At 36.3% G+C, this 72,089-nt stretch overlaps 1 non-coding gene across 1 annotated transcript; it reads right to left on the bottom strand.

Moving 5' to 3' along the window:
- Positions 1 to 40,904: 40,904 nt before the first annotated feature.
- On the bottom strand, positions 40,905 to 41,011 carry LOC118147523 (U6 spliceosomal RNA). The gene has a single exon (XR_004733977.1). It is a non-coding gene; the product is annotated as a U6 spliceosomal RNA (small nuclear RNA).
- Positions 41,012 to 72,089: the final 31,078 nt, after the last annotated feature.

Raw genomic sequence — 72,089 nt, 5'->3', positions numbered from 1 at the left:
AGTATCTGACCAAAGAGTCACCCAGTATTGTGCTTGAAACCCAGGGCCCAGGTGGTGTAGGCACCTGAGGGAAACTCCTTGTTTATGGGTTGCAAAGACATGGGAAAAGTGTAGTATCAGGCCAGAATGCACTGCTCCTCATGGTGCAGTCCCTCATGGCTTCCCTTGGCTAGAGGAGGGAGTTTCCTGACCCTTTGTACTTCCTCGATGAGGTAATGCCCACCCTCGCTTCAGCTCACCCACTGTAGGCTGCACCCACTGTCTGACCAGTCCCAATGAGATGAGGTAATTTCCAACTACCTCACTTGGAAATGCAGAAATCACTGACCATCTATGTTGATCTCTCTGGGAGCTGCAGAACAGAGCTATTCCTATTCAGCCATCTTTCTAGCCAACTCCTAGCTCCCTGGGACCACAGAGCACCTGGGGGAAGGAGCGGCTGTGGGTGCAGTTTCAGCATACTTAAATGTTCCTGCCTGCTGGCACTGAAGAGAGCAGCAGATCTCCCAGCACAATGCTTGAGCTCTGCTTAGGAACAGATTGCCTGCTCAGGTGGGTCCTTGACCCTGTGCCTCCTGACTGGAAGACACATCCCAGCAGCAGACTACAGACACATCATACAGGAGAGCTCCAGCTGGCATCTGGCAGGTGCCCTTCTGGAACAAATCTTCCAGAAGAAGGAACAGGCAGCAATATTTGCTGTTCTGCAGCCTCTGCTGGTGATAGCCAGGCAAATAGGGTCTGGAGTGGTCCACCCACAAATTCCAGCAGACCTGCAACAGAGAGGCCTGCTAGAAGGAAAACAAACAAACGGAAAGGAATAGCATCAACATCAACAAAAAGGAAGTCCTCACAGAAACCGTGTCCAAAGTTCACCAACATCAAAGACCAAGGATATCTAAAGCCACAAAGATGAGTAAAAACCAGCACAAAAAAAGCTGAAAATTAAAAAACAAAACAAAACAAACAAACAAACAAACAAACAAAATGCCTCTTCTCCAAAAGATCACAACTCCTCACCAGCAAAGGAACAAAACTGGACAGAGAATGAGTTTGATGACTTGACAGAAGTAGGCTTCAGAAGGTGGGTAATAACAAACTCCTCTGAACTAAAGGATCATGTTCTAACCCAATGCAAGGAAGCTAAGAACATTGAAAACAGTTATAGGAATTGCTAGCAAGAATAACCACTTTAGAGAAGAGCATAAATGACCTGAAGGAGCGTAAAAACACAGCACAAGAACTTCGTGAAGCATGCAGAAGTATCAGTAGCCAAATAGATAGAGTGGAAGAAAGGATATCAGAGATTGAAGGTCAATCTAATGAAATAAAGCATGAGGACATGATTAGAGAAAAAAATAATTATAATAAGGAGCAAACAAAGCCTCCGAGAAAAATGGGACTATGTGAAAACAAGAATCCTACCGTTGATTGCTGTACCTGAAAGTGAAGGGGAAATTAGAACCAAGTTGGAAAACACTCTTCAGGATATTATCCAGGAGAACTTCCCTAACCTAGCAAGAGAGGCCAACATTCAAATTCAGGAAATACAGAGAATGCCATAAAGATACTCTTCAATAAGAGCAATCCCAAGACATATAGTCATCAGATTTGGTAAGATTGAAATGTAGGAAAAAAAGTTAAAGGCAGCCAGAGAGAAAGGTTGGGTTACTCACAAAGGGAAGCCCATCAGACTAATAGTAGATCTCTTGGCAAAATCACTAAAAGCTGGAAGAGAGTGGGGACCAATATTCAACATTATTAAAGAAAAGAATTTAAAACCCAGAATATCATATCCAGCCAAACTGAGTTTCATACGCAAAGAAGAAATAAAATCCTTTACAGAAAAGCAAAGGCTGAGAGATTTTGTCACCACCAGGCCTGCCTTAACAAGACCACCTGAAAGAAGCACTAAATATGGAAAGGAAAAACCAGTACCAGCCACTGCAAAAACATACCAAATTGTAAAGACCATCAATACCATGTAGGAACTGCATGAACTAACATGCAAAATTACAAGCTAGCATCATAATGTCAGGATCAAATTCACACATAACAATATTAACCTTAAATGTAAATGAGCTAAATGTTCCAATTAAAAGACACAGACTGACAAATGGATAACGAGTCAAAACCCTTTCGTGTGCTGTATTCAGGAGACCCATCTCACTTGCAAAGACACACATAGGCTCAAAATAAAGGGATGGAGGAATATTTACCAAGCAAATGAAAAGAAAAAATAAATGCTGGGGTTGCAATCTTAGTCTCTGATAAACAGAGTTTAAACCAACAAAGATCAAAAAAGACAAAGAATGGCATTACATGATGGTAAAGAGATCAATTCAAGAAGAAAACCTAACTATCTTAAATATATATGTACCCAATACAGTAGCACCCAGATTCATAAAGCATATATATTTATATATCTATGTGTATATACAGGCATGTATGTTTCTCATACAGTTGCCTGCAGAGTATTGGTCTGCTTTAACTTTTAAATTAAAATTGAGTATTTTCTAGTAGAAGTTAATTGAATATTATTAAATATAAAGTCATAATATTTTATATATTGATATTATTTCAACATGTAATAAAATTGTAATTATTACATGTATGTTAACAAGTATTTTAATATATTTTATAGATAATCACCTGTATTTTTCCTGTCCATATGTCTATTTAATTATTTGGATTGCTAAAAGTATACTTCATGTACAGAATGGAAATAGCATATTTAATTTCATTAAGACCTATTAATAGATATAAAGGGCTTTAATAAAAAATTTACAAAAAATTTTTTTGATGGATATTCTTTATAGCCCTCCTACACAGTTGCAAGTTACTCTGCATGATGGAGTAGAAATAATGAGTTGCAGGATATATATTTTTTAGGTTTATAGGGCTGCCAAATGAACCTTTGATATAGCTTTGCTCTTTAATGTTTCCACCAGCATTGTTTCTGAATGCCTATATTTTCACATCCTGGGTGATTAAAAAACATTATTTATTTATTTATATTATACTTTAAGTTCTGGAGTACACGTGCAGATCACTCAGGTTTGTTACATAGGTATACACACACTATGGTGGTTTGCTGCATCCATCCCCCATCAATCTACATCAGGTATTTCTCCTAATCTTATCCCTCCCCAGTCCCTCCACCCCTGCTGTCCCTCCCCTAGTCTCCCACCCCCAACAGGCCCCAGTGTGTGATGTTCCCCTTCCTGTGTCCATGTCTTCTCATTGTTCAACACTCACTTATGAGTGAGAACATGCAGTGTTTGGTTTTCTGTTCTTGTGTCCGTTTTCTGAGAATGATGGTTTCCAGCTTCATCCATGTCCCTGCAAAGGAAAGGAATTCACAACTAAAACACCAAAAGCAATAGCAACGAAAGCCAAAATAGACTAATGGGATGTAATCTTAAACTTAAGAGCTTCTGCACAGGAAAAGAAATTATCATTAGTGTGAACCGGCGACCAACAGAATGGGAAAAAAGTTTTTGCGGTCTATCTATCTGACAAAGGGCTAATAACCAGAACATTATTCTTTTTAAAAATGTGTATAATGAAATGTAAATTTTTAAAAGGGAATGATTATCACCCAGTTAGCAACTTGGAAGAACTCTTTAAAAAACTATTGTTTGTTTTAAATTCTCTCCAGTGAAATGTTCTATAATTTTTCCTTTTTTTTTTTTTTAATTTTTTATTGGATTATAGGTTTTGGGGTACATGAGCAGAGCATGCAAGACAGTTGCGTAGGTACACACATGGCAGTGTGCTTTGCTTTTCTTCTCCCCTTCACCCACATTTGGCATTTCTCCCCAGGCTATCCCTCCCCACCTCCCCCTCCCACTGGCCCTCCCCATTTCCCCCCAATAGACCCCAGTGTTTAGTACTCCCCTTTCTGTGTCCATGTGTTCTCATTTTTCATCACCCACCTATGAGTGAGAATATGCGGTGTTTCATTTTCTGTTCTTGTGTCAGTTTGCTGAGGATGATGTTCTCCAGATTCATCCATGTCCCTACAAACGACACGAACTCATCATTTCTGATTGCTGCATAATATTCCATGGTGTATATGTGCCACATTTTTCCAATCCAGTCTATTATCAATGGGCATTTGGGTTGATTCCAGGTCTTTGCTATTGTAAACAGTGCTGCAATGAACATTCGTGTACATGTGTCCTTATAGTAGAACGATTTATAGTCTTTTGGATATATACCCAGTAATGGGATTGCTGGGTCAAATGGAATTTCTATTTCTAAGGCCTTGAGGAATCGCCACACTGTCTTCCACAATGGTTGAACTAATTTACACTCCCACCAACAGTGTAAAAGTGTTCCTTTTTCTCAAACAGAACATGTCTGTATATCCAGTATCCAGATCAAGAAAGAGAATGTGACCAGCACCCCAGAAAACCCTTCCATGCTCCCAGTACATTAACCATTCCCAATAGGGGTCACTAACTACTATCCAAATTCCTAAAAGTGTAAGTTTTAGTATAGTCTATTTTTGTAATTTATGCAAACAGTATTATGGAATATTAACTACTGCATTTTGCTTCTTTGGTTTAACATTATGTGTTTGAAATAATCTACACTGTTTGGTGAAGTAGTTTATTCATTTTCATTGCTATATATTATTCTGTTGTGTGACTATCTCACAATATCTTTACCTATTTTATGTTCATTGGTGTTTAATCATTTTCATATTATGTGACTATAACACAATATGTTTACCTGTTCTGTGTTGATTAGTGTTTGAATAGTTTCCAGTTCGAGGCTGTTAGGAGTAGTTATGCAAGAATTATTATTATTTTTTTAATTTTTGGAGGATGTATGTATGCATTTCTGTAGAAAGTATACCTATGAGTAGAGTTACTGTTTCATTAGATATATTTAGTTGAGTAAATATTATAAACACTTTTCCAAAGTGGTTTTGCAAATTTGACATCCAACCAATTTCTTTACAAGGTTGCCAGTAATTGGTATTTTTTCTCTCTTTTTGTTTGAGGCATTATTCTGGATGTATAATGATATCTAATCATTTTAATTTGTTTTTTCCTGATCAGTGATAAACTTTCACATGTTAATTAACCATTTGGATAATTTTGGCTCATTTTTTCTATTCTGTTGTCTTTTTAAAAAAAAAAGTCAATTTATAGTTTTTATTAAGGTCTTTTATATGGAAATTATCTTCTCATACTCCCATGATTTTACTATATTTTACGTGACCTCTTTCTGTCTCAATAGCTGGAAATGATTCTCATTTTAATTTTTTTAAGTTACTCCTTAGGATAAGCATTTCTATGTTTATTGGCTATTTTATTTTCTCTCCAGTGAAATGTCTTGTAATAATTTGCATAATGTTCTTAGGTCATTTCTCTTTTTCTTATTTATTTTCAGTACTTTAAAAATTTGGCCTGGATATTAAGTTTAATTTTTTCAGCTTCAAACATTTCCCAGTCCATGCTTATCATTTAACTTATTTAAATTTCTTCATAGCAAAAGTATAAATTCCTAACTTTATGGTGTTTGCAGTTTCCATATTGGTTAACATGACCTTAAATATTTTTCTCAATAACATAAACATTTTCTTATATTGTTTTTACAAATAAATATTAGTTATTCTTATTTACTTTTTGATTTCTAGGATTGTCTTGAATTTGCTGTTATGGAGGTAGTATATGAATAATTTTCTGTAACTATTATTATTTTTCCTTTTAAACTACCTGTAGTGATTTACATGGGATTCATACAGATAGTACAGAAAGAGATTCATTATAAGGGATTATCTCACACAGTTGAGAAGCCAGAGAAGCCCCATGATCTGCTCTCTATAAGCAGTAGGGCCAGAAAAGCTGGTGGTGTAGTTCCAACCTCCAAGTCTGGAGGCCTGAGAACAGGGATAGCGTGTGGAAGTACCCTTGGAAAAAGTGAGGCCAATTGATAACTCTTTGATTCCCCATCCAGTCCAAAGGCCTGAGAATTAGGAACACAAATGTCTGACAGTAGAAGGTGGAGGTCCTATTCAAAAGTGGATCTATTCTAGAAACACCCTCATAGACACAGCTATGTAAGGATATGTTAGCCTATTCCAGTTGACACGTGACATTACAATAATTCCCCCTTGATTGCAGTTTTGCTTTCCAAGGTTTCAGTTACTCATCATGGTCAAGCAAAATCTGAAAATATCAAATAGAGAATTCCAGATATCAGCAAGCTATAAGTTTTAAATTGTGTGCTGTTCTGAGTAGCATGATGAAATCTTGTGCCATCTCACTCTGTCCTGCCTGGGATGTAAATCACCCCTTTGTCCAGCATATTTATGAGGTGTTATGCTACCCAAAGATCAACAATCACAGAATCTCAGTGCTGTGTTCAAGTAATCCCTATTTTACTTAATAATGGTCCCAAAATCCAAGACTGGTGATGCTGGCAATTCAGATATGCCAAAGAGAAGCTGTAAAGTGCTTTCTTCAGGGAAGAGGTAAAAGTTTTTCACTTAAAACGAAAAACAAATCTTATGCAGAGGGTACTAAGATCTATAGAATCTTCCTATCTATAAAATTGTGATTAAGGAAAAAGAAATTTGTGTTAATTCTGCTGTTGAATCTCAAAGTGCAAAAGTTATAGCGACAGTGCATGGTAAGTTCTTAGTTAAGATGGGAAGGACACTAAATTTCCAGATGAAAGATATAAACAGAATGTGTTCCAATTGAAGCCAATCAGATTCAGTATTATCTGTGTTTTCAGGCATCCAGTGAGGGTCTTGAAACATATACTCAATGCATAATGGGGAACTACTGTAAGCATCACAAAAATAATAAATTTTTTTAAATAGGCAAAAGACTTAAATGTCTCTCCAAAGATATATGGATGACAATTATGCACATGAAAAGATAGTGAACATTAGTAATTATGCAAATTGTTGCAAATTGCAGTTTGACACCACAATGAGATACTACTACATACCTGTCAGAATGCTTAAAATTAAAAAGCCTTGATAATAACAAGTGTTGAGAACATGGAGTGACTCTTGAAAATTGCTGGTGGGAAAATGAAACAGTACATTTTCTGGGGAAAATGGTTTGGGAGCTTTGCAAAAAATTAAATATATGCTTACTATGTGACACAACTGTTCTTCTTCTAGATGCTTTACTCAAGGAAAATGACTGCATCTAACCACTCAAAATTTTTAAAATATATATTTAGAGTAACTTTATACTACTAGCCAAAAATTATAAATGAAGAACATGTTCAAAATGGATTAATAGACAAAGCAACCGTGGTATAAATGGAGGATAACTCAGTAATACAAAATAATAAACTGTTGATGTATGCAATAACCTGAAAGAATATCAGAATTATCATGCTGTTTGAAAGAAGAATTTTGATAGTATCAAAATCATAGTACATGATTTCATGTATGTAAAATTTTAGAAATTATAAACTGATCTGTCTTGATAATAAAAAGATATTTTGTTACCTGAAGATGGCAGGTAGAAGCAAGCAGGAGAGGGTAAATAGAATCAGACAGAAAGTTTGGGAATTGATATATTATCTCGAGAAGAGTGATGATTTCATGGTACATACAGTTTGTCAAAACTTATCAAATGATGCACTTTAAATATGTGAAGTTTACTTCTTGTCACTTACATCTAAATAATGACATTTACAAAAAGAATGAAGAGTTTACATTCTTGGAAGAGATGCTCCCAAGAAAGAGAGGGAGCATCAGACACTGTATTCCACCATCCCATGCCTTGATTTAACCTGAGCTAAACTGAGCTTCTGGAGCTAGTCACCTATTTTATTTGCAGGAAATACAGAAGGCAAAGGATCATGTTGAACTATACCATGAGCATATATCAGTGAAATTTAAAATGTTTTCAAATCTATGGGATTAAATGTATGGTTATGATGCGATTTGGTTCAGGGACACTATTAACTTTTAATCTTAACCTGGATCATGGTTATAGGACCTATTGCCTTTGCAATTAATTAAGGTAAATATTTATTTTCTATGGGTTGTGGTTTTCTTTTTTAACCATAGAAATGTTTTAAAAATATAATTTACCATAGGAATGAATTTCTAAAGGATCTATTAAAATGGCCTTCACCTCTATTATGATTTCCATCCCAGTAATCCATTATCTACAGATGATGGTACTCCAGAGATTAATTTTAAGACTCTTTTCTCTCATACCAAGTTAGAACTGCAACTCCCAGACAAAAAATAACCATTTTGTTTGTTTTTATATAGTGCTTTCCACTTACAACTTTAAACTTTCAGTTACTGTAGTCACTAAAATCTCTTTAACTGCTAAATCCAATGAGTGCTAATAAGTTTCATCCTACCAAAGTTACATGGGATGTGGTAGGCTAAAAAACAGCCTGAAAAGATATGCACGATTAAGTCCCCAGAATCTGTACATATCACCTTATTGAGTAAAAGGATCTTTTCAGATGTGATAAAGTTAAGGTGAGATGAGATTATTTTTGATTATCTGAGTGGGTCCTAAATGCAATTGCAATTATCTTTATAAGAAAGAGACAGAGAGAAATCAAATACACACAGAGGAGGAACTGATAAAAAGACAGAGCAGAGAGAGAGTTGAAGATGCTGACCATCATTATTGGAGTCACGTGGGCATAAGCCAAGGAATGCCAGCAGCCACCAGGTGCAGTAACAAGCAGGAGATGGATTGTCACTAGAGCCTTTATGAGAAGTGAAATCCTGTCTGATTTCAGCCCAAGTTACTCATTTTGAACTTCTGCCTTTTAGAATTCTGAGAAAATACATTTGTTTTGTTTTAAGCTATCAATCATAGTAATTTGTTCGGCATTCAAAATAAACACACACGTGGCATGCAGACTTACTCACTTTACTCACCGCTCCACTATTGGATTGTTCTCTGTATTTCATTTCCAGACATTCTTTCATGTTTTCCTCCTGCTTTTCTGAGCATTCAACAGCTCTGTTTATTTATTTATTTGTTTTTATTATACTTTAAGTTCTGGGGTACATGTGCAGAACGTGTAGGTTTGTTACATAGGAATACACATGCCATGGTGGTTTGCTGCATCCATTACCCTGTCATCTACATTAGATATTTCTCCTAATGTTATTCCCCCCAGCCTCCCACCCCCACAGGCCCTGGTGTGTGATGTTTTCCCCCCTGTATCCATGTGCTTTCATTGTTCAACACCCACTTATGAGTGACAACATGTGGTGTTTGGTTTTCTGTTCTTGCGTCAGTTTGCTGAGAATGAAGCTTTTCAGTTTTATCAATGTTGCTGCAAAGTACATGAACATACCCTTTTTTATGGCTTCATAGTATTCCATGGTGTATATGTGCCACATTTTCTTTATCTAGTCTATCATTGATGGGCATTTGGGTTGGTTACAGGTCTTTGCTGTTGTGAACAGTGCCACAATGAACGTACATATGCATGTGTCTTTATAATAGAATGATTTATAATCCTCTATAATAGAATGATTTATAATCCCAGTAATGGGATTTCTGGGTTAAATGGTATTTCTAGTTCTAGGTGCTTGTGGGAAATTGCCTCACTGCCTTCCACAATGTTTGAACTAATTTACACTCCCACCAACAGTGTAAAAGCATTCTTATTTCTCCATATCCTCTCCAGCATCTGTTGTTTCCTGATTTTTTAATGATCACCATTCTAACTGGCGTGAGATGGTATCTCAATATGGTTTTGATTTGCATTTCTCTAATGACCAGTGATGAGGCAACTCTGTTGTTTTTTTTTTAAGTTTAATGCTCAAATTTACATTTTTTCCTCAGTTTTCTCTGAGATTTTTTTTTTTTTGGTGCTCTTCTCAATTCACTTAAGGATTCTTATTTACTAGGTTTCTCTTCTACTTATGGCAAGATGATTTTCAAATTCCTAACCCAAGTCTAGCCATTTCTGAGTCAAAATTTATAAACCTAACTTTCTTTGGACATCTTCACTTAGATATATAACTGCCAACTCATACTCAATGTATAGGGTCTCCAATCATAATTTTTCTCACAAAAGTTTCTACTGCTTTACCTTCTATAAAAAAGTCAGTCATCTCAGGGAAGACACTACATAGCCATACATTTTTCATTTCCCTCGTCTCATGTAAACAATCACTTCCAAATGACTGTTTCAAGTTAATATTAATAAGAAAACAAATGTGGCAGGGAACATTATTTTTTCTATTTTAAATCAACACAACTAAATTAATATTTTAAATTTATATATATATATATATATATATATATATATATATATATATATATATATAATTGCACTTTAGATTCTGGGGTATGTATGCAGAACATGCAGGATTGTTGCATAGGTACATACATTACTAGGTATATATCCAAAAGATTATAAATTGTTTTATTATAAAGACACATGCACACGTATATTCATTGAGGCACTGTTTACAATAGCAAAGACCTGGAACCAACCTAAATGTCCATCAATAATAGATTGGAGAAGGAACATGTGGGACATATACACCGTGAAATACTATGCAGCCATAAAAAATGATGAGTTCTTGTCCTTTGTAGGAACATGGATGAATCTGGAAACCATCATTCTCGGTAATCTGACCCAAAAACAGAAAATCAAACACCACATGTTCTCACTCACAGGCAGGTGTTGAACAATGAGAACACATAGACATAGGGAAGGGATCATCACATACTGGGGTCTCTTGGTGGGGAATAGGGGAGGGACAGCAGTGGGTAGGGAAGTTGGAGAGGGATAAAATGTGGTTTGCTGCCTCCATCCTCCCGTCACTTATATCTGGCATTTCTTCTCATTTTATCTGGATATTAGCCCTTTGTCAGATGGGTAGATTGCAACAAATTTTTCCCATTCTTTAGGTTGCTGGTTCACTCTCATGATTGTTTCTTTTCCTGTGCAGAAGCTCTGGAGTTAATTAGATCCCATTTGTCTATTTTGGCTTTTGTTGCCAATGCTTTTGGTGTTTTAGTCATGAAGTTCTTCCCTATGCCTATGTCCTGAATGGCTTTGCCTAGAATATTTGTAAAAATTATTGCTAAATTACTGCAAAATAAAACTTTGATTTCATAACAATTGGCATGGATATATACTGGCAGGAAGTCTTCATGAGTCTCCAATCTAGAACTCTTTGTAGTTTTGCTTTTGAAACTTATAGGCAGTTCTGAGAATAGAACATTGATGGATAGAAAAAATAAAAAATATTCCAGAATATTCTGGAATAATAGCAAGGCAGAAAGAATTCCTGAATCCGTATATCCACCTATACAACAATTGCACTGGCAGAATTAGTCTGATATAAGCATTTGGGAGTTCTGGAGTCAATTCCAAGGATCATAACTTCCAGGGGAAGATTTGCAAGGTAAATTTCAGTTGCTGTAAGCCAATTTCAGCTGCCAGCAGTGTAGCAGCTATCCATCCCCTAGATTTCATAGCAGGTAACTGTGTATATGTTCCTGGAAAGCCTGAACATAGGTTGTGAGAGCCAGAGTAGACAAAAAAAATCCTGTCCACCATAATTTGGGTATTTGTTATCTAATTGTTGATTGCTTATTTTGGTCTTGGAGGCACAGATAAGTAAGTGAGAGTAATTGTTGCACCTCTTGCTCTGCAAGCCCCTGGAACTTTAATGAAGCAATTTCCAGGAAATTTAAAGGGCCAGAGCCCTTTTTTCCTCCCCATCCTCATTTTTCATTTTTTATCCATTTAGGAATCAGTCAGTAAAAACCTAAGATATGAGAAAGAAAACCAAATATATGGGGGAATTATAAAGTTATTATGTACAACAGTGAAAGTCACAGACTTAAAAAGTCCCTCAGAAGATCTAAAGTTTATTTCTCTGACTGATTTCTTGCTCAGAGGCAGCCTACAGCAAAAAGAAAAAAAAAAAAAACTCACAAAAATCAGCAAATCTCTGGGTAGGGGCAGAATCTGATGGTTATAGTTATTAGTTTCAAAAGTCCTGCTTTTATCAATAAAAAAATCACAAATGTACCAAGAAACAAGAAGGTATGATTTATTCAAAGATTAAAAAATAATAATCCAAGAGAAACCATCTTGAGAAGGACCAGTTGGCAAACTTGCTAGTCAAAGACATTAAAACAATTGCTTTAAATATATTCAAACAACTAAAGAAAGATGTGAAGAAAGTCAAGAAAACAATGTATGAACAAAATTGAAATGTTAACAAAGAGATTTAAGACATAAAAGTAATTCTGAAACTCAAAAGTACAATTACTGTAATTAAAATTTTGCTGGAGGGATTCAAAGTTAGATTTTAGCAGTCAGAAAAAGAATGAGTGAACTCAAAGATAGGAAAATTGAAATTATTGATTTTAAGGAACAGGAAGTAAAAGTGTTGAAGAAACATGAAAAGAGCCCAAGGACTTGTAGGTTGCCAGCAAGACTAAGACACATATTGAAGTTCCAGAAGGAGAAGAGAGAAACAAAGGGGTAAAGAATTTTTCAAAGAAAGAATGATAAGAATTTGCCAAATTTGATGAAAGACACGAATATAAACATTCAAGAAACTCAATTAACTCCAAGTTAGATAAACTCAGAGATCCATATTGACACATTATAATCAAACTATAAAAATCCAAAGACAGAGAAAAACTTGAAAGCTGCAACAAATAAGTAAAGCATCATGTAAAAAGGATTCTCAGAGAATGGCACCAGATTTCTCATCAAAAATGTTGGAGGCCAAAAGACAGTGAGCCAATATATTTAAAGTACTATTTAAAAAACGAAGGACTTTCAACCAAGAATCCTATATCCAGGAAAACTGTCTTTCAAAATGAAAGACATTGAAACATTCCCAGATATACAAAAACTGATGGGGCTTGTTACCACCAGAGCTGCCCTGCAAGGTACTATAAGAAATCCTGTGAGTTGACATGAAAGGAGAATAAATAATAACTTACAAAGGTATATAAATAAAGAAGTAAATATTCCAGTAAAGGTAAATGCGTGGGTAATTATATAAGCTATCATTATCTTAACATTGGTTTCTAATTTCATTTTTTGTATTCTACATTATTTAAGAGACTAATACATTTTTAAAACTATTCAAAAATAGTTTAAAAGTTGGTATTCTTGTAACTTTGCTTTGTACCTCCACTTTTTTTTTGTTTTCCACATAATTTAAGAGAATAATGCATAAAAATTATATATATATATATATATATATATATATATATATATATATATATATTTTTTTTTTTTTTTGAGACGGAGTTTCGCTCTTGTTACCCAGGCTGGAGTGCAATGGCACAATCTCGGCTCACCGCAACCTCCACCCCCTGGGTTCAGGCAATTCTCCTGCCTCAGCCTCCTGAGTAGCTGGGATTATAGGCACGCACCACTGTGCCCAGCTAATTTTTTGTAATTTTTAGTAGAGACGGGGTTTCACCATCTTGACCAGGATGGTCTTGATCTGTTGACCTTGAGATCCACCCGCCTCGGCTTCCCAAAGTGCTGGGATTACAGACTTGAGCCACCGCGCCCAGCCTATTTATATTTTTAGAACGATATAAACATGTAATTTCGTGACATCAACAAATGAAAAGTATAAGGATGAAGCTGCATAGGAAAAGAGATTTTGTATGTTATTGTAAGTTAAACTGGTGGAAACTCAAATTAAAGTGTTATAACATTAGGTTGTTAAATGTAATCCCTATGGTAACCACAAAGAATTTAGTTATAGAATGTATATCATGAACCAAAATGAGAAAAGAATGAAAAGCTTTCACTGCAAAACACAAACTCAACAAAAAAGAAAACAGTAATGTCAAAAATTAGATATAAAAATAATATAATGCATAGAGAACATAAATAAAACAACACGTCTCTCCTTTGTAATTACTTTAAATGTAAAGTTTTAAACTCTCTATCAAAAGACAAATATAAGGAGAATGGGTACAAAAACATACTCCAACTATATACTATCTTCAAGAGACTCAATTATATTTAGAGAGACAAATATGTTAAAAATGAAAGACTGAAAAAAGTGATTTCATGCAAATAGTAACTAGAAGAGAGCAAAGGGAGCAATAATTAGGCTAGTCAACAAAAAGACTAATACTATATGATTGCAATTGTATGAAGTGCCTACGGTATTAAAATTCACAGATACAGAAAGTAATATGGTAGTTGCCAGGGTCTGGGGGCAAAGGGGTATAGGTAGTCATTCTTTAATGGGTATAGAGTTTCAGTTTTTCAATGAAAGCATCTCTAAAGATGGATGATTTCAATGGTAGAAAAACAATATGAATATACTTGATATCACTAAACTCTACACTTAAAAATGATAACATTTTACATGTTATGTTATATTTATTTTTTACAATAAAAATGTTATTTGAATAAAAATAGTATTTCAATCTAATTTCATGCACAAAGGGCCAGTTTACAGATGGACATTATTAAGATTTCACTGTATTTGACATAAGATCCACTCAAATATATCATGCTTTTCATTATGCTATTTTAAAGAATGAAGAATTTTGTAATATCAGAGAACATATTGACCTGTATTTAAGCCATTTTGATATCATTTGAATGCTTCTAATTATCTCAACCTTAAATGCCACTGCCTTAGTTCAGGTTCTAATTTCTTTTTTGAATTATTGAAAATCATCATAATATCTAGCTTCCAGCCTTCATTTCTTGATTATATCTCTTTCTACAATATCTACTCAATTATTCAGTTACTTTGTTTAACTATTTCTTTCCTTTCCTACTTGCTTTGAGGTAAAATAAAATATTTTACCTGCAGGCAAAGACAGCCTATAGAATCTAACTGATCTCACTCCCACTCTCTCTTCTCATCATCCTCCTTCTTGCCATTTGTATTTAACATGTTGCTTTGATTATGTCAAAGACATCATGCATTTTTATGCCATGTATGACTTTAAGTTGCAGATCTTCCTGGAATTGCCAATTTCCCCGCTTCATCTTAACAATTACTATTTCTCTTTCAAGAGTAGTTGAGCCATATCATTTAACATTCAAGCCAGGGCAGTTTGACAGTGAAAAAGAATACAATTAATAATTATGTCAGGACAAAAAGCATAATCCAGGATTTTCTCAGAGAAAAGAACTGTATGGCAACATTATTTATAGAAACACTTTCATAAAGTCTTTGTTTATCCCTACAGTGATATCTTCCTTTTTGTCTAGTTATGTATATGTTCTTGTTTATATCCTTTAACAAACTATAATCTCATACAGAGTAAAAACTTAAATCACACTACTTACTTAGGGATTGCCATAGACTTGAGTATACAATACACTTTTTTAAAAATTAGAGATCTCTAGAAAGTGCCTGGAATATACTACTTCTTCACACACTTTGAGTTTATTTTCTTATTCTTTTGAATTTTGTTATGTCTGTTCTACTTACCTGCCTATCTTCTAGTTTACCAGTATTAAGCTTGGAGTCACAGATAAATTTGCAACAGAAAAAACCTACCAGTTTCTGTGGAGCTATTTTCAAGAAGCATAATGATAACTTCAGTTTGAAGTGAAAATATCTGAACTGAAAAATATTTTTCAGAAGCCTGTAATGAAAACATTTCTAATTTATCTCAAAGGAATTTGGAACTGCCCTCAGTGGTGTAAAATGTAAAATCCTTGACTATAATCAGTGCATTTCTTTGTATTTGAACACGCTTCCTGGATCTAAAGTCTTTGGTGACCAAAGTAAAAAAGAAGAAAAGACTGAAGTCAAAAATCTTCTTAATAAAATAGGAATTTTGAAGTTTAATATGTAGCCTTATTATTTTAGAAATTGTGGGCCCAGGAAAAATCAGAAAGCATGTTTATTTCTAAAAAGAGAAAATGTATATTTCTTATTATTTGAGAACATAATTTTACTAGACAGTTAAGAAGTGAACAATAGTCTCTATTTTATTTCAAATCGGAAAACAGGGTTTCCGACATAAAGAATGCTTCACTTAACTAGATGCGACAGTTTATTTTGAACCCCTCCTTTAAGAGGATATAGAAGAAATGTGCTAACAAGTTTAACTCTATATGTCAGCTTCTCAGATTTAACACATTTGTTTTTATTTTACAGAGTTACATTGCTTTGAATTAGATGTCATTTCCTATCAAAACAAAAAAGACATAGAATTGAAAGATATTAAAAATCCATTGATTTCTTATAACTCTAGAAATAAAGCAGTTAGACCTTTTTTACAAAAAAACCTCAAAATGTATCAAATTCCCAAATTAATCTTTATTTCAAAATGAAGCAGTTAACATATGAGAAAAGGACTTGCCTTCAGTTGTAGCTGATCTGAAAATAATCCAGCAGTTTTAAACATTAAATTATTATGCTACCTGAATTTATATTTAGCCAATATTTATGTGTGAGTATGGAAATAGTGAATTATGTACATAAGAACTAAAGCTTTTGCATGGTGATTACATACGATAGATAAACCCTACCTATTAAAATAAAATTCCCCTAAATGAAAAATAAAGTTTCAAGTGAAATAATGTGGATTTATTCTTCTGCAATGACAAGACTTTCTTTGTAAGATCTAGGGAATCTTTTATTTAATGTTCCAAATCTAAATAATACAAGTCTTGATTTCAAGTGGATGTATTCATGATGGCAAGAGTCGTATAAAGAGAGATACAATATTATTTTTAAAACCGCTAAATCTTAAAACCTATATGCAAATAAAAATAAGTAAAATAACAAAGTTATAATGCTCATTTGTATTTTTACAGTAACTATAACTTTTCACTTTGGGCAAATCTAAGATGTTTAGTGTAGAGAAGTGATATAGAACTATAGGGCAGGAAACCTATCTATTCCTGGGTCTTACCTTTTCTAATGGTTTATCATTGAACTTCAGCTTCCTCATCTGAAAAACAGACTGCATGGATTGTAACATTTGTTCTACCTCAGGCATTTCCTGATTACACTACATTCCTGTAATTAGCTTGGATGATATTCTACAAAAAAGGTCCATAAGCAAAGAACATGCTTTCTGATGTAGATTAAAATATCTTCTCTTAATTTGGGTCATGACATTATTCAGTGAACACAGCATTAGAAAAATTCCAGCCCTAACTTCACCTTGCAGAAAGAGGACTCAGTAGAGAATGGGAGGGCAGCAGGTTTTGTTATGTTTTGTTGTTTTGTTTTGTTTTAATCTAGCAGGGGTCATCGATTATTTATCCACAAGTTCCAGTTCATACACAAAAGTGATTTTCTGATTGATTATGCATAGGACTTACACTCTGAACTGGCTTTGGGTTTTTTGATGTTATTTTATTACCTATATTATTGTTACTATTATTTTATTTTATTATTGTTGTTTTTATGAATATGTAGCAAATTGTGCAGACCCACTTATTTTCATTTGATCTCTAATAGAGCCACATTTAGAAAAGAAGATAGTATGTCTATTTTCTGTGGCTATAGACTCGGGAAAATCACATTAGTAATGTAAACCTGCACATAAAAAGGAAGTGAGACAGAGAAGTGGTTAAACTTTTTGTCTTAGAACTTTCTGTGAACCTCACAGTTATTCTTTTCTATGCATTACAAAAAGAAATTTTATCTACCATTGCTATATTCAGAGAAGCTCCACATGTTTCTATCCACCAGTATTGTAAATAGGTGAGAATCTCTGATATAAGAAAAATATATCCACAACTATCTACATAAATGATACAGTATATATAAGTATAAATTATATATGAAAGTGTTTCTTTAAAATATTTTTATATTTTAAAGTATTTCCATCATGTTTTATAGCACATGGCTGTAAATAATTATTTTCCTTTTTTTAGAATGGCAGAAGATATGCTTTGGATAGATATATTCTAATGATCTTCCAACATCAACACGTTTTTGCCTGATACTTCATTCTCTGAGTTTAATGTTTTTGTAGAAAATAGACTCAAGGATTCTTGAATCTCCTTTTTTATTGGAGTCGACAGAAGTTCTAGGCTGCATAGAAAAATTTACTTTAAAAATATTGTTTTAGTGTATAAAAATCACTAAAACATACTGAAAACTTAGCCTGCATATCACCTTGACCACAGAGAGGAGTCTTAATAGATTTGACAGAGTGACTCGTTACATTAATAGATATCAATGCTCAATACTGAAGGGTTTCTTTTGCTTCAATATGTTATGATCATCCAAGCTAAATTTTGTGCAATATTATTACCGATAAATACTTTCAGAACACTAATTGTGTTACATAATCTAAATCAAATTAACTATACTCTTAATATATGGGAGTGCATTATATAGATGTGATTAAGTTTCAGAATAATGGTTCTTCATCCAGAAATGAATGCATTAACTTTAATAGCATCTTTGCTGGTTTGAAAAGAAAATGTTAATACCATTATGTAAAAAATTATCTATGTATATTCAGGGAAAACAAATCGAGAGAGGAAAATAGTCTTCCAAGGATCACACAGAAAGTCAATAGTAATAAGTGCTATGTATTGAATGTGGTTTGTGTATCAGGCATTCACTTATGATATTTACACAGAGTATTACATTCAATGGTTAAGGCAGCCCTCATATTAGGTACCATTATATCTACTATACAAGTGAGGGAGCCATGAAGTAAGGAAATACTAAACTTTTGATTAACTTGTGATACTTAGGTTGTACTGTAGGGAAGACTTCAGCTCCGTGTTGCTAAAGTTCATCAAATGCTCTGCCTCCCTAAAGATGAGATTTATTATTATATCACACTTTCTGTGACATTCCACTATAATATTATCTTTAATTTCTTGACTTTATAATGATGTTTTTCTTAGTCTTCCATCTATATTGTCTCTTAACTTCCACATATTTTCTACCAGCTTCAAAGGCTTCAGATGATATCTTTTTACATGTTTCTGTATTGTAAGAGTAGCAATTCTCCTACAAGATATAACAGCCTGGATTTCTAGGTGAATTCCAAATCCATGTTCGAATCAGAGATGGAAAATTAATGAATTACTAGGAATAGAAATTAAATATTAGCCAATAAATGGTCATCTGACCCTGAATGAAGCAGATAATGACTCTCTTTCCTGATGATCTTTCTCCAAATAAAATCCCTACTTCAAATATTTAAAAAGTCACTGTCTTTTAATGTGTATAAGATTATAAATGTAAAGTAAGATAAAAGAAAGTCAAGGAGAAAGTGATAAAAATTGTTTTGATTATTCATCAAATTACCATACACACTCTTATTAACACAACAAATATTTATGTAAGGCCTTTGTCTACTGCACAGGTCACACTATGGCTATCAGTGGACTACCACTAAGCAGGGATTTGATTAAAGATAAATTATTCATGTTAGATTTTGCTTTAGTTCTTAAATAGAGATAATAGGTTTGTGAAAACTCATTTTGTTATTAGGCTTCATCCCGTAGATATGCTATGTATATACTCTTGCATTTATCAGATACTATGTTTAGCAGTACATATTTATAAAAATGAATTATGCATTAAAGCCTGAGGCCAGTATATCATTTTATAAATAATAGTGGAGAAGCATAAATTGTCAAGTAAATAATTTAGATTGAAAACTTGAGCATTTCTTTCTAATATACTCGTAAAAGTCAGAGTAATTTCTATAAAGAAGTTGTCTCTTTCTTCCTTGACTTCTGCTCATGCATGGAGGCCATTCCAACCCATGATGATCACTCTTTTCATGCCAGCTATTGTATGTTTAGAATGGTGAGGGAGATTTGGAATGCTCAGTGCCCGTCTTGAAATATCCTCTTCCATGGAAAGAGGTTACATGATTTCCCTCTGCCTAAAATGCTGTTCTCTCACCCTGTTGTTCTGATCATAATCCATTAAACTCATACCTTCCACTGACCCAAATACATTTATAGATCTGATATAAAAGGTGTTTTGTGTCAAGACTCTTCTCAATAAGAACATTTCATGTTAAATTATGACTCAAGTAGATCTTCACTCATGAAGAAATTTGAAATAAAGCAGTTTAAGGACAGGAGAAGCCAAGACTTTAAACATACAGATGTGGCAGTGATCACAGCAGAAAAATTAAAAGTAAAGAGCCAAGTTTATTTAGAGGCAGTTAGAGACAAAGATAAGATGGACCCTGAGTAAGCCATCATTGGAATAGAAAGAAATGGGAGTCCACTTTTGAAAGGGCATCAACAGACTACAACTTGAGAGCTTCCCTTGCATCTCAGTGAATAATAAGGTGCTTTTTTGCCAAGCACTCTTTACTCTTTATTTTCTGTGAATTTGATTGTTTTAGATTTCACATTTAAGTGAGAGTGTGCAGCAAATGTGTAGCTGCTAAGGCACTCTCTTCATGTTAACTAATAAATCTCCATCGCCTGCAGTGACTTGGATGTGTTTCTGATCCTTGTAACCTAACAGTACCAAACTAATACCACAATTCATAGAAAAAATGACTTTCAGATTTTGAATAAACTATAGAGGCAGATTATTATGCCAGTTTCATATTGAAATCTTAAATTCCCTCTATAACTTCTCATGAGTGTTCTTTCAATTACTTTGCCCATTCTGCAGTGGCCAACTCCCTGCCTCTCAAGGTGGCAATTGTACCAAAGTTCAAAAACATAAATGTTGGCTGGGCACAGTGGTTCACAACTGTAATCCCAGCACTTTGGGAGGCCGAGGCAGGCAGATCCTGAGGTCAAAAGATAGATACCATCCTGGCTAACATGGTGAAACCCCATCTTTACTAAATATTCAAAAAATTAGCCAAGGCTGGTGGCATGCACTTGTAATCCCAGCTACTTGGGAGGCTGAGGCAGGAGAATCGCTTGAACCTGGGAGGTGGAGTTCTCAGTGAACCGAGTTTGCACCACTGCATTCCAGCCTGGAAGACAGAGCAAGACTCTGTCTCAAAACAAAAACCAAACAAAAACAAAAAGAAACAAACTAATAAGTTGTTCCCTGTAGTAAATCAATTTGTATCTCCATGTACTTTCTACTAATTTCCATAAATTCTTTTATAATGAGAAATAAAAACAAGACTAATTTATACTTTTTCAAAAATGTATCAATGTCTGTATCGTTCTTCTGTTCTCTGCAATGTTTTGTTTAGTTTTCATTTTCATGATAAAATGCCTTTGAGAACTTTTAACTTTATGATTGATGACTATGATTGTATGAACATGTTGGTATTGTCTGGATATGTGTAATTGTAAACAAAGCACAACACCTTGGATGTCTGAAAATTGAGTAGTACAATTCCATTACCACTTTAGACACTGTTTAATGGATGTAAGATAAATTAAAGACGTTGTTTTGGCGGCTTCAACTTAAATTTATGTTCCTATGAACTTTAAACAGACCCCTGATAAATGTTATATCATTAGACTTTATATATTCTTTTACCTATTAGATAAAATTTTACCCTAATATTAATTTGTTCCTTAATCAGATGTGAGACATTTCCTTGTTGTATTCTTGTAATGCTCTCATAACATGTAAGTCCTCACATTTCCTATAGCTATAACTAGATTATAAACACATTTGGGTCCAGAATAAGGTCTTACAATTCTTTTTCTCTCTCATGACTCCTAATATAGTGTTGTACATGTGGTATATGTTTTAAAAAGGCTTATCAGTTAAAGTATCAATAATCAATATAATTAAATGCATTATTTAATTTTCTAAGTTGGAATGTAGCTGGAAATTTTAGGTAAAATTCAGCTGAAGTTTTTCTTTCTCATCTCTTTATCATTTAATCTATGAAAAGCCCACTCCTGGTGCATCTACACGAGTGTGCAGGTTAAACAATAAGTTGCTAGAGGAAATGCAAAATGGCCAATTTCCATTTAACCTCTAATTGATGTTGAACTTCATCATGAAACAATTTCATGATTCGGCAAAATGACAGATTTCTGACCAGAACTACCTCTGCAGTGCCACAAGATACCTCTCTCTGCTCAACTTTGCCTCTTACATCATTGCTCTTGCCATCTGACAGCTTTGGATGTAAGTAAATGCCAAAAATTCTGTTTTTGATTTTGCTTTTTACTTCCAAAACTTCCTGTTTGTGGACACCTCATTCATCCTGTGTTCAATTAGTACTTTCCTGATCATTAACAGTATGCAACTTGAAATTCAAATGACTATTTCAAATACATGAAAACAGGGAAAATACAGACTTGATATAGCACATTATTTTCTGATTCAAATAAAACTAAATTAGCATTTTTATATCTCTGTTATAAACATTATTATTACATTCTACTCCAAACATTCTTGTTACATTATTCAGCATTGTCTTCTATAATAACCTTAACAGAAACATAAACTATACTCAACTTCATTAAGGCCTTGGCCAGTCCAAAACTTAAAATACTCTGTAATTTTACCTTTGTCCTTTGGAGACAGTACTGGGAACTCCTTATAGAAATAGAGCATTGACCAGTATGATGAAAAGATACTTAGTATAATGTTACTTTATATATAAGGACCTTGTTTATAGAAGTACGTAATACTTAGCATAACATACTGTGTATGCCATTTAATTTTTTGTTTTTTGAGATGGAGTCTCATTCTGTTGCCCAGGCTAGAGTGCAGTGGCACAATCTCAGCTCATTTCAACCTCTACCTCCTGGGTTCAAGTGATTCTCCTGCCTCAGCCTCCTGACTAGCTAGGATTACAGGCGCATGCCACCACGCCTGGCTATTTTTTTTGTATTTTAAATAGAGATGGGGTTTCACCATGTTGGTCAGGCTGGTCTTGAACTCCTGACCTCGTGATCTGCCTGCCTTACTCTCAGAAAGTGCTGGGATTACAGGTGTGAACCTATCAAATTGATATAATACTAACTTCTTAGGTAACATTATACTTTTAGAATATTTATTTTGTTTTGGTGAAAAACGTATAATGTGAGCTCTCCCCTCTTAATAAATTTTTAATTTGTACATCTAGTATTGCTAACTTTAAGCCCAATGCTTACAGTTATAACAGATCTCTAGAACTTTTTCACCTCACGTGACTGAAACACTCTGCTATGAAACAGCAACTTTCCATTTCCTCTGTCATCCAGTCACTGATAACCACCATTCTACCTTCTGCTTCCATGAGTTCAACTACTTTAGATAATTTATGTAAGCATAATCAATGCAATATTTGTCCTCCTGTGACTAGGCAGTTTTACTTATTATGATGTCCTCAAGTTTCATTCATATTGTGGCATATGATAGGATTTCTTTCTTTTATATGGCTAGAAAATATTCTATTGCAAATATGAGTAGAATCTTTATTGATTCATCCATCCCTCAGTGAACACTTAGGTTGATTCCATATCTTGTCTATTGTGAATAAAGCTGCAATGAACCTGGGAGTGCAGATAGCTCTTTGATGTACTGAGTTTATTTTATAGGGTTAAATACCCAGAAGGGAAATCGCTGGATGCTAAAGATTTGTCCTTATATATTAGGATAGGATTATAAAAATTGTTTTTGGGGGGCAAGGCCAAGATGACTCACTAGAAACAGCCACGTTCAGAGGTGCCCATGGAAAAAAAACATAATAAGCATGTGAATCCTTCACCTCTGCAGTGATACCTGGCTACCTGGATAATCAAAGTATCCAGGTTCTCATCAGAACTGATTAGGAGGCTGGCACGATCCACTGAGATCAAGGAAGAGCAGTGGGGTGCAGCAGCCCACCTGAGAGCCATATGGGGCTAGGCAGCTCCCATCCCCCAGCTAAGGGAGGCAGTGAGTGAGAGTGCTACCCATCCCCTTTTTCCACTGAACTGTGCAACCCACAGATCTGATCTCACTCACAAAACAATGCCAGCAGGGCCTATCATCCCAACCCCAGAGACTTTCAGATTCTCAACAGCCTTTCAGCTAGAATCCCCCAAGCTCCTGGGAGGAGGACAACCAGCACCACAGCTGCAGCTGCCTGCTGTCTTTGAGCACCTTGGGGGAGGGGCAGCAGCCTGTACTGAGACTCACAACTGCCTAATACTCTAATCACTCTGGGCAGGGAGAGGGTTGCAGCCAACTCTATAGCACAAGACCACACTGCTTTTCCCCTGGAGTAGTCATGGAGGCTGGAAGACTTGGACCTAAGACTTGTCTCTGAGAGCCCAAAACACCAGCTGTAGCAGACTGTGGCCAGAGTGCCTCTTCAGGCCTGACCCTGACTCATCTTTCCTCACTGGGTGAGGCTTCCCCACAGGAACTCCAGTAACTCCTTCCAGAGGCTCAGGGACAGAACCCAGGTGTCCCTGGGCCTGAGCCACTAGGTGAAGGGGTGGCCACCATCTCTGTGGATCAGCAGACTTAGCCATTCCTCCTGGTAGTTCTGAGGAATCTGGGCAGCCCAGATGAGTGGGTTTCCCTCCAGTGAAGTACACCCCCTCCATCAAGGGACAGAGAAAGTGCTTCATTAAACAGGTCCTTTTCCTGGTACCACTCAGGGGACGAGACCCTCCAACAGGGGTTGTAAGACACCTTATGTAGGAATGATCCTATTGGCATCAGATTGGTGCCCCTTGAGGTAAGAGATCCCAGAAAAAGGAAGAGGCATTCATCTATCTGTTTTCCACCTTCCTTGAGTGACATCTCGTGCCATAGGAGAGAATCAGATAAATAGGACCTTAAGTGAACCCCCAGCAAATCACAGCAGCCCTACAAGAGGGACATAACTATTGTAAGAAAAATAAACAGAGAGCAACAACGATAACATCATCAACCACAACAAAAAAAATCCCCACAAAAAACCTATCCAAGCTTCAGCAGCCCCATAGATAAAAACTATACAAGTTAATAAAGATGAAAAAGAATCAGTGAAAAAAATGCCAAAAACCCAAAAGGCCAGAGTCTCTTCTCCTCCATATGATCACAATGTCTCTCCAGCAAGGGAACAAAACTGGATGGACGGTGAGATGGAGAAATTGACAGTAGGATTCAGAAGATGGGTAATAAAATACTACACTGAGCTAAAGGAGTATGTTCTAACCCAATGCAAAGAAGCTAAGAACCTTGATAAACAGTTGGAGAAGCTACTAACTAGAACAACCAGTTTAGAGAGGTACATAAATGACCTGATGTAGCTGAAGAGCATAGCACAAGAACTTTGTGAAGCATACACAAGTATCAATAGCCAAATCAAGCAGGCAGAAGAAAGGATATCAGAGTTTGAAAACCAGCTTGGTGAAATAAAGCATACAGAGAAGACTAGAGAAAAAAGATAAAAGGGATAAACAAAGCTCCCAAGAAATGTGGCGCTTTGTAAAAAGACCAAATTTGCAATTGGTTGGAGTGCCTGAAGGAGATGGGGAGAATGGAAACCAACTGAAAATCACACTTTAGGATATTATCCAGGAGAACTTCCCCAACCTAGCAAGACAGGTCAAGATGCAAATTCAGGAAACATAGAGAACACCACTAATAGTCCAAGAGAAAATCAACCCCAAGACACATAACCATCAGATTCTCCAAGGTTGAAATGAAGTAAGAAATGTTAAGAGCAGCTAGAGAGAAAGACAAGGTCAGCTCTAAAGGAAAATCCATTAGACTAACAGCAGACCTCTCAGCCAAAAGAGACCGGGGGTCGATAGCATTCTTAAAGAAAAGAATTTTCAATTCAGAATTTTATATCCAACCAAAGTAAGTTTCATAAGCAAATAAGAAATATTTTTTTCCAGACAAGCAAATGCTGAAGGATTTTACCAGGCCAGCTTTGCAAGAGACATTGAAAGAAGCACAAAATATAGAAATAAAAAACCATCACTGGCCACTGCAAAAATACACCAAAATATGAAGACCAATGACACAATGAAGAAACTACATCAGCTAGTGTGCAAAATCCCAAGATAGCATAATGATGACGGGATCAAATTCAAACATAACAATACTAACCTTAAATGTAAATGTAAGTGCCCCAATTATAAGACACAGGTTGGTAACTGGATAAAGAGTCAAGACCCACTGGTATGCTATATTCAGGAGACCCATCTCACAGGCAAAGAAACACATAGGCTCAAAATAAAGGGATGAAGGAAAATTTACCAAGCCAGTGGAGAGGGGAAAAAAACGCATGGTTTGCAGTTCTAGTCTCTGACCAAACAGACTTTATACAACAAAGATAGAAAAAGACAAAGAAGGGTGTTACATAATGGTAAAGGCAGCAACTGAACAAAAAGAGCAAGCTATTTTAAATATACATGCACCAAATACAGGACCACTCAGATTCATAAAACAAGTTCTTATACATATACAAAGAGACTTAGACTCCCACACAATAATAGTGGGGGATTTTAATACCCCCACTGTCAATACTGGACAGATCAACAAGACAGAAAATTAATAAGGATATTCAGAACTTGAACTCAGCTCTGGTTCAAGTAGACCTAATAGACATATAGAAAACATATAGACATATACAAAATAATTTATATTATTCTGTAAATAGTGTAAAATAATGTTCATAATACACAGTCTCTCAGACCACAGTGCAATCAAATTAGAACGCAGGATGAAGAAACTCACTCAAAAAACACACAATTAAGAGAAAATTGAACAACCTGCTCCCAAATGACACCTGGGTAAATAATGAAATTAAGGCAGAAATCAAGAAGTTATTTGAAACCAATGAGAACAAAGAGACAAAGTAGCAGAATCTCTGGGACACAGCTAAATCAGTGTTAAAAGGGAACTTTATAGCACTAAATGTCCACATCAGAAAGAAAGATCTTAAATTGACACCCTAACATCACAATTAAAAGAGCTAGAGAGGCAACAGCAAACTAATCCAAAAGCTAACAGAAGACAAGAAATAACTAAGAGCAGAGCAGAATTGAAGGAGATAGAGGCATAAAAATCCCTCCAAAAAAATCAGTTAATCCAGGAGCTGGTTTTCAGAAAAAAATAACAAAATAGATAGACAGTTAACTAGACTAATGAAGAAGAAAAGTGAGAAGAATCAGATAGACACAGTAAAAAAGCATAAAGGGGAGATCATCACTGACCCAAGAGAAATACGAACTACCATCAGAGAATCCTGTAAACACCTCTATGCCAATAAACTAGAACATCAAGAAGAAATGGATAAATTCCTGGACACATACACCCTCTCAAGTCTAAACCAGGAAGAAGCCAAATCCTTGAATAGACCAATAACAAGTTATAAAAACTGAGGCAGTAATTAATAACCTACCATCAAAAGAAGCCCAGGACCAGACAAATTCACAGCTGAATTCTATCAGAGGTACAAAAACGGGCTGGTATCATTCCTTCTGAAATTACTGCAAACAATTGAAAGGGAAGGACTCCTCCACATCGATTTTATGAAGCCAGAATCATCCTGATACCAAAACCTGGAAGAGATATAACAAGAAAAAAATTCAAGCCAATATATCCCTGATGAACATCGATGTGAAAATTTTTAATATAAAATACTGCCAAAGCATATCCAGCAGCACATCAAACACCTAATCTATCACGAGCAAGTTGGCTTCATCCCTGGGATGCAAGGCTGGTTCAACTTATGCAAATCAATCAATGTAATCTATCACATAAACAGAACCAAAGAGAAAAACAACATGATTATCTTATAGATGCACAAAGGTCTTTGATAAAATTCAACATCCCATCATGTTAAAAACTCTCAATAAACTAAGCATTGATGGAACATATTTTAAAATAAGAGCTATTTTTGACACTCACAGTCAATATCACATTGAATAGGCAAAAGCTGGAAGAATTCCCTTTGAAAACCAGCACAAGACAACAATGCCCTCTCTCCCTGTTTCTACTCAACATAATACTGGAAGTTCTGGCCAAGACAATTAGGCAAGAGAGAGAAACAAAGGGTACTCAAATAGAAAAAGAGAAGGTCAAATTATCTGTTTTCAGGCAACATGATTTTATATTTAGAAAACCCCATCATCTTAGCCCTAAAACTCCTCAAACTGATAAGCAACTTCAGCACAGTCTCAGGATACAAAATCAGTGTGCAAAACTCACAGGCACTTTTTTACACCAACAATAGACAAGCAGAAAGCCAAATCATGAATGAACTCTCCCATTTACAATTGCTACCAAGAGAATAGCATACCTAGAAATAGAGCTTCCAAATATGTGAAAGACCTCTTCAAGGAGAACTACAAACCACTGCTTGAGGAAATAAGGGAGGACACAAACAAATAAAAAAAAATTCCATTCTTATGGATAGAAAGAATCAATATTGTGAAAATAGCCGTACTGCTCAAATAATTTATAGATTTAATGCTATTCCCATCAAACTATCATTGACATCTACAGCAACCAAAACAACATGCGACTGGTACCAAAACAGGCATATGGTGGAACAGAACAGAGTCCTCAGAAATAACACCACACATCTTCAACCATCTTCAACAAACCTGACAAAAACAGGCAAAGAGGAAAAGATCTCCTATTCAATAAATGGTGCTGGAACAACTGGCCAGCCTTATGCAGAAAACTACAACTGGATGCCTTTATTAAACCTTATACAAAAATTAATTAAAGGTGGATTAACTTAAATGTAAAACCCCAAACAATAAAAACCCTAAAGGAAAACCTAGGCAATACCATCCAGGATATAGGCATGGGCAAAGACTTCATGACTAAAACACCAAAAGGAATTGCAAGAAAAGCCAAAATTGACAAATTATATCTAACTAAACTAAAGAGCTTCCTCACTCCAAAAGAAATTATCATCAGAGTGAACAGGCAACATGATTTTATATTTAGAAAATGGGAGAACATTTTTGCAGTCTATCCAGGCAAAGGTCTAATATCCAGAATTTACAAGGAACTTAGATAAATATACAAGAAAAAAACAAACAACCCCATCAAAGAGTGGGCAAAATATATGAACAGACACTTCTCAAAAGAAGACATTCATGTGGCCAACAAACACAGGAATAAAAACCTAAACATCGCTTATCATTAGAGAAATGCAAATCAAAACCACAATGAGATATTATCTCATGCCAGTCAGAATGGCAATTATTAAAAAGTAAAGAATCAATAGATGCTGGCAAGGCTGTGGAGAAACAGCAACACTTTTACACTGTTGGTGGGAATGTAATTACTTCAACAATTGTGAAAGACAGTGTGGCAATTCCTTAAGGATCTAGAACCAGAAATACCATTTGACCCAGGAATCCCATTACTGGGTATACACCCAAAGGAATATAAATCATTCTACTATAAAGACACATGCACCCATATGTTTATTGCAGCACTATTTACAATAGCAAAGTCATGGAACTAGCTCAAGTGCCCATCAATGATAGACTGGATAAAGCATATGTGGTACATATACACCATGGAATACTATGCAGCCAGAAAAATGAATGAGATCATGGCTTTTGTAGGGACATGGATGAAGCTGGAAGCCATCATCCTCAGCAAAGTAACACAGGAACAAAAAAACCAAACACTATACGTTCTCACTCTTAAGTGGGAGTTGAACAATGAGGACACATAGACACAGGGAGGGGAGCAACACACACCAGGATCTGTTGGGAGATTGCGAGTGAGGGGATAGAATTTAGAGGATGGGTCAATTGGTTCAGCAAACCACCATGTCACATGTATGCCTATGTAACGCAACTGCACATTCTGCACATGTATTCCAGAATTTAAAATTTTTTAAAAGTTTGAGAAAAAATATATTCTCTTTAAAACATTCTTATAGAATATTTTGAAAATTTATGTGAATAATAGCATAATCATCAGTTTTCTAAAAGCAAGCAAAACCAAAATGTCTCTCCAAAGTAAAATATTACTATTTATAAGAAATAACACCATTTGAGCCGAGAAATATTTAACTACAAGATATTCTCCTGAAAAGTGGTAAGTCTAGTTAATAATTATCAATACTGTCAAGAAACATTCATCAAACATTTACTGAAGCATAAAACTATTTGTGGCATGTACAATATTGCTACTTCTTGACTGAAAGAGCAATATTTTTGGTTCCAGAAGAGAGAATTACCACCCGCTAAGTCTTTTCCATGGGATCAGGAACAGAAGATAGATATTCTTCCTCAGAGCAAAAAAATACTGAAATTTATTGAAGCTTTCTCTAACTACAGGGATTAGAGAAAAGTCTTCCAAAAATAAGACTGCCAAAAATAAGGACACCCATTAGTTATGATTTATTTTCTTATGCGAAATACATAGACTTGAACTAAAAATTGTATTGCATGCCCTTGCATAGTAAATTTGAACCAACTGTCTTTTGTCTGAGGCTAAAAAGTTGAAACCAGAAACATAGATTACATATTTCCAAATTTTCTCAATTGTCTTAGAGTAGTCGAGAATAACTTTGTTTCAGATATTATGCAAAATATTTTACAATAACATTTATAATACTCCCCCAAGGTAGTATTATCTTCCCCTGTAATGAAACACCAAAACGTGAATTAGTACATTTAAAGACACAGAAGTAATAGGTGGCAGAACTTACATGGGAACTTGCATAAGACATGTTGTAAATTGTGTGCACTTACCACTTTCCTACAATAAAAAGCTGTGAGTAATTAATATGGAAGTTGCAACATCAAAGCCAGAAACACGGTGACCAAAGGGCTTTCACATTTCACACAGGACATCTGACCAGAGCGTGTGAGTCTGAAAACAAGATGTTTTGCTATCCAGACTATGGAGATCATTACAATGATATCCAAGTGGATGTTAAATACCAGTCCACCAAATCCACTAAATTTTTTCATCAAATTCTTTCAACAGCATATATTAGGTGGAGGCAAAAATAACTGCAGGTTTTGCCATTGAAAATAAAGGCAAAACTGCAATTAATTTTGCACCAACTAATAGAACAAAAATCACTGTTAGCTGTTATTACAAAGTAAAAATATTCAAAATATCACTAAGAATAAAAAATAGAAATATATAGATGTGAAAATATTTATACGATATGTGATTAACTGAGAAGAAAATGACATTGATGATACAAACCTTAGTTCTGGGAGAAAACATTTATACATATGCTTATTGTATCAATACAAAAGTAGTAGACATTTTCATACTAGAATGCTAACACTGATACCTCTGAGGAATGATGGGTGAGACAAAGGTCTTTACTTATGGCTCATATTTCAAAAATGCAAACACCAATACAATTACTTAAATAAATTTATATTTTATAAAGCCCTCTTGGACAATTTAGTACACTTTCCACCATTATGGTACAAAAAAAGAATCAATTTTTTTTCACTTTTTATTTTTTACCTCTTGACGAGAAAGTCCTTAAAATTAAAAAGAATTCAAAATGAAAACAGGAATAGGAAAACTAAAACCACACTGAATTAATTAGATCACTTGACATCCCAGAAGATAGCTTTTAAAGGTCTTTTTGAAGATAATATAAGATTTGGCAAGATTTAGCATCACAAATTTGGTAGTGGTGATTTTTGACAATTGTTAAATTTAGAGTCATATTTATATCGATCATTTTTATTCATAAAAGGAGACTATTATTACAATTCTATCTTTCCTGTAACTCAGATTGCTTTGCATATACAATTTATGTAATTTAGTATCTTGTTTGTACTTTTTACAGCAGCTTATTGAGAAGCTATGTAGATTAAGGAAAGATGGAAGATAATCATGTGCCATTATACAAATTACTTCTTTTTTTATATGCTTAATTGTTATAACTAAGAACAGAGGCTATTAAACTGTCATGTGTTTCTAACATTGAATTTAAAGAGTAAAGCACATTTAATAATAGAATTCGTATTTGGCTACACTCAGTATAACATTCTCATTGTATGATTCATTTAAAATATTGCAAGAGTGCATTCATATTACAGACATTTTCATTCAGTTGGAGTTATGATGACTAATTTATTAGGTAATGACATTTAGATATTTTAGAAAAACCTTTGTACTCTTTTGCTTCTCAAAAGTTAGCTTTTACTTACATTATTTTAAAGTCTGGCTAAACTTAAGCATAGCACTAAAATGGGATGTATGGAATTTGCAATAATAGTCACATGGTATCTTTATTCATAACTACAGTAAATATATTTCCTTTTTAGATTTTTTTTTGTTTATATAGTGTTCTCTCTCATATTTTTATTAAATGTTGTGACTTTTTTGTTTGTTTGTTTGAGATGGAGTTTCGCTCTTGTTGCCCAGGCTGGAGTGTGATGGTGCTATCTTGGCTTTCCGCAACCTCTGTCACCTGGGTTCAAGTGATTCTCCTGCCTCAGTCTGCTGTGTAGCTTGGATTACAGGCACACACCACCATGCCTGGCTAACTTCTTGTATTTTTAGTAGAGACTGGGTTTCTCCATGTTGGTCAAGCTAGTCTTGAACTCCCAACCTCAGGTGATCCGCCCGCTTTGGTGTCTCAAAGTGTTGGGATTACAGGCGTGAGCCACCGTGCCCGGCTTTAATGTTATGTCTTTTATGTGATAGATAATAAAAACAAAGAAAGAGGAAAAAACACCCTCACATCATTTGAATCCTAAAAATTTCTCTGAGATAGTAGGCCCTCAGATTTTGCGTGGTTTTATTTCCTACCCATTACCCATAACTGTCTTCCCAATGTGTCTATCTTCAGTAAATTTCAACTTCCTTCTCAATTGGTTCATTGGTGTGATATAATCAATGACATGGACCAGCTTTATATCCTGCTTAGGGAAAAGACAATTCCCTGCTAAGTAGACATGTCATAGAGCTGGAAAGGATACATTCCCCCTAAATAACATTGTGAATGTATATTACAGGCCTTGTCTTTTGAAAGCAAATTGTTCCACGTGCTTTTTATTCTCAAGTACATAGAAAATGTAAGTGTTTGTGAGATTAATAGCCATGTACTAGAGAATTTGTTGATTTTTTTTCAAGGATACTATAATTTGAATAACGGTTGCAATTAGAATAACTATTTGACTTTTATAACAATTTAGTACTTTTTTTCTTGATTCATTTATTCTTTGCCAAAGTCAGAAGTTGAGTTAAAGGGGATATAGTAAAAATCACTATCTCTGCATCCTCCAAATGCCGAATGGTATGAGGTAGCATTACTGTTGGTCTGCTTTGCTCCAAGGATGCAGCATTACTTTTGATCTACTACATAGATGAATGCTCTTCTAGTGGTTTGCATTTGGCTTCTCCTACCATAATAGTCTTCATTTCATGGGTCAAAGAAATAATATGAGAATTCTGTCATTGCTGAGTATGTTTATTCAAATTGTACATTCTGGAATTGAAGTAATAATCACAGGGTGGTTTTGTCCAACCACTACATACACTGTGATACCAAACTAAGCCAAAGTTCCACTGATTATCTGATCTCTGTAAGCTCCTACCCTGTGGAACCACAGTGAAGGTTTATGTCCCCACATACTTGGGTCAATGTGTTTAGTTACTCTCCCCATCTGAATTTTTCCTTTCTGAATGCACAGTCACCTGGGAAAGATTAGAGTGTACATTTCCTTAAGGTGATTGAACTTCATTCATGGGGCTCAGGGTCTTGAACTGGTTCAATTCTTAACTTCATAGAGGAGCTATGTCTTTCTGTTTTGGTGGTTCAAGTCAGACTTCTGTTCTCTAGTCCTAGAGCTCTTCTGCTTATATAGACAAAGTAAGACTTCAGTAGGCTATCTGTTTTGGTTATAAAGATATGATGAACTAACTAATGCCAAAAAAACTTGAAAGTCAAACTGTTCTAATATCACTTTGGTTCCACTCTCCATTATAATAAACACTCCATTACAGTAACTACATCTACCTCTCCTACAATCTACCAATGTCTTAGATGATTGACACCACTTGGCCCCTACTTCCATGGGAATCCATTGTTTCCATTGAACTTATGGATATCAGTTTGATGCCATCAATCCCCCTGTCATTCTGATCCATTCAGAAAGAAAGAAGAAGAAAAAAAGAAAGGGGGCTGGGTGGGGAGAAAGAAATAAAGCTCATCTAACATTTTGGAGTTCCGCTTCTAAATTTATTTCTTGCAGCTATGATTAAAAGAGTGTCTTCTGAAATCTACAGAATATGGAGGCAGGTCTTACATAATAAATATACTCTATTATTTAAATCTCCATAAGCTTTCAGGTAGTTTCCTCTGTAGTACACCAAGACAATTTTGGTATTTAATCTCTACTTAATGTAGGCCACCTTCTGGTCTATATTTTAGTCAACCAAAGAGCAAATTGTTAGGACCATGCCTATCCGTGTCTTCTAAAATGCTGTATCTAAAATCCCTGCTTAGTAAACCCATATAAACAAATTTGATGTAATCCATTTTCATATTCTTCTATTTGATCCATTGATTGTAAGATGTATTTCCACGTGATTCTCTAGGTTTGTGTCACTGTAAAGCAGCAAAATAAAATAATAATTTGGCTAGTTTTTCCATCTCCTTATGGATCACAGTTGGGCCTGCTCAAGAATGAGCCTGGGAATAGGTGTAGAAGCAAGGAGAGATTGTGGGATAGGTCCCGATGAGAATCAGGCAGTGCCTTGCAATACAGGTATTAATATTTTAGGAGAGATCATTACAGATTTTTCAGGAAGGTAGGGCTAACCTCCCCAGGCAGGGTAAAAGAGCAGCTTCAACTAGCAAAGATGGTTTGGTGGACTTTATAGTACTCTTAAGGCCCCAGCTTTATAGAAATCTGCCACATTTGCAGTGCCTAGGTGACTCACAGGGAGTAAATTAATTCCCCTGAAAAGTTGTATTAATATTCTTAGATGTCATTAATTTTGTTTTCCAGAGAGAGTTATTAACAAAGACTGCAATATTTTATTGACATGGCAAGTTACTCATCAAAAATGATCAGATTCAATGCAACTATTAGATGTTTCCTAAACATAATTGTACTCCAGATTTATGTATAGTATATATAATTCTATAATGAGTAAAATTACTGAAAAGTATTTATTTTCTGTTTCTGAGCCTAGATAGTAAAACTCTCACTACAGTTACTGTAAGATGATAGAATGTAAGTATTCAAGGGATAGTAGTTAAGTTAATTTTTTAGGATAAAATAAAATAATCTATGTAAATATACAAATTTCAATTTTTAAATATATTTATCTTAAAAAGATTGAAAAATGAGATTTTATTTACATTGAAATTATGGGAGACAATCTCCTGTACAATCTACCCTCTAAATAATTTCCAAAAAAAGGCATGTTTGTGTCTAAGGCAAAATTCTAGACTTATCCTAATTATCTCACAAGTACAAAAAAAAATAGTAGGAAAGCATCACAGTAAACTCAAGAAAGTATAATGCAAAAGAGTATTTAATAGAACATATTTAATTTCCAACTCTGTATATTTAAATAAATTTTATTAAACAAATTTTATTCTTTAACCTTTGTTGTCACTCAGTGAAAAGTGCTTTCTTCTTAGACTGGTATTAATGTTAGCTAGGATCATGTCCTGCGAACAGTAGCTAAGTTACCATAAGGCTGTTCAGTAAAAGATTCAAAGTCTTGGGCCTTAGTTATATTTCAGGAAATTTTTGAATTCCCTGAAGTATTAAAGAGTTTTGTCTCTAGTAATGACTTTTAGAACTTTTGAAAAACTGTCAGTTACTGGAAAAATAATTGTATTACTATAAGTATATAAACAGCATTAACCATATATGTACACATACATAATGGTATAAAAATAATATGAGAGTGTTCTTTTGTTAGTAAGATTAACCAAGAGATTTCTTAAGTGGAAACTTTGTCAGTATTTTTCAAAACGGCCTTATGGAGAAAAAAAAAAACTATTTGTATTATTTTCTAAAGGAGAATGTTTATTTTGTAAAAAAGAAAGCTTTATACATACCATACAATTCACCCACTTAAAGCATACAATTTAGTGGCTTTTAGCATATACGCAGATTTCTGCAACCACCACCACAGTCACTTTTAGAACATTGCCATTATCCCAAAATAGATTTTCTTTTAGGAAGAGTCTGCTGGTGACAGAATCCCTGGCTTTGTTTGTCCAAAAACATAAGATATTTTTCCCTGTGTATGCAGTTGTAAGTTGACAATTTTCTTTCATTCCAGTTAACACTGATTGTAGTTGAGACATCTGCTGCTGTGTTGCTCCTTGAAAGGTAATGTGTCTTTTCTCTCTAATTTTAAGATCTTTTCTTGGTCTTTTGTTCTGCAATTTTATTACAATGTGGCTAGGTTTGTGATAATTTTAAAATAAGTCTACAAATTCTTAGACAGTCCTTTCTTCATGAAATAGAACCTAATTCTTCTCCCTCTGAGTGTGCGTTAGACATAGTGACTTCATTCTAACCACAGACTTTGGCAGAATATTATTTCCAAAACCAGGCCAAGGTTCTCTCTTGCTTTCTCTCTTGTATTACCACTCTGGGAAAGCCAGCTGTCAGGTCATGAGCACACTTAAGCAAGCCCTGAGGAGGGGTCCATGTGACAAGACACAGAGGCCTCCAATAAACAGCCATGTTTGTGAGCCATTTTGGAAGCAGATCCTCCACTCCCAGTCCAGCCTTCAGATGACTACAAACTCACTAGTGACCCTAAGCTAGACCTACTAATCTAAGCCACTAATGATTCCAGACCCACAGCAACTGTAAGATATTAATAAGTATTTGTTATTTTAAGCCTCTGAGTACTGGGTAATTTGTATTTTGAAATTGATTAATACAAAAGATGTAAAAAATGTTAAAATAAATTTGCTTATTGAGCTAAAATAAACATACAAACAGTGCATAAAATATATGTGATGTTTGATATATGTCCTCTCCAAATCTCATGTGGAAATATAATCCCCAGTGTTGGAGGTCAGGCCTAGTGGGAGGTGTTTGGGTCATGGGGATAGATCCCTCATAAATGTCTTGGTACCATCCCCTTGGTCATAAGTGATAACCTCACTCTTTTAGTTCATGTGAGAGCTGTTTGTTTAAAAGAGGCTGGTACCTCCTTCTCATTCTCTCTTGCTCCCTCGTTCTCCATGTAATATACCTATTTCACCCTTATGGGAAACCATTTAATAAAATTTACTTATGGTAGAAAGCCTGAGTAAAACCTTCCTGAGACCTAACCAGAAGCCAAACATATGCTGGTATTATGCTTGTACAACCTGAAGAAACTTTAGCCAAATAAACCTCTTTTCTTTAAAAATTACCCAGTCTTAACTATTATTTTATAGCAACACAAAATGGACTTATACAGTATATATACAGTTCAATAAATATTCATAAAGTAAAAATATCTAATTAATCACCTTCTTGAATTTGTGGATTGATTTTCAAAAGTTCTTGAAGGTTATCAGACATTGTCTTTTAATATTGTCTCTGCCCCATTCTTACCCTCTCTTTTTCTTTTCTCCTAGAACTGCAATCACAAGCTATGTTGAATCTTCTCATTCTGTCCTCTGTATCCTTCAGCCTTTTGCTTTATATTATTGATATGTTTATCACACTAGGCTGCATATTGGAAAACTTCTTCAGATCTAGGTTCCTATTGACTAATTGTTTTTTCAGCTTTGTCTAATTCACATATACAAGGTTTTTCATTGCAATAATATAGTAGTCACTCCTTACCCATAAGGATTATGTTCCAAGAAACACAATGGCTGCCAGAAACTGTGAATAGTACTGATCTCTGCATATACAATGTTTTCTCCTTTATATACATAACTATGATAAAGTTTAATTTATAAATTCAGCATAGTAGATTAACAAATATGCCTACTGATAAAATGAAATAATTATTTACATATACCATAAGTTCTCTGAACGTGGTTTCTCTTTCTCTTTCTCTCTCTCTCTCTCTCTCTCTCTCTCTCTCTCTCTCTCTCTCTCTCTCTCTCTCAAAATATCTTATTGTGTGTAATATTTTCAGACTGCAGTTGAATGCAGGTAACTGAAACCACAGAAAGTGAAACTCTGGATAAGAGGAGACGCTGCATTTTATGTTTCCAGAACATCAGTTGGTTCTTTTACAAATCTGCTCCTATTTCTACATCCTAGTTCTTAAAGTTCTTAAATCGTTTTAAAACATTTAAATTCAATGCCTGGTAATTCTGATACCTGAAGTCTTTGCAAATCTGATTCTACCATGTTATTTTTATATCCTTTGCTCTTTATGTTTTATTTCTTCCTGTCTAAAACATTTCTCTTTATGTTCTTTAATTTTTTTTAATTTTATAATTTGAAGCTCTTGTCTCATAATTTATGCCCCTCTTCTTTTGTTGCTCATTTCCCACAGTCCCATCCTCCTAGATAGGGTCAGGATCCTAGTTACACTGATGGAAGGGGTAGGTGCTATGCTCATTAAATTCATTGGTGGTGAGGAAGCACAGCATAGACTGGCACACGTCATGTTTGGAAATAACCTTCCAGGGTTCATGAATCCTGGATCACTGAGTAGGTCCTAAGCTGCTCGGTTTTCTTAAAACTCTATCATTGAGAATTATTTGAAAACTGAGATGAATAAGTTTGTCCAAGTTTTTCTTCTGTTGCCACACAAGCATTCTGCCTCCAGCAGCAATTTCAGAAAATGCAAAGAGCCTTTTCATCCTTTATTCCTAGGAAAGGAAGCCCAGCTCCAGTCCTGCCAACTGTACAGAGGGAGCCTGGCTTTAGTCCTGTCAACTCTCGGCATGTTTGTTTCCTGACCATTAGGGGAGTCAGAGTCCTGGCCTTGTCTCACTGCTCAATGCCCAATGCAGCTCTGACTGGTGCAGTAGGCAGAGGGGCTCCCTCAGGCTGGGCAGAGTGAGGAAAAGCAGTGCCAGGACCCTCAAATCTGAAGTGGCCTCAAATGGGGGCTTGCCAGGGCCCAGTGTTTCTTCTTCTTCTTTTTTTTTTTTTTTTTTTTTTTTTTTTTTTTTGAGATGGAGTTTCACTCTTGTTACCCAAGCTGGAGTGCAATGGTGCAATCGTGGCTCACCACAACCTCCGCCTCCTGGGTTCAGGCAATTCTCCTCCCTCAGCCTCCTGAGTAGCTGGGATTACAGGCACGTGCCACCATGCCCAGCTAATTTTTTGTATTTTTAGTAGAGATAGGGTTTCACCATGTTGACCAGGATGGCCTCGATCTCCTGACCTCATGATCCACCCGCCTCGGCCTCCCAAAGTGCTGGGATTACAGGCTTGAGCCACCACACCAGGCCTCTTCTTTTTCTTATGCTGTGAAGGAGTCCACACAGAATCAGGATGGAAGCCTCTTCAGCTGTCTCTCAGACTACCATAAAGCCTAGACCTAGGGAAAGTCTTAAAAGAACTCTCATACCCTGTCTCTGTCACCCATGGGTTTTGCAATGACCACCACTGACCATGAACTTGACCATAACTTGGACCTTGCTCAGCCCTGTGCCATCCCCACCCCTCCAGCTTCAACATGCCTAACCCTAAATAGGGATTATTTGTATTAAGCAACACCTCTGAAGCCACCCTGTCTTGGAGCCCAAACCCACATTACTGCTTTACCTAGGAAATATTTCACAGATTTCTGCCACGCAGGGGGCTTTACTTGTCTGTATTTCTAGAGATTTTTTTAAAAGTTCAAATACATACATATGGCAGACACAGGCACACTCAGAGAATTGTTGCTGGCTCTTCCCCTTCCCTGATCACCAAGAATGGTAGAGACCACGCAGGAGAGAAGAAGCTTACCTCACCCATGGAAGTTTCAGACATTAGGGATCAAGGCTTCACTGCTCAGAAACCAAACTGAAAGTGATGGCGAGCCAGCCACATCTCTTAGGTCCCAGTCAGGCTTCTAGAGGGTGAGGTTGGCCAAATCCATCTCCTCGATGACAGGCTCTGCCTTGGCAGCCTACAGTTTCTCCTTCACCTTCTCCTCCACAACAACTGGTTTGGCCTAGAAACCTTCTTCCTTTTCAGGTCCTCATCCTCTGGGACATGGTTTTGCAGCCTGAATTCCCTGAGCATCTTGCTTTCCTTCTCCTCTTCACTGAGCTGCTTGGTCTTTGGCTCCCCATTTTCCTTTTCCCTGTGCCTGGTTTTCTCATTAGGCCTTCAGCTATTCTTTTACCACAGAGCCTCTTCCTAGCCAGTCCGGGTCTACAGCCACCTTTCAGCCACCTTCCCCCGACCTTCCTTCCACTACCTTCCTTCCGCCATCACCGTCTTGCCCACAGACCCCTCGTTTTCTCTCATCTTGCATTACTCATTCCCAAGGAGACAATCAAAGAGAGTAGAGAAACAAAGGCCTATTATTATTTTATTATTATTATACTTTAAGTACTGTGGTACACGTGCAGAATATGCAGGTTTGTTACATAGATATACACGTGCTATGGTGGTTTGCTGCATCCATTCCCCTATCATCTACATTAGGTATTTCTCCTAGTTAGCTCTCCCCAATCCCCCACCACTGCTTTTCCTTTCCTAACCCCCGCACCCCTGACAGGCCCCTATGTCCATGTGCTCTCATGTTCAACACTCACTTTTGAGTGAGAACATGCAGTGTTTGGTTTTCTGTTCTTGTGTCAGTTTGCTGATAATGATGGTTTCCAGCTTTATCCATGTCCCTGCAAAGGACATGAACTCATCATTCTTGATTACTGCATAGTGTTCCATGGTATGTATGTGCCACATTTTCTTTATGCAGTCTATCATTGATGGGCATTTGGGTTGGTTCCGAGTCTTTGCTATTGTGAACAGTGCCACAGTAAACATGCATGGGCATGTGTCTCTATAGTTGAATGTTTTATAATCCTTTGGTTATATACCCAGTAATGGGATTGCTGGGTCAAATGCTATGTCTATTTCTAGATCCTTGAAGAATAACCACACTGTCTTCCACAATGGTTGAACTAACTTACACTCCCACCAGCAGTGTAAAAGCGTTCCTATTTCTTCACATCCTCTCCAGCATCTGTTGTTTCCTGATTTTTTTTTTTCATATGGAAGACTTCACGAATTTGCATGTCATCCTTGAGCAGGGGCCATGCTAATCCTTTCTCTATTGTTCCAATTTTAGTATATGTGCTGCCAAAGTGAGCACCTCTCCTGATTTTTTAATGATTGCTATTCTAACGAGCATGAGGTGGTATCTCAATGTGGTTTTGATTTGCATTTCTCTAAAGACCAGTGATGCTGCGTTTTTCTTCATATCTTTGTTGACTGCATAAATGCCTTCTTTTGAGAAGTGTCTGTTCATATCCTTTGCCCACTTTTTGATGGGGTTGTTTTCTTCTTGTAAATTTGTTTAAGTTCTTTGTAGATTCTGGTTATTAGCCCTTTGTCAGATGGGTAGATTGCAAAACTTTTCTTCCATTCTTTTGATTGCCTGTTCACTCTAATGATGCTTCTTTTGCTGTGCAGAAGCTCTTAGGTTTAATTAGATCCCATTTGTCTATTTTGGGATTTGTTGTTATTACTTTTGGTGTTTTAGTCATGAAGTCCTTGCCTATACCTATGTTTCTATGAAAATGTTAACATCAAACTATAATAATTAGATGTTAAATTTGTTTATTGGTCTTATCATTATAAAAGAATTTGAACAAATATTCAAGCTTTTTCTTGTAAAGTTGAAAAACTTATTTCCAAGTTAATTATATGCATTACTAGTATTTATTGAGAAATATCTTTTTAGCATATATTATACAACACAGACCTATGAACAGCCTTCTAAAGTGTTTTCAAATTTGGCTTCCACTAATAAAAATTTCTTATCATCACTTTGTTATTTTTCTTCCAAGGATCTTAGAAAGATGCATGTATTCACATGAGCCCTTTGTTACACTTTAGTTTCTCTGTATTGGTCAAATTTGTTTGTTTTCACATATAATCAAGGATATAGAGACTAGGCTGTATGGTTAAGGTCAAATCGCAATATATATTAGAGCTTAGAACAGAATAACTTCTTAATTTTCAGAAATTATAACATCCATTTTGTCAACACAATTCTCATTTTTTCAGATGTGCACAATAAAGGTAAAATTTTGCATTTTAGAGTGTAAATTGTCATTTTCAAGAATAAATATTAACATACAGATTAATGTTACATCTAAAATTTTATAGCAACTCATCTTTTACTTTTGCAATCTTTATTTCCTAGAATTATGTCATAGATAATAAAATGACTTGAGGCAGAATTCATAGTATAAAGCCATTTGCCCTGTCACAAATGACAATGAATTCCTTATACTCAATTCAGAAAGTAGATTAATGAAAGTAAAATCATTACAAGATGAACCATTAAGTTAAAGCATTAGAATAATCTCACCTACTTTTGGATTTTTGAAGATACAGGATTCAAGTCCACATGTGTAAGAGGACATTTTGCTTTTCAGGCCACAAATATGGAATAGTGCATAAGACAACTGCCTCACTGGATTAGATCAGGATTTAGCTTTTCTAATAATATCTCTAACAGAATGTAGGGTAGAAAAGTTGCCATTTAGAATGGTGATTCAAAAGATCAAAAGCAGAAATGATTATTTAAAACTCTCAGTCTGTTGGAATTTTGAGTCAGAACAGGTCTTGTGAATATAGGTTCCATATGTTTACTACCTACTGTGAAAAATAAGTGGTTACTCTATAGAGTTACAAAACCACTATTTTCAATTCCAGGAGGTCTCCTCTAATATTACAGGCTTAATAAGAAAATAGACATTTACTCTATCCTTTCATTCATTTTTCATATTTCAGAGCTAAAATTGCATTTGGAGATAGTCAAATTAATTCCTCTTGTTTTTCAGAGAAAACTTAGTTCCATAAAAGGCAGTGACTTTGTCTAAGTATCAGAGAATAGTGATAGATTTGTCCTCTATTGAAATATTCTTATAACTCATAAGCCTGCTTTTCATGTTTCATTTTGCTTTTCAACGATTTTCTTGATGTACCATTTGTTCAATAACAAATATGTGCTAAAAATGTATACTTGCTTTTATATTTCTTTAGTTGAGTTTATATTTTTGTCAGGAAGGAACAACAAAGAATAAACTGTAAAACTAACAAATACAAGGCCGGGCCCACTGGCTCACGTCTGTAATCCTGGCATTTGGGGAGGTCAAGACAGGTGGATTACCTGAGGTCAAGAGTACAAGACCAGTCTGACCAACATGGATAAACCCCATCTCTACTAAAAATACATAGTTAGCCAGGTGTGGTGGCATATGCCTGTAATCCCTGTTACTTGGGAGGCTGAGGAAGGAGTATCACTTGAACCTGGGAGGTGTGGAGGTTGCGGTGAACCAAGATTGTGCCGTTGCACTACAGCCTGGGCAGCAAGAGTGAAACTCCATCTCAAAACAAAAACAAAAACAAAGCAAAACAAAGCAAAACAAACAAAAAACAGCAACTAACAAATACATAAATTGTACATGTATAATACACATAATTGTATAGTATGCATACGTAGTTTGTAAAAAAATATATGGAAATTGTATATATATAAAGAGATGATAAATTATATGTAAGAACTGCTATAGGGTAAAGATGATGTCTAATTTATTAGGTTGGTGCAAAAGTAATTGCGGTTTTTGCCATTACTTTCAATGACAAGAAACACAATTAATTTTGCACTAGCCTAATAATATGGGAGTAGGCATTATTGGCAAAATGGCGAAATATTTTTCTTGAGACAATATTTTGCTTTAGAAAATACATGGAGGAATTGAGACAATTAGAAATGCAGGTATTTATGCCACAATGCAAGGTAATGGGGGTGAGGCATTTACTCCTTGGAGCATTAGCAAGGAAGGCAGTATGGCTCAAGTGAATAAACTAATGGAAATAGTGGGAAAAGAATCCAGAGAAATTATGGAAGTCTTCATCATATATGGTCAAATAGGCCATTGTAAAAACTTTGGCCATTACCTGTAGGAAATGGAAAACCACTGCTTGGATTTGAACACAGTAGTTATATGACCTACCTGACTTAGATTTTCAAAGTTTCACTCTGGCCACACCATTGAGAATAGACTGTAGAGTGTAGAAAGTAAAATTAGAAGCAGAAAGATCTTTTAGGAGCTTACTGCAGTAGTACAAGGATTATAGACATTTTTTAAATGTTTTTAGTGTTAAGAGCAATAACAGTGTATACAGTCATTCAGATACTTAAATCTTTGTCAGTATAGCTCAGTGGTCGTAATGATTAAGATTAAGATTCTAAGATCAGACATTCTTGGGTTTACTGTCTCAATGATTGTGTGACCTTGAACAAGTTAACTGACTCTGTGTATCTTGGTTTTCACATTCCTGAAATTGGGATGCTACAATATAATAATTTTGTGAATATGCCTTTTAAAATTATTGTCTGTCCTTCAAGTTCTAGTTCTATATTTCCAAAATTCTAATTGACTTCTCAAACTGTTTATATCACAAAAGTCTAAGATCTACATGTGCAAATTTGAAAAGTACATAATATGAAAAATAGAAAAGGTAGACCTAATATCCTAATAGAAAAGAAACATGAAATAAGAAAAAAAATTATTTGGACTAAAAGAAAGCAAGAAAGCCATATGATTTTTTAAAAAAATCCTTTTACATTTGGTAAGGCAGAAGCTGCAGATATCGATTGGTAATAAGATTATTATTTGGCCAGGGAAATTAAAGGAGAGTGACAGGAAAGCTTGAAACCACTTTTTCTTGTTGTTGTTGTTATAGTATAGAAAAAGAAAAGACAGGAAATCTTGAAACCACCTTTTTTTTTCTACAGTATAGAAAGAGAAAACAATACTTGGTGAAAGAGAAATTCAAGTGATCAAATAAATTTAAAAAAAAACAAGATACATTACTGAGAATAAGAAAGAGATGTTTTGAAAGAGTCAATAAGGAAATGTATTGAGTGACTTGGAATCATTAGTAAATGTGGGAAAGAAAAGGCCTTGCATTCAATGATTTTCCAGACAATACTTTTTATAAAAGAGAAGTGTGGGAAAAAAGAAAATTGACTGTAAGAAAATAAATGTTAGGGAGAAGGCTTGCATGTGATCTAGAAGAGGTGTTGGTTTAAAGTATAGAATATAAACAGCAAATGGTGATTCTAATTTGAATTTTCATAGTGCTTTTGCAAAACACTGTCTTGCTAACCATATATTTTTTCACAACCCCAAAAACAAAACAAGAAATAAGAACTAAATAGAGCTATACGGACCCTCCCAGTTCAGAATATTTTTCACTAGACCACTCTGTTGGTTTTAAAAGGGGACAATACCTTACCATAAAGCATTTCTGTCATTACTTTAATAATGATACAGTGATAAATATTTTCAGTGGGAAAAACATGTCTTAGTCTAAATATTTTTCAATCTTTGATTGTGATTATTATGACTACTTCTGAAAAAACACTAACAAAACCAAAGAATACTAAATGAGGGGCTTTGGGGCTCTCTTAAGAACATGTAGTCCTTAATATCAGGTAATTTGTAAGTTCAGAGAGTTCCCAAGAAGAAGTAAATAAAGAAAACTGCAAACTGCAAGGAAAAATCAACTGCCACCCTTTTTCTGAGTGGGGTTGTGGCAGTTGGGGTGTGTTCTCCAGAGAACAATACCTCTTCATACAACACGTTACTTCAATTACAGGTATAGAAACTGTGTGTGCGATATGTTTAAGTGGGTAACCCTTTTAAGAGGTTTCTAATCCTGACATTAGAGTGTTGACACCCTAACATCATGATTAAAAGAACTACAGGAGCAAGGTCAAACAAATTCAAAAGCTGGAAGAAGGCAAGAAATAACTAAGATCGAAGCAGAACTGAAGGAGATAGGGACACAAAAAAAAACCTTCAAAAAAAATCAATAAATCCAGGAGCTGGCTGTTTTGAAAGGATCAACAAAATAGATAGACTGCTAGCCAGACTAATAGAAAAGAGAGAAGGTTCAAATAGAGGGAATAAAAAATGATCAAGGAGATATCACCACTGATTCCACAGAAATATACACTACCATCAGAGATTACTACAAACACTTCTATGCAAATAAACAAGTAAATCTAGGAGAAATGGATAAATTCACGGACACTTATATCCTCCCAAGACTAAACCAGGAAGAAGGTTTAATTCCTGAATAGACCAATAACAAAGTCTGAAGTTGAGACAGCAATTAATAGCCTACCAACGAATAAATGTCCAGGACTAGATGGGTTCACAGCCAAATTCTATGAGAGGTACAAAGAGGAGCTTGTACCATTCCTTCTGAAACTGTTCCAAACAATACAAAAAGAGGGAATCCTCCCTAACTCATTTAATATTTCCAACATCGTGCTGATACTGAAACCTGGCAGAGACATAATGACAAAAGAAAATTTCAGGCCAATATCCATGATGAACATTGATGAAAAATCTTCAATAAAATATTGGCAAACCAAATCTAATGGAACATCAAAAATCTTATCCATCACAATCAAGTCAGCTTCATCCAATGGATGCAAGGTTAATTGAATGTCTGCAAATCTATAAACATAATCCATGACATAAACAGAACCAAAGACAAAAGCCACATGATTATCTCAATAGATGCATAGAAGGCCTTCAACAAAATTCAACAGCCCTTTATGCTAAAAAACACAATAAATTAGGTATCGATGGATCATATCTCAAAATAATAAGAGCAATTTGTGACAAATCCACAGCCAATATCATACTGAATGGGCAAAACTGGAAGCATTCCTTTTGAAAACTGGCACAAGACAAGGATGCCCTTTCTCACCACTCCTATTCAACATAGTATTGGAAGTTCTGGCTAGGGCCATCAGGCAAGAGAAAGAAATAAAATGTATTAAAATAAGGAGAGAGGACATCAAATTGTCCAAGTTTGCAGATGACATGGTTGTATATTTAGAAGACGCCAGCGTCTCAGACCAAAATCTCCTTAAGATAATAAGCAACTTCAGCAAAGTCTTAGGATACAAAATCAATGTGCAAAAATCACAAGCATTCCTATACACCAATAATAGACAAACAGAGCCAAAGCATTAGTGAACTCCCATTCACAATTGCTACAAAGAGAATAAACTACTTAGAAATACAACTAACAAGGGATGTGAAGGAACTTTTTTTTTAATTTAATTTTTATTTTATTATTCTTTTTTTAATTGCATTTTAGGTTTTGGGGTACATGTGTAGAACATGCAAGATAGTTGCATAGGTACACACATGGCAGTGTGAATTGCTGCCTTCCTCCCCTTCACCCATATCTGGCATATCTCCCCATGCTATCCCTCCCCAGATCCCCACACACACTGTCCCTCCTCTATTCCCCCCAATAGACCCCAATGTATAGTGCTCCCCTCCCTGTGTCCATGTGTTCTCATTTTTCATCACCCACCTATGAGTGAGAATATGTAGTATTTCATTTTCTGTTCTTGTGTCCGTTTGCTGAGAATGATGTTCTCCAGATTCATCCATGTCCTTACAAAGGACATGAACTCATCGTTCCTGATGGCTGCATAATATTCCATGGTTTATATGTGCCATATTTTCCCAGTCCAGTCTATCATCGATGGGCATTTGGGTTGGTTCCAGGTCTTTGCTATTGTAAACAGTGCTGCAATGAACATTCGTTTGCATGTGTCCTTATAGTAGAATGATTTATAGTCCTTTGGATATATATCCAGTAATGGGATTGCTGGGTCAAATGGAATCTCTATTTCTAGGTCTTTGAGTAATCACCACACTGTCTTCCACAAGGGTTGAACTAATTTACACTCCCACCAACAGTGTAAAAGTGTTCCTATTTCTCCACATCCTCTCCAGCATCTGTTGTCTCCAGATTTTTTAATGATTGCCATTCTAACTGGCATGAAATAGTATCTCAATGTAGTTTTGATTTGCATTTCTCTGATGACCATTGATTATGAGCATTTTTTTCATATGTTTGTTGGCCTCATGTATGTCTTCTTTGTAAAGTGTCTGTTCATATCCTTTGCCCATTTTTGAAGGGCTTGTTTGTTTTTTCTTGTAAATCTGTTTGAGTTCTTTGTAAATTCTGGATATCAGCCCTTTGTCAGATGGGTAAACTGCAAAACTTTTTTCCCATTCTGTTGGTTGCCGATTCACTCTAGTGACTGTTTCTTTTGCCGTGCAGAAGCTGTAGAGTTTCATTAGGTCCCATTTGTCTATTTTGGCTTTTGTTGCCAATACTTTTGGTGTTTTGTTCATGAAGTCCTTGCCTACTCCTATGTCCTGAATGGTTTTGCCCAGATTTTCTTGTAGGGTTTTTATGGTGCCAGGTCTTATGTTTAAGATTCCCAGAATCCAGAAGATTCCTGGGAAGATGGTGCAGTAAGGGCAACTCAGGATTGCAGCTCTCAGTGAAGACACAGAGGGTGAGTGCAGGACGCATTTCCAGATGAATATTTGTTGCCCACCGAACGGGGAGGTTCCCAGGTGTAGGAGAGACACGGGATGCCAGCGCAGCTGCTTCAGCTGGTGCAGCCTTTTCTGTCGGCACCGCAGCACAGCGGCACTCCACACAGAACGCACTGGTCTGGGTGCCCTGTTAAACCAGCAATCTGAGATTTGGGGGGGCAGATTAGCATATTCATCTGATTGAATGGGACTTGGACAGTGAGCCAGATTAGGAGATTCATGGGAGGCAATCTTTGAGCTGGCACAGTGGGTCACTGCACAGAAAATTACACAGAACCCAGTGACCTACCAGCAGGTGACTAAAACACCTGAGAGAGAGTCAACTGTTCAACTTAAAAAGAGATAAAAAAGGGCTCTATGGCAGGGAGCTAGGTGGTCAGGCTTGGCGGGTCCCAACCCCACAAGGACAAACAAAATGGCAATTCAAAATGCTTGCGGTTGAGAGTTTCACTTCGGGCACAGCTGAACCCAGGATGGTGCAGCTCGGTGGGGGAGAGGCATCTGCCATTACCGATGCATTCTGCCCCTACTGAGGTACACTCCCATTGCTGACATAGCCTGCTGTTGTTGAGGCAACACTTCATAACAGAGAGGCTCTGCCAACAGGGCGGAGCCCATGACAGCAGGGCAGATACCATGGCAGAAGGGCAGATCCCATGGCAGCAGGGTGGAGCCTCAGCAGGCAAATAGTAACTAGATTGCCTCCTAGCTGGGTAGAACAGTGCAATGGATACTCGTAAAGAAAGCCCTAAATCCCAGAGACAGAGCAACTGAGGGAAAAAGGGGGTTTTATGAGTTCTGCTGCAGCAGACTTAAACGTTCCTGCCTAACAGCCCTGAATGATCAATGGAGCTCACAGCTCAGCACTTGAGCTCCTATAAAGTACAGACTGCCTCCTCAAGCAGCTCCCTGACCCCAGTATATCCAAAGAGTCAACTCAAAAAGGACTGATCAGCCTGATATTTGATGGGCAACACTCTGGGACAGAGAGCAGCAGAAGAAACTGGTAGCATCCCTCACTGTTCCGCAGCTGCTACAGGTGTAACTCAGACAAGCAGGGCCTGGATTGGACCTCAGTAGTCATACAGCAGAGGGGATAGACTGTTAAAATGAACACTAAGTAACAGAAATACTTTATCATCAACAATCTGGGAGTCTACTCAGAGATCAAATTGAAAAGTCAGCAACTACTCAGATGACAGGTGGATAAACCCACAAAGATGGGAAGAAACCAGTGCAAAAAGGAGGAAAACACGTGAAACCAAAACACCTCGCCTCCTACAAAGGACCAAAACTCCTCACCAGCAAGGGAACAAAGAGGACGGAGAATGAGTGTGATGAAATGATGGAATCAGACTTCAGAAGGTGAATAATGAGAAACTTCCATGAGCTAAAAGAACATGTTCTAAATCAATGCAAAGAAACTAAGAACCTTGAAAAAAGATTCGAGGAAATGATAACAAGAATGGAAAACTTAGAGAGGAATATGAATGAATTGAAGGAGCTGGAAAAAAAAACAACAAGAGTACTTCTTGAAGCAGGCACAAGTTTCAACAGCCGATTGACCAAGCAGAAGAAAGAATATCAGAAGTCGAAGATCAAATCAATGAAATAAAATGAGAAACCAAGATAAGAGAAAAATGCAAAAAAATATGAACAAAGTCTCTAAGAAATGTGGGACTATGAGAAGAGACCTAACCTACATTTGATAGGTGTACCAGATTGTGATGAAGAATGAATCCAATCTGGAAAATACTCTTCAGGATATTATCCAGGAAAATTTCCGCAACCTAGCAAGGCAGGCCAATTTTCAAGTCCAGGAAATACAAAAAACACCACAAAGATATTCCGCAAAAAGAGCAACCCCAAGGCACATAATTGGCAGATTCACCAGGGTTGAAATGAAGGAGAAAACACTAAGGGCAGACAGAGAGGAAGGTCAGGTCACCCACAAAGGGAAGCCCATCAGACTCACAGCAGATTTCTCTGCAGAAACTCTACAAGCAAGAAGAGAGTGGGGGCCAATATTCAACATCCTTAAAGAAAAGAACTTTCAACCCAGAATTTCATATCCAGCCAAACTGAGCTTCATCAGTGAAGGAAAAATAAAATCCTTTGCAACCAAGCAAGTACTCAGAGATTTTATAACCACCAGGCCTGCTTTACAAGAGTTCCTGAAAGAAGCACTACACATAGAAAGAAACAACCAGTACCAGCCATTCCAAAAACATATCAAATAATAAAGTGCATAAAAAAAAAAGAAGAAGAAGAAGAATCTGCATCAACTAATGGGAAATCAGCCAGCTAGCATAAAAATGGCAGTATCAAATTCACACATAACAATATTAACCCTAAATGTAAATGGGCTAAATGCACCAATCAAAAGACACAGACTGGCAAATTGGATAAAAACCAAAACCCATCGGTGTGCTGTATCCAGGAAACCCATATCACATACAAGGATACACAAAGGCTCAAAATAAAGGGATGGAGGAAGATTTACCAAGCAAATGGAGAGCAAAAAAAAAGGTGTTGCAATTCTCAACTCTGATAAAATAGACTTTAAAGCAACAAAGATCAAAACAAACAAAGAAGGTCATTACATAATTGTAAAAGGAGCAATACAACAAGAAGAGCTAATGATCCTAACTATGGATGGACCCAATGCAGGAGCACCCAGATATACAAGGCAAGTTCTTAATGACTTACAAAGAGACTTAGACTCCCACACAATAATAGTGGGAGACTTTAACACTCCACTGTCAATATTAGACAGATCAACCAGACAGAAAATTAAAAAGGATATCCAGGACTTGAACTCAGACCTGGAACAAGCAAACCTGATAGACATTTACAGAACTCTACACCCCAAATCCACAGAATATACATTCTTCTCAGCACCACATCAAACCTACTCTAAATTTGACCACATAATTGGAAGTAAATGACTCCTCAGCAAGTGCAAAGCAACTGAAATCATAACAAACAGTCTCTCAGACTATAATGCAATGAAGTTAGAACTCAGAATTCAGAAACTAACTCAGAACCACACAGCTTTATGGAAACTGAACAACTGGCTCTTGAATGTTGACTGGATACACAATGAAATGAAGGCAGAAATAAAGAAGTTCTTCGAAACCAATGAGAACAAAGACACAACATACCAGAATCTCTGGGACACATTTAAAGCAGTCTCTAGAGAAAAATATATAGCTATAAGTGCCCACATGAGAAGAGTGGAGAGATCCAAAGTTGACACCATATCATTAAAATTGAAAGAGCTAGAAGAGCAAGATAAAAAAAAAAAAAACTCAAAACCTAGCAGAAGACAAGAAATAACTAAGATCAGAGCAGAACCGAAGGAGATAGAGACACGAAAAGCCCTTCAAAAATCAATAAATCCAAGAGCTTGTTTTTTTGAAAAGATCAACAAAATAGACAGACCACTAGCCAGACTGATTAAAAAGAAAAGAGAGAAAAACCAAATAGGTTCAATAAAAAACAATAAAGGGGAAATCACCACAGATTCCACAGAAATTCAAACCATCATCAGAGAATATTACAAAAAACTCTATGCTTGTAAATTAGAAAAACCTGGAAGAAATGGATATATTCCTGGACACCTGTGTCCTCCCAAGCCTAAACAGGGGAAGCCAAAACTAGGAATAGACCAATAACAAGGTCTGAAGTTGAGGCAGCAATTAAGAGCCTACCACACAAAAAAAGCCCAGATCCAGATGGGTTCACAGCTGAATTCTACCAGACACACAAAGAGGAGCTGGTACCATTCCTTCTGAAACTATTCCAAATAATCCAAAAAGGGAATCCTTCCCAAATCATTTTATGAGACCAACATCATCCTGATACCAAAACCCGGTAGAGACTCAACAAGAAATGAAAACTTCAGGCCAATATCCATGATGAACATAGATGAAAAATCTTCAATAATATACTGGCAAGCCGATTGGAACAGCACATCAAAAAACTTATCCATTATGATCAAGTAGGATTTATCCTGGGGATGCAAGGCTGGTTCAACATATGCAAGTCTATAAATGTAGTTCACCACATAAACAGAACCAAAAACAGAAACCACATGATTATCTCAATTGACACAGAGAAGGCATTTGACAAAATTCAACATCCCTTTATGCTAAAAACCCTCAATAAACTCGGTATTGATGGAACATATCTCAAAGTAATAACAGCTATTTATGACAAACCAACAGCCAATATCATACTGAATGGGCAAAACTGGAAGCATTCCCTTTGAAATCCGGCACTAGACAAGGATGCCCTCTTTCACCACTCCTATTCAATATAATACTGGAAGTTATAGCCAGAGAGATCAGGCAAAAAAAAGAAATAAAGAGTATTCAAATAGGAAAGGTGGAAGCCAAATTGTCTCTATTTACATACAACATGATAGTATACCTGGAAGACCCCATCGCCTCAGCCCAAAAACTCCTAGAACTGATAAGCAACTTCAGCAAAGTCTCAGGATATAAAATCAATGTGCAAAGATCACAAGCATTCCTATACATCAATAACAGAGTTAAAGAGAGCCAAATCAAGAACAAACTACCATTCACAATTGCTACAAAAAGAAAAAATACCTAGGAATACAACTTACAAGGAACATAAGGGACTTCTTCAAGGAAAACTATAAATCACTGCTCAATGAAATAAGAGAGGACACAAACATATGGAGCAACATTCCATGTTCATGGTTATGAAGAATCAGTATTGTGAAAATGGCTATATTGCCCAAAGTAATTTACAGATTCAATGCTATCCCCATCAATCCACCAATGACCTTCTTCACAGAACTGGAAAAAACCACCTTAAACTTCATATGGAACCAAAAGAGAGCCCACATAGCCAAGTCAATTCTAAAAAAAAGAAAACAGCAGGAGGCATCACACTACCGGACTTCAAACTGTACTACAAGGCTACAGTAATCAAAACAGCATGGTACTGGTACCAAAACAGAGATATAGATCAATGGAACAGTATCGAGGCATTGGAGGCCACACAGCTTATCTACAACCATACAATCTTTGATAAACCTGACAAAAACAAGCAATGGGGAAAGGATTCCCTGTTTAATAAATGGTGTTGGGAAAACTGGCTAGCCATGTGCAGAAAGCAGAAACTGGACCCCTTCCTGACACCTTACACTAAAATTAACTCCAGATGCATTAAAGACTTAAACATAAGACCTGGCACCATAAAAACCCTACAAGAAAATCTACACAAAATTATTCAGGACATAGGAGTAGGCAAGGACTTCATGAACAAAACACCAAAAGCATTGGCAACAAAAGCCAAAATAGACAAATGGGACCTAATGAAACTCTACAGCTTCTGCACGGCAAAAGAAACAGTCACTAGAGTGAATTGGCAATTAACAGAATGGGAAAAAATTTTTGCAGTTTACCCATCTGACAAAGGGCTGATATCCAGAATTTACAAAGAACTCAAACAGATTTACAGGAAAAAAAAAAAAAAAAAAAAAAAAAAACAAGCCCATTCAAAAATGGGCAAAGGATATTAACAGACACTTTACAAAAGAAGACATATATGAGGCCAACAATCATATGAAAAAATGCTCATCATCACTGGTCATTAGAGTGATGCAAATCAAAACCACATTGAGATACTATCTCACGCCAGTTAGAATGGTGATCATTAAAAATCTGGAGACAACAGATACTGGAGAGGATGTGGAGAAATAGGAACACTTTTACACTGTTGGTGGGAGTGTAAATTAGTTCAACCATTGTGGAAGACAGTGTGGTGATTCCTCAAGGCCTTAGAAATAAAAATTTCATTTGATCCAGCAATCCCATTACTGGGTATATATCCAAAGGACTATAAATCATTCTACTATAAGGACACATACACATGAATGTTCACTGCAGCACTGTTCACAATAGCAAAGACCTGGAACCAACCCAAATGCCCATTGATGAGAGACTGGACTGGGAAAATATGGCATATATACACCATGGAATATTATGCAGCCATCAGAAACGATGAGTTCATGTCCTTTGTAGGAACATGGATGAATCTGGAGAACATCATTCTCAGCAAACGGACACAAGAACAGAAAATGAAATACTGCTTTCTCACTCATAGGCAGGTGATGAGAAATGAGAACACAAAGACACAGGGAACGGAGTACTACACACTGGGACATATTGTGGGGAATAGGGGAGGCACAGCAGTGGGGGGACCTGAGGAGGGATAGGCTGGGGAGAAATGCCAAATGTGGTTGAAGGGGAGGAAGGCAGAAAAACACACTGCCATGTTTGTACCTATGCAACAATCTTGCATGTCCTGCACATGTACCCCAAAACCTAAAATGCAATAAAAAAAAGCAAACCTGAATTCTATAATTAAAAACGAATGAAAAAGTAAAAATAAATAGATAAATAAATAAACAAACAAACAAACAAATAAATAAATAAATAAATAAAGTATTTAATCCATCTGGAGTTAATTTTAGTGTAAGGTGTCAGGAAGAGGTCCAGTTTCTGCTTTCTGCACATGGCTAGCCAGTTTTCCCAACACCATTTATTAAACAAGGAATCCTTTCCCCATTGCTTGTTTTTGTCAGGTTTATCAAAGGTTGTATGGTAGTAGATATGTTGTGTTGCCTCCGATGCCTCTGTTCTGTTCCATTGATCTATATCTCTGTTTTGGTACCAGTACCATGCTGTTTTGATTACTGTAGCCTTGTAGTATAGTTTGAAGTCCGGTAGTGTGATTCCTCCTGCTGTGTGTTCTTTTTGCTTAGAATTGACTTGGCTATGCAGGCTCTCTTTGGGTTCCATATGAAGTTCATGGTGGTTTTTTCCAGTTCTGTGAAGAAAGTCAATGGTAGCTTGATGGGGATAGCATTGAGTCTGTAAATTACTTTGGGCAGTATGGCCATTTTCACGATATTGATTCTTCATAACCATGAACATGGAACGTTGCTCCATCTGTTTGTGTCCTCTCTTATTTCATTGAGCAGTGCTTTGTAGTTCTCTTTGAAGAGGTCCCTTACTTTTCTTGTTAGTTGTAATTCTAGGTATTTTTTTCTCTTTATAGCAATTGTGAATGGCAAATCGTTCTTGATTTGGCTCTCTTTAACTCTGTTATTGATGTGTAGGAATGCTTGTGATTTTTGCACATATATTTTTTACCTGAGACTTTGCTGAAGTTGCTTATCAGTTTCAGGAGTTTCTGGGCTGAGATGACAGGATCTTCTAGATATACTATCATGTCATCTGCAAATAGAGACAATTTGGTTTTCTCCTTTTCTATTTGTATACCCTTTATTTCTTTTTCTTGCCTGATAGCTCTGGCTAGAACTTCCAGTACTATATTGAATAGAAGTGGTGAAAGAGGGCATCCTTGTCTAGTGCCAGATTTCAAAGGGAATGCTTTTAGTTTTTCCCATTCAGTATGATATTGGCTGTTGGTTTGTCATAAGTAGCTGTTATTACTTTGAGATATGTTCCATCAATACCGAGTTTATTGAGGGTTTTTAGCATAAAGGGATGTTGAATTTTGTCAAATGCCTTTTCTGCGTCAATTGAGATAATCATGTGGTTTTTGTTTTGGGTTCTGTTTAGGTGGTGAATTACGTTTATAGACTTGCACATGTTGAACCCGCCTTGCATCCCCAGGATGAATTATACTTGGTCATGGTGGATGTGGTTTTTGATGTGCTGTTCCAATCGGCTTGCCAGTATATTATTGAAGATTTTTGCGTCTATGTTCATCATGGATATTGGCCTGAAGTTTTCTTTTCTTGTTGAGTCTCTGCCGGGTTTTGGTATTAGGATGATGTTGGTCTCATGATTTGGGAAGGATTCCCTTTTGGATTATTTGGAATAGTTTCAGAAGGAATGGTACCAGCTCCTCTGTGTGTCTGGTAGAATTTGTCTGTGAACCAATCTGAACTTGGGCTTTTTTTGTATAATAGGCTCTTAATTGCTGCCTCAACTTCAGACCTTGTTATTGGTCTATTCCTAGTTTCGGCTTCCTCCTGGTTTAGGCTTGGGAGGACGCAGGTGTCCAGGAATATATCCATTTCTTCCAGGTTTACTAGTTTACGTGCATAGAGTTTTTTGTAATACTCTCTGATGATGGTTTGAATTTCTGTGGAATCTGTGGTGATTTCCCCTTTATCGTTTTTTATTAAACCTATTTGGTTATTCTCTCTTTTCTTTTTATTCAGTCTGGCTAGTGGTCTGTCTATTTTGTTGATCTTTTCAAAAAAAACCAGCTCTTGGATTTATTGATTTTTTGAAGGGCTTTTCGTGTCTCTATCTCCTTCAGTTCTGCTCTGATCTTAGTTATTTCTTGTCTTCTGCTGGTTTTGAGTTTTTTTTTTTTATCTTGCTCCTCCAGCTCTTTCAATTTTGACGTTTGGGTGTCAACTTTGGATCTCTCCACTCTTCTCATGTGGGCACTTATAGCTATATATTTTTCTCTAGAGACTGCTTTAAATGTGTCCCAGAGATTCTGGTATGTTGTGTCTTTGTTCTCATTGGTTTCGAAGAACTTCTTTATTTCTGCCTTCATTTCATTGTTTATCCAGTCAACATTCAAGAGCCAGTTGTTCAGTTTCCATGATGCTGTGTGGTTCTGAGTTAGTTTCTGAATTCTGAGTTCTAACTTCATTGCATTATGGTCTGAGAGACTGTTTGTTATGATTTCAGTTGCTTTGCACTTGCTGAGGAGTCATTTACTTCCAATTATGTGGTCAAATTTAGAGTAGGTTTGATGTGGTGCTGAGAAGAATGTATATTCTGTGGATTTGGGGTGGAGAGTTCTGTAAATGTCTATCAGGTTTGCTTGTTCCAGGTCTGAGTTCAAGTCCTGGATATCCTTTTTAATTTTCTGTCTGGTTGATCTGTCTAATATTGACAGTGGAGTGTTAAAGTCTCCCACTATTATTGTGTGGGAGTCTAAGTCTCTTTGTAAGTCATTAAGAACTTGCCTTGTATATCTGGGTGCTCCTGTATTGGGTCCATATATATTTAGGATCATTAGCTCTTTTTGTTGTATTGATACTTTTACCATTATGTAATGTCCTTCTTTGTCTTTTTTTATCTTTGTTGCTTTAAAGTCTATTTTATCAGAGGTGAGAATTGCAACTCCTGCTTTTTTTTTTTTTTTTTGCTCTCCATTTGCTTGGTAAATCTTTCTCAATCCCTTTATTTTGAGCCTTTGTGTATCCTTGCATGTGATATGGGTTTCCTGGATACAGCACACTGATGGGTTTTGGTTTTTTTATCCAATTTGCCAGTCTGTGTCTTTTGATTGGTGCATTTAGCTTATTTATATTTAGGGTTAATATTGTTATGTGTGAATTTGATACTGCCATTTTGATGCTAGCTGGCTGATTTCCCATTAGTTGATGCAGATTCTTTATTTTTTTATGCTTTTTATCATTTAGCATGGTTTTGGAATGGCTGGTACTGGTGTTTCTTTCTATGTGTAGTGCCTCTTTCAGAAGCTCTTGTTAAGCAGACCTGATGGTGACAAAATCTCTGAGTACTTTCTTGTTCACAAAGGATTTTATTTTTCCTTCACTGATGAAGCTCAGTTTGGCTGGATATGAAATTCTGGGTTGAAAGTTCTTTTCTTTAAGGATGTTGAATATTGGCCCCCACTCTCTTCTGGCTTGTAGGGTTTCTTCCAAGAGATCTGCTGTGAGTCTGATGGGTCTCCCTTTGTGGGTTAGTCAACCTTTCTCTCTGGCTGCCCTTGGCATTTTCTTTTTTATATCAACCATGGTGAATCTGACGATTATGTGCCTTAAGGTTGCTCTTTTTGTGGAATATCTTTGTGGTGTTCTCTGTATTTCCTGCATTTGAGTGTTGGCCTGTCTTGCTAGGTGGGGGAAATTTTCCTGGATAATGTCCTGATGAGTATTTTCCAGATTGGATTTATTCTTTTCCTCACATTCAGGTACACCTATCAAACGTAGATTAGGTCTCTTCACATAGTCCTACATTTCTTGAAGACTTTGTTCATTCCATTTTGTGCTTTTTTCTTATATCTTGCCTTCTTGTTTTATTTCATTGAGTTGATCTTCGACTTCTGATATCCTTTCTTCTGCTTGGTCAATTCGACTCTTGAAACTTGTGCATGCTTTGCAAAATTCTCGTATTGTGTTTTTCAGCTCCTTCAAATCACTCTTATTTCTCTCTAAATTGTCCATTCTTGTTATTATTTCCTCAAATCTTTTTTCAAGGTTCTTAGTTTCTTTGCATTGAGATAGAACATGTTCTTTTAGCTCACAGAAGTTTCTCATTACCCACCTTCTAAAGTCTGATTCTGTCATTTCATCACACTCATTCTCCATCCAGCTTTGTTCCCTTGCTGATGAGGAGTTGTGGTCCCTTGTAGGAGGTGAGTAGTTCTGGTTTCAGGTGTTTTCCTCCTTTTTGCACTGGTTTCTTCCCATCTTTGTGGATTTACCCACCTGTCATCTGAGTGCTTGCTGATTTTTCGGTTGGGTCTCTGAGTGGATGCCCAGATTGTTGATGATGAAGTATTTCTGTTTCTTAGTTTTCCTTCTAACAGTCTGGCCCCTCTGCTAAGAGTACTGAGGTCCACTCCACACCCTGCTTGCCTTGGGTACACCTGTAGCAGCTGTGGAGACGTGAGGGTTGCTACCAGTTTCTTCTTCTGCTATATTTGTTCCTGAATGATGCCTGCCACATATCAGTCTGATCAGTCCTTTGTGAGGTGACTCTTTGGATATACAGGGGTCAGGGAGCTGCTTGAGGAGACTGTCTGTACTTCGTACTTGAGGAGACAGTCTGTACTTTACAGGAGCTCAAGTGCTGAGCTGTGAGCTCCATTGTTCATTCAGGGCTGCTAGGCAGGTACATTTAAGTCTGCTGCAGCAGAACTCATAAAGCCCCTCTTTTTCCTTGGTGCTCTGTCCTGGTGATTAGGGCTTTATTTATGAGTATCCGTTGCACTGTCCTGCCCAGAAAGGAGGCAGTCTAATCACTGCCTGCCTGTAGTGACTATGCTGAGCTGCCGTGGGCTCTGCCCTGTTGCCATGTGCTCCAACCTGCTGCTGTGGGCTCTGCCCTGCTGCCGTGTGTAATTCCATATAGGCCTTTTTATATGGGTGTGGTTAGAGCTGCCCTGGTGATGGTGGCCCGCCTCTGTAGTGGTGAACTCTCTCTGTTATGGCGGGTTGCCTCGGCAATGGCAGGCTGCATCAGCAATGGCAGAGTACCTCCATAGGGGTCGACTGCCTCGGTAATGGTGGACGCCCCTCTCCCTCTGAGCTGCACCATCCTGTGTTCAGCCATGCTTGCTGTGAAACTCTCAACCCCAAGCATTTCCAATTGCTGTTTTGTTTGTTTTTGTGGGGGTTGGACCCGCTGAGCCTGATCACCTGGCTCCCTGCCTCAAAGCTTGTTTTTTTTTTTAAGTTGAATGGTTGACTCTCTCCCAGGTGTTCCAGTCACCTGCTGAAAAGGAGCTGGGATCTGTGTTATTTACCAAGCAGCGACCCACTGCGCCAGCTGGAACCACGTTGCTGCCTGGGAATCTCCTGGCCTGGCTTTCTGTTTAAGTCCAGTTTAATCAGATGAATGTGCTAATCTGCCTTCCAAAATCTCCAATTGTTGGTTTAACAGGGCAACCAAACCAGTGTATTTTGCATGGAGTGCCGCCGCACTGCGGCCCCAGCCTAAACAACTGCTCTGGGCCAAACAGGCACGCCGGCCCAAACAGCTGCGCTGGCAGCCTGTGGGGCTCCTACACCTGGGAATCTCCTGGTCTGTGGGCAATAAAGATCCATCTGGGATTGTGGCATCCACTTACCATCTGCGGTTTCACTGGGAGCTGCAATCCTGTGTTGGTCCTACAGTGCCATCTTCTCTCTCTCAGTCCGTGAAGGAACTCTTAATGGAGAACTACAAACCACTGCTCAAGGAAATAAGAGAGGGCACAGACACATTCCGTGCTTATAGTTAGGAAGAATCAATAATGTGAAAATGGCCATCCTGCCCAAAATAATTTATAGATTCAGTGCTATCCTCATCAAGCTACCAATGACTTTCTTCAAAGAATTGGGAAGAAAAAAATCCTTAAACTTCATATGGAACCAAAAGAGAGCCCACATAGCCTAGATAATCCTAGGCAAAAAAACAAAAAAAAAAAAACAAAAAACTGGAGGCATCATGCTACCTGATTTCTAACTGCATTACAAGGCTACTGTAACCAAAACAGCATGGTTCTGGTACCAAAACAGAGATATACACCAATAAAACAGAATACAGGCCTCAGAAAGAATGCCACACAACTATAACCATTAGATCTTTCACAAAACTGACAAAAGCAAGCAAAAAATGTCACTGTTTTGGCATATTTATTGGTCTAGCCTTAGAATTTCTCTCTTCATCCCATACTTGAAATTTAAAACAAGATGAATGATTTTAGCCAGATTAAAGGAGGACTCTATCACTTTAATTTTGGAAAGATAGTTTGAGTAGCCTTTGACACTCCATATTCAGGTACTACCAAGTGACTTATGCCAGAGAGAGGAGTAAACACAGCACTTTCTATACCCCTCGCAGTATCCTGGCAGGCCATGATTGAACAGCCTATACACATTCAGCCACACATCTCATGACAGCAAATGACATTCAAGATACATTGTGAATATTCATAAAATAAGTGTTTATTCACTTAAATGCAATGCAGTATGTACAGGTCCTTTGTCCATGTAGTGTTAGTAACATTACTATGTAAATAAAATTCTATTCTGTCTTCTATAAAGAGGTGATGATTAGAAACCTCTTTTAAAAAAGTTATTTATTTTACTTTAAGTTCTTGGGTACATGTGCAGATCATGCAGGTTTGTTACATAGGTATACACATACCGGGTGGTGGTTTACTGCATCCATCACCCCATCATCTACATTAGGTAATTTTCCTAATGCCAGAGAGAGGAGTAAACACAGCACTTTCTATACCCCTTGCAGTATCCTGGCAGGCCATGATTGAGCAGCCTATACACATTCAGCCACACATCTCATGACAGCTTTATTTTACTTTAAGTTCTTGGGTACATGTGCAGATCAGGCAGGTTTGTTACATAGGTATACACATACCAGGTGGTGGTTTACTGCATCCATCACCCCATCATCTACATTAGGTAATTTTCCTAATGCTATCCCTCCCCAATCCCCTCACCTCCCAAGGCAAGCAAAGGGGAAAAACTGGCTAGCCATATGCAGAAAACTGAAACTAGATCCCTTCCTTACACCTCATACAAAAATTAACTCTGTATGGATTAAAGATTTAAACAGGAGGCCTCACACCATAAAAACTCTAGAAGAAAACCTAGGCAATACCATTCACAACACAAGCATGGACAAGGACTTCATTACTAAAACAGTAAAAGCAATGGCAACAAAAGCCAAATAGACACATGGGATCTAGTTAAACTGAAGAGCTTCTGCACAGCAAAAGAAACTTTCAATAAAGTGAACCAGCAACCAACAGAATGGGAAAAATATTCGGGAATCTACCCATCTGTAAAAGGGCTAATATCCAGAATCTATGGAAAACTTAACAACAACAACAACAACAAAAAAAAAAACTGCATCAAAAAGTGGGCAAAGGATATGCACAGACACTTTTCAAAAGAAGACATTTATGTAGCCAATAAACATATGGAAAAAAATGGTCATCATCACTGGTCATTAGAGAAATGCAAATCAAAACCACATTGAGATACCACCTCATGCCCATTAGTATGGTGATAATTTAAAAATCAAGAGACAAAAGATGCTGGAGAGGATGTGGAGAAATAAGAAAGCTTTTACACTATTGGTGGGAGTGTAAATTAGTTCAACTATTGTGAAAGATAGTGTGGTGATTTCTCAAGAATCTAGAAATAGAAATAGCATTTGACCCAGCAATCCCATCATTGGGTATATGCCCAAAGGATTATAAATCATTCTGTTATAATGACACATGCATAAGTATGTTTATTGCGGCACTGTTCACAATAGTAAAGACTTGGAACCAACCCAAATGGCCATCAATGATGGACTGAATAAAGAAAATGTGGCACATATACACCATGGAATACTACACAGCCATAAAAACGAATGAGTTTATGTCCTTTCCTGGGACATGGATGAAACTGGAAACCACTATCCTAAGCAAACTGACACAAGAACAGAAAACCAAACACTGCATGTTCTCACTCATAAGTGGGTGTTGAACAATGAGAACACACAGACACGGGGGGGAATATCACACACCAGGGTCTGGGGGTTGGGGTATTAGGGGAGGAATAGCAGGAGGTGAGGGGATTGGGGAGGGATAGCATTAGGAAAATTACCTAATGTAGATGATGGGGTGATGGATGCAGTAAACCACCACCCAGTATGTGTATACCTATGTAACAAACCTGCCTGACCTGCACATGTACCCAAGAACTTAAAGTAAAATAAATAACTTTTTTAAAAGAGGTTTCTAATCATCACCTCTTTATAGAAGACAGAATAGAATTTTATTTACATAGTAATGTTACTAACACTACATGGACAAAGGACCTGTACATACTGCATTGCATTTAAGTGAATAAACACTTATTTTATGAATATTCACAATGTATCTTGAATGTCATTTGCTGTCATGAGATGTGTGGCTGAATGTGTATAGGCTGTTCAATCATGGCCTGCCAGGATACTGCGAGGGGTATAGAAAGTGCTGTGTTTACTCCTCTCTCTGGCATAAGTCACTTGGTAGTACCTGAATATGGAGTGTCAAAGGCTACTCAAACTATCTTTCCAAAATTAAAGTGATAGAGTCCTCCTTTAATCTGGCTAAAATCATTCATCTTGTTTTAAATTTCAAGTATGGGATGAAGAGAGAAATTCTAAGGCTAGACCAATAAATATGCCAAAACAGTGACGTTTCCACAAGTGGTGTTAAGATTTCTATTTAAAGAGGAATTGCTAAATTAAACTACCTTGCTAATAATAAATAACTGTTCAGATGGAGGAATAAGGCTAAAGTTTTAAGAATGCCCTCCATCTTCTTTTTTTCTTTTCAAACTCAGAGGTACCTGAGTCAGCCTCATTTCATGCATCTACAAGAACTGCCTAGGATCAGAGGTCTTGTGGGAAACAAAGGCTGTCTGTATGGGGAAGAGTCCTCTGCACTGCACCACCTTTGCTTACACTAGAGAAGGCAACAATACCACAGAGGGACCAGTAAAGATGTGAAAATTAAGGACCAAGCAATGGACCTGACAGAGGGTTTTCCTGAAGCACACTGAAGTTTTACATCTGCCATGTAAAAGATCTGAAGAATTTACTTAATAATCGTGTGTCTTGCATATGGAAGAGTAATAAAACTTATGTACATTAATATTTACTTAAGGTTGCCCTGGGTGCCTCCTTTTGTAAAAGGAGTGAGATTGATGGCTCTCTTAATTTCTAGCATCAAAGCAAATAAATCAGTAAATAAGGATGTCTTGTTTATCAAAATCTAAATTTGGGATTATCTCTTCACCAAAATGGATCTTCTTTAGTACTTCCCATATTAATAAGTATTGGTAGTTACTATGCAAAACCCAGAAGTGATTCCTGATATCATGACAATGGCATTACAATAGGTTTTCATTACAGTTTCTGAAGATGTGTGTGACTGAATTCCCATCAAAGTGCTTTTAAAAAGTATTTAATGGAGGAGTTTCAACAGGATTACAGAAAGGGTTATACTATCTTATATGACTATGAATTTTGTTTCATATTCTATGTTACATTTTCTTCATAAAGTTAGTGAACTGACTACATTGTTCATTCAGGGACTTTGTGTTAATTGGAATGAATTTGAGTATCTAGGACAAGTCTCAAAGAAGAGACGAAGCCAACTTTTCAGAAGCTGAAGTCAACCTGTGTCTATTTTCTCAACTCAAATTCCGGGTACTGCTTGATATCCATACCTTTTCAGTGGTGAGGGAAGCCTCATTATTTTACTGGATAACTGTAAGAAAGCCTCAATTTTTCAAAAGAAAGATAGCTGGAGGTGGCAACAGTTCTGATATTGAACTTTAACATCCGTCAGTCATATATTCCTATCCATGTAACCCACTGCTCTACTGAATGCTGTATCAGTGAGTAAAATGAATTTGTGGTAATAATGTCACCCAAGTAACTGGCCTATAATCTCTATTGGAGCAGAGATATTGTCAATTAGGTTGATAGCTGTATCTCTAGTACTTACTAGAGTGTCTTTCAATAGTTGTGTGTCATAAATATTTTTAAAAAATGAGTAAATTCCCATTTCAGAGTCATTACCCTATCCTATTCTTCTTATTCACTAAATAATAATCTCCGATAAGTATATATACTATATTTATGTTGTTCTAGAAGCAAGCACTAAGTTTCTAGGTTAGAGGCAGACTTACTATTATGTATAGTAATAACCACATCAGTATTCTATATTCCTTTTTCCCCTTTCAGTGTGTTGCCATGAGAGCCAGATATCAACCTTCACATGTGAAAAAGGGATCTTTACATTACACAAGAGGAACCATGACATTATGACTCTGAAAACTTATGTAGGAGCTGGACAACTGCTACTTCCCTCACAGCAAGAGGAGAGAAACTGCTTTCTAAAATCTTAACCATCCTTTGGAAAGGGAATGTTTGCTCTGAGTTTCATTGCCTTTTGAAATGTAAATACATAGTCCTAGGGATACCAATTTCTAAATCTCTCTGTAGGTTTCTTACTATCTCAATTTTGCTATTCAATCATCCTTTACCTTCTAAGAATTATCTTTTAACTCAGGTTCCAGTTGTCTTTGCTCAGAAAGTTCTGACCATGAAGAAATATAAAAATATTTATATTGCTTCCTGAGAGTTCACATACTGCAACTCTACACTGTCTTTCCTACCACACTATTTTATTTTCTCACCTGGACTGCTGCAGTGGCCTTCTTCCCATCTTCTCTTGGCCCCTGCTGATCCTGTCTCCCCACAGCATCCAGAATGGGATCTTCCACATGAAAACTGGATTATGTCATACTCTGAATAGAGTACAGATTATGAATCAGCTGATTCAGTTTTTTGTCTCACTTGCCCCTTAGCTTTGGCAACCTCCTATAGTTCCCTGCTGGAGTAGTCACAGTTTTCTGGGTTCATAATGCCATCATTGCTCACTTCCTAACACCACTTTTTGTTTTAGCTTCCCCTTGGGATAGGTGAGGACCTGTAATCTGCATTGCCACCATTGTTGCTCTTGTTGAGAGTCAGAGCAGTTTTCCCTCCTAGTTTTCCTGCCAGATCCATGAAAGCTTTGTGTATTTCAGAGGCTTCCTGGAGGGACCAGGAAGATGAGAGTCATTGATATGTGGAACAAATGTTAACAAATGAGAGACAAGAGATCACTCAAATCTAGTAGATAAATTGATCTCTACTTATTCCAGAGAGTACTGCAGACTCAGTGATCCCATACAGCTTCCTGGGAAAGTCCTAAGAGACCAGGGAACTGCAAGTGTTTTATTATATGACCAGAGCCAGCTCACTTACTGACACTTTAAATTGGCTTCATCTATTTTTCTTCCTTACTTAAGCTTTCCTTCCCCCTTGCTTTTTTTAGATTATAATTCCCCCAAAAAAACTGGTAAATAAGATTGTTGTCAGGCTCTAAGAAATCCACACTATTAATACACCGACCACTAAACATTTCGTTGTTTCTTATTTTAATGAGAACAAATTCTGGGATCTTTCACGTGACTCTGTAGTCATTTAATACCTGGCATCTGCTACTCATTTTGAGCCACACTTCTCCTCCTTCTTGAGGTTCTGGGTATTCTGATTTTCGTTTCTTTTTTACTATTTCATGTTCTTTCAAACCTCAGAAGCTTTATAGGTACCCTCCCTTTCTGTGTACTGCTTACCCAACTCTGACCCTCCTACCTCTATAATTTATATTCATCCTTCATGTCTCATCTTAAATTTCATTTGTTGAGGATTTCCTTTTTCCTCTAAGTCTAGATTAAGTTTTCTTGATATACTATCATATTATTCTGTATATATTGTTCACAAATCTCCATTAATTCTAAATAAATAATCTGTGGTGTCAATATTTATCTGTTTAATGTCCGACACCCAACTCACTCACCCAACTGTAAACTCTGTGAAGGAAGATGTAACATCTTTTTTCCTTTTTCAGTAGTAAACCCAATGTTTACCAAAGTCTAACAAGTAGTGTACATTCCATCAATATTTATTAAGTCAACAAGTGAGTAAATAACTCAAAACTACGACTAAAAACTAAAAATATCTTCTTCATCTTTTAAAAGTTATGTGATTTGACATATTATTTAGTGACAATGGTGCTTTAAGTGCTGTATGGTTAAAAAAAAAAAAGCACAAGAAATTAGACCTCTGTAAGAACTGTGGCATAACTTGGAAAAAGTGTCTGTTTAAAGGTCTGTTAATGCTTCAATAATAGGGCCCAAAGGGATATTACTCCATTAGTTTTACTATTTCTTAATTAGAAAATAAAGTTTTTCTTTCCAAATTCATTAAAGCAAGACAGATTTATGTATCTCAGATGAATTTGTAAAACATATACATGCAAAGTCATGTACCACATAATAGTGTTTCAGTCAATAATGGACCACATATACAATGGTAGTCTCAAGATTGTAACACCATAGTTTCACTGTGCCCTTTTTATGTTTAAATATGTTTATATACACAAATGCTTACTATTTTGTTACAATTTTCTGTAGTATTCAATACAGTAATATGCTGTACAGGTTTGTAGCCTAAGAGCAGTGGGCTGCACTATGTAGCTTAGGTGTGTACTAGGCTACAATATCTAGGTTTGTATAAGTCAACTCTATGTTTGCACAATGACAAAATTGCCTAATGATGCATTTCTCAAAATATATAAGCAATTCATGACTGCATTTAAAATATGTCTTGACTTTCTCATATGTCAAATCTGAAATGTTTATTCACTCAATAACAGTATTAAAAAATAATGAGTGTATTATACACGAGAGTTAGGAAATAATTTTTCAGGTTAGCAACATATTTTGCTTGGGTTTTGTTCATCAATTTTCAAAAAGAAGAAATGAAAGAAATGTACAATAAACAACATCAGTGATTATGGGAAGGGAAACTGAATATCTGAGAAAAAAAGTGATTTGTAAAAAAATCAATGTTTTGGCTCCTATTTTCAATTTGGATTTTATTTTTTAATAGGTAGGTTTTCACTTTGTCAATTGGATGAGAATACTGGCATAACTTGGCAGGGAAAGTATTTATGTAGATTAAAAAAACAAAATTCCAAAACAAAATATAAAATAGTAAAACAGTATGATGGTAGAATTCTAAAATGGTCACCAATCACCCTCGCCCTTTTACAATCTCCTCATGAAATGTGAACAGAACCTGTGTATAGACTGTGGTATCAATATGAGGATTATTTATATTTGAGGATGTAATCAATGTACCAAATCAGTTGATTTGGAGTCAATAAAAAGGGGTTTCAGATGTTAAACTTGATGATGCTGACCTAATCAAATAAGCCTTTTAAGCAGATGGATTTTTTGTTTTGTTTTGTTTTGTTTTTATTCATTTGTCCAGCTAATCTCAGAAGAGAAAAGCAAACAGTCATATTGCAAATCAACTAGAGAGGTGGCCTCTAGTTGCTGAGAGAAGTCTCCAGCCAAGGCCTAGCAATAAGACAAGGACCTCAGTCAAACAACCACATGGAACAAATCAACCAGAAAGAGGAGGTTGATTCTCTGCACACTGTATTCTTCTGCACACCGTTACATCAGCTAGTCAGACAATTATCATTCAGACTTAATCTGAACGATAACTCTGGAAAGAATATTACTGGATATTCTTGAGGTTATCTTTTGCTGTCTCATCAAGCTATCTAACATTTATTGTATACCAAAACATTCTCACTATATTCATCAAACCTACTCCATGTGATTTTAATTCCATTAATTTCTCAAGAAATAATATTTATAACAGTATTTTTTGGAAATGATGCCATACAGTATCATTTCCTCAGAGGTAAGGCCTCTGATGAAAATTGAATCCCCAGCTAGCTAAAACATTGATTACAGCCTTAAGAGTTCTGAGAGAGAAAGAACTGTTTCCAACTAAGATGTGTCTAAATTCCTAACTTATGGAGACTGTAAGATAATAAATATATGTTGCTTTTACTTCTGTATTTGTGGTGGTGTGCAGCAGTAGAAACTAATATAGGTAGCATAGTTTGTTTTCTTTTGTCTTTTACATTTTTCCTAACAAGCAAGCAATATTTTAAGTATTTCAAGCTAATTAACATCTTATGCCCTGGAAATACACTTTGCATATCAGGAAATATAGCAGGCAATGACAAAAGCCAGCTGACAAAATTAGAACATATTCTATAGATTTCTTCCTAGGTACCATGTGTACTGTTTATTGTTCTTATTTGCCACTTTATTTAAGAATATTTTCTGAGAACCTGTGATGTATCAAGTGGTAAGCAGGGAATTGAGGGAAAAACATTGGAAGTCATGATCATTTTTCTCAAGAATCTTAAAGTTCAATAGAAAAAGATAGAAAAATTAACCAGGATTGCAGAAAGACTTGCAGATTAGCTTGAGAAACTCTTTATCAGCCTACATCATTCGATGAAAGTAAACACTCAAAAGATTAAGTATTTTAAAAGAGAAAATAATCCTACTTTTTTGTATTAGAGAAATTACATAGAAATATGAAATTGATCCATCATCCCATCTCCCAACTCTTCTTTTCAATGTCTCACATCCTCAAAAATCTGAGATTACCCTCTCAGGATCAGTATAAATGGTGATTGCTGTTAACTATTTATCTTCATTTATAACTAGGCTACTGAATGCATTTAAGTGTCTGGACTGTTCTCACAGGAAATAGTTTTGGAGATAGAGATGTATCTTAAAGCATCACATGAGCACCCTCAGAAGGCCCACACACAGGAAAAGGCCAAACCTTACACTGCTGCTCAGCAGAAGCAACCCTACTTCTACCTAGTTGATTCTTCTGCACACTGTTACATCAGCTAGTCAGACAATTATCGTTCAGAGTTAATCTGTATTACTGGATATTCTTGAGGCTATCTTTTGCTGTCCCATCAAGCTATCTAACATTTATTGTATACCAAAACATTCTCACTATATACACCAACCTACTCCATGTGATTTTAATTCCATTAATTTCTCAAGAAATCATATTTATAACAGTATTCTTTGGAAATGATGCCATACAGTATAAATCCACATTTTTCTCATCTCTTCGGGATGCCTAGCAGAGATGGTTAAAAAAGAAATGGAGTTATATCGGCCTGTCACTAGCCTATGAAGACATCAAATTTCAGTGAGACGGCACTTCCTTTTATAATAAGCTTTAAAGTAGATAGCTCACTTATGCAAAAGAGAAAAGAAAACTTTTCTGAGATAATATCCCACCACTCATCATGTTCAGTACTTGGCAGGTGAAAGGAATGTGGATTTTAGGACATACCTGCGCTAGTCTTGGCGGAAGCCGCAGAGAAGAAACCAGAAACACTTCATAGAGATGATATTTTAATTTAGTCATAAATGTTAAGTAGTAATTTGGAGGAGGAAAGTAGAAAATCCATGGTCTAGAAAAAGGAAAACAAACTTCCAAATATTTGGAGATTTGAGAGAGTTAATTACATTCTTAATCTTAGGAAAATATTAGGTCACTCTGACTAGAACAGCTGGTTTTTCTGGGGTAATGGTAAGATGTGAGGTAAGACACATGTTCACAGGGTCATAGCTTGTCCAAATATGTCACTCGGAACTGATGTATATATATCAGTAAACATACAGATATTCTGCATAGTAATTCAATAAGAGCTGATTTGCATATATAATCAGAGTATCTCCTGTGGGACAGTGAGAAGGAACACTGTGGAAGAAAGGAATTCCAAGTACTAAATTTAACAATCAGAATGGACAATTTTTATAGAACATGTTGACCTTTACACTAATGCCTGAATCCTAAAGAGATAAATTATAATATGAAACATGAAAAAAAAGACCTAAACTAGCCACATATAGAAAGAACAAACTCAGCATCACCGGCACTGGCGACAGTAGGATGTCATAATCCTCTTCAAGATTATGAGCCTTAAGTGGAAATATCCCAAGATGGAGGGAGAGAAGTGGAATATGTTAGATACCACTAGGGAATTAATGGGAGTATGCTCATGAGGACAAGTGAAGGGTGATTTGGGGACGCTGAGAAGTAGTAATCAGAGATAGAGCCCTATGAGAAAGCTGAGATTTAGTCAAAGAAATTCTAGTCTGTAACTGTGGCCTTGGTTGTACCTGCTAATCACTATGGCCATGGGAAACACATGCCTGATTTGGCCCACCAAATTCTTGAGAATCTCCAAGTAGTTCACATTAGCTGTGTTATATTCCAGGTAGTGGAGATTCTTCAGATGACATATAAATAATATATTCATTTGAGGTTTTTTAAATCAAAATATGAGAACTATATTAAGGAATATTAAGGTGATGAGCTAAGATTTTATGTCAAGGTCATGATGTTAATATAAATTGAAATTCTATAGAACATGGGCGAATTTATTGTAAGCACTTTTATGCCATTATTGATAATTTTTTTAGTAGTACATGTTGAACAGAATAGAAATACAGCTAGTATTCCTGTAGTAGATATAACAGGTCATGTCCTTCGTCTTAGGCAAAAATGATGCATTTCCTCAAGACTGACATTGCTTATTGAATTATATGATTCAGGCTTTCAGTCTACCCATACCACCAGTCATCTAAGTTGCATACAAAATTACAGATTTCTGGTTCACAAATCAGTCTGAGTGAATTAGACGTGCTGGATTTAATTTCAGAAAATCTTATTTTAAACAATCTCCTCAAGGAATTTTTTTAAAGAGCATTAAGTTTCAAACAATAGTGCAAAGCTAAAAATTCCATGCAAGTTAGAAAGTAAATGTCATGTCTATCAGGTTTACTATTATTCATAAATACTAGCATATGCTACCTATTCAATCATATATTTGTTCAGGGAATTTGTACAATTAATAGAACAAGAAAAGTAAGTGACATCTTTTTATCCTGACTATTTTTAAATGTGCAGAGTATGGCTTGAAAGACCTGCAGATATACAAATACAGAAATTCACTTCTTCATACCAATTTTGTCCTTTTCAAGGCCACTGCTATTTCCTCCTAGTTGGAAAAACTTTGAAATGGCAACAAGATAATGTTGGCTTTTAGAAAGTTGGCAAAACGTAAAATGGAACAGTTTTTGGTGAGTGAGTTTGTGAGAAAATCATTCTTTTTTACATGGATATTCCAAAGGGCAATCTGGAAATATTAATAAAAAGTGAAAAAATTCATATCCTTTGAATTACTTATTCCACTTGTGGAAATTAGACATCATTGAACAACTATTTAAATGTATAGATACAAGGATTTCCAGTGCATTATTGCTTATAATAGGAACAAAATCAGAAATAACCCAAATTTCTAATAAGGGTGTATTGGATAAATAGATAATGATACATTCATAATTCTGGAAAGTTTAGAGTTATTACAAAAATAACAGATTGTATTGTTTATTGATATATAATAGCTATTTATCTTTTGGTAAAAATGTTGCTGAATAGTGTATATAGCATAACACAATATACAAAATACGTATTT

Source organism: Callithrix jacchus, chromosome 14, assembly GCF_049354715.1.
Source record: "Callithrix jacchus isolate 240 chromosome 14, calJac240_pri, whole genome shotgun sequence".
In the NCBI taxonomy this organism is placed as follows: domain Eukaryota; kingdom Metazoa; phylum Chordata; class Mammalia; order Primates; family Cebidae; genus Callithrix; species Callithrix jacchus.
This window is presented reverse-complemented; position numbering and strand designations above follow the sequence as displayed.